Source organism: Microcaecilia unicolor, chromosome 11 (genome assembly GCF_901765095.1).
Source record: "Microcaecilia unicolor chromosome 11, aMicUni1.1, whole genome shotgun sequence".
NCBI classification, from domain to species: Eukaryota; Metazoa; Chordata; class Amphibia; order Gymnophiona; family Siphonopidae; genus Microcaecilia; species Microcaecilia unicolor.
Window position 1 is genome coordinate 191,366,850 of NC_044041.1, and position 65,584 is coordinate 191,432,433.

A 65,584-nucleotide genomic window follows, 5' to 3' on the forward strand; every position below is an offset into this window, starting at 1 on the left:
CTCTCTTTCTCCTTTTTTAGAAAAAACAGCTCCTGCCATCCTCCACCCCCGTGCCTCACCCTGCTGCCCCTCCTGAGGTTGTCGCCGCCGCTCCCCCCTCCACCGGGCCCCCCCTCCGTGAAACCGGGCCCGTGCAGCGCCTCTCACCTCTGTGTGAAGGTTTTGCACGGGCAAGAACAGCTGATCGCCTCCTCCTCTGTCCCTCCGTTCCTCCTGGGCTCGCCCTCGTCTGACGTCAGACTCACAGAAACAGAACGAAACCTTGCGCCGGAAGAAGAGGACCTTGGCTGGCGGGGGTCGGGGTCCCCCGCCAGCAATGGTAGCAGATGGCAATGGCGGCAGGGGAGGGTTGGCGGCGGGAGGGAAGGTTGAGAGGGTCATCGTCAGGGGGGGTCCAGGGCCAAATCTACGGGGGCCCAGGCCCCTGTGGCCCCACGTAGCTACACCACTGCTATGTGCATTTTAACAAACTACGTGGGTACGCTTTAACCAGGGCTATTTTTGTGCCGGTGCGAGCCAATACAGTGTAGCGACACCTTTTTTCCATCTCCCGCCTCTCTTCCATGGCCACAGCTGCTTTTCCCAGCGAGCAGCAGCAGCAGCGAGCAAAGCAAGGAGTAGCAGGCGTGGGGAGCTCTGCTGATCCCCTGCCCCGGATCAAGAAGCTGACATGGAAGAGGGAAGCCTGCAGGGCTGACACAGGTAGGGCATGTGCATCATTGCTGCACTGGCAAAGATGCTGAGGGGGTTTGCAAATGTCGTATCCAGGTGCGGGGGGAGAGCAGAGCGAGGTGGCTGCCGCTTAACTTTTTTGGTGGGCCAGACAAGGTGGGCCTGTGCCCACCCAGGCCCACCCGTAGCTATGCCACTGTCACTGACCCTACTGCAGAAGAATAACCCTTCTACACCTCCTCACACCTGAAGTTCAAGTTTCTGCATTGTTCTCTCCTTAAGAGATGCCACCAAGGGTGAACCATCCCAAAGAGTGAGATTTACCATGTCAAGAAGTGAGATTGAAGGCCAAAGAGTGAGATTTTTTCAGACGGTACATCAAGGGTATAAATCTAGAATTACTTAATTTAAGTGTAGTATTGCTTTGCAAATGATGGTGGCTTTTCTTTGGAGCCTCTGAAAGAAGAGAGACAGAACGGGGAGCAATTTGGGTACATTTTTGTGCTGAAAATTGTTGTCCATCCAGTAGTTAAAAGTATGTACATCGTTTTCAGGTACTTGCAGTAAAGGGAAAAGGGACAGGGCAAGGGCAAGCAGTAGGCAGAGGAAGGTGTGCTCAGATTTCTTCCTACTGGTTGGGCCACTTGGTTTACTTCTCTAAGGCTTCCCTCTCATGAAAGCAGTGATCAAGATTAGTGCACTGGTACTGAAGCTCTGATGAGTGAGAAATAGGCCTCAAAGAGTGTGAGAGTGAGAGAGCTTTCAAGTGAGCATGGCACACTCCTAATGAGTGAGATTTGGCACCTCTGTATAAAGTCTTCTGCAAAGCTGGCTCCATCAGGGCGGACTAGCTCATAACCTCATTACCACTGATTGTAATATGCTGTGCAGCGGTGTCTCAGGCTTAGATGATATGCAAACCCCTTTTCTGAATCATGCCCCAGAAAACCATGCGCAGACATCACGCTAACCATGCCCCACCGTCTGCGCTAGCTTTCTGCATCGTCCACAGAACTTTCCCAGTAACTTTGCTACATTGAAGGGCTCCCTTGATGCCTTCTGAGATGATTACTCCTCAATCTTTTCTAATTGTTATGTAAGCCACATTGAACCTGAATTCAACTCGGGCTAATGCAGGATATAAATGTCAATAATAATAATAATAATAATATCTACATAAGAACATAAGTATTGCAATACTGGGACAGACCAAAGGTCCATCGAGCCCAGCATCCTGTTTCCAACAGTGGCCAATCCAGGTCACAAGTACCTGGCAGAAAAACAAAGAATAGCAACATTCCATGTAGAACCCCAAAGAGTAGCAAGATTCTAGAATTCTAAAGAATAACGAGATTCCATGAAGAAGTGTAGCAACATTCCATGTAGAACCCCAAAGAGTAGCAAGATTCCATTCAGAATCCCAGGTACATAAGTATTGCCATACCGGGAAAGACCAAAGGTCCATCGAGCCCAGCATCCTGTTTCCAATAGTGGCCAATCCAGGTCACAAATACCCGGTAAGATCCCCAAAAAGTACAAAATATGTTATGCTGCTTATCCTAGAAATAGTGGATTTTCCCCAAATCCAATTTAATAATGGTCTATGGACTTTTATTTATTTATTGCATTTGTATCCCACATTTTCCCACCTTTTTGCGGGCTCAGTGTGGCTTACTATAAGTTGTGAGTAATAGAAATACAATTTGTTACAACTCGGTTATAGATTACATTGTGAGGAGTTATGTGAGACAAAGTCAAAGTACCATTAAGGAAACAAAGTAACATTAACCTTTAGGAAGCCATCCAAACCTTTTTTACACTCTGCTAAGCTAACCACCGTTACCACATTTTCTGGCAACGAATTCCAGAGTTGACTTACACGTTGAGTGAAGAAAAACTTTCTCCGGTTTGTTTTAAATTTACTACTTTGTAGCTTAATCGCATGTCCTAGTATTTTCGGAAATCATAAACAGATGCTTCACGTCTACCCATTCCACTCCACTCCACTCATTATTTTACAGACCTCTATCGTATCTCCCCTCAGCCATCTTTTCTCCAAGCTGAAGAGCCCCAGCCGCTTTAGCCTTTATGTTTGATAATTTCTAGTGCCTGTTCTTCTCATTGACATGTGGTTAGTGGATTTGTTAAAAGTCTTTCCTGGATTTTCAATATCTGCCTTCACTGTTTTGCTGGAAAAACCACCAATGAAAGCCAGCTTGAATCAAATCCAAGCCACCTACCCTGTTTCCCCGAAAGTAAGACATCCCCCAAAAATAAGACCTAGTAGAGGTTTTCCTGAATTGGTAGATATAAGGCCTCCCCCGAAAGTAAGACCTAGCAAATTTTTGTTTGAAAGCAGGGCCACCGAGGGCCGGACAAGGCCGCCTCCCCCACCCCAGGTCGCCGGGCCCCCCCTCCACCCACCCTCCGTCGCTCCTGGAACTAACCTTAAACGCCGCCTTTCACCTTCGCAGCAAGCAGCAGCAGGGCAGACCTCTCCTTCCTTCCGTGCCCCGCCCTCGCGGACGTTATGTCAGGCGAGGGCAGGACACGGAAGGAAGGAAGGAAGGAAGGAGTGGCCTGCCCTGCTGCTGCGAAGGTGAAAGGAGGCGTTTAAGGTTAGTTCCGGGAGCGACGGAGGGTGGGCGGGCCAACCCCGATCCAACCCCGATGTTTCCCCGAAAAATAAGACAGCCCCTGAAAATAAGACCTAGCACATTTTGGGGGGCAAAAATTAATATAAGATAGTGTCTTATTTTCGGGGAAACACGGTATGTGAAAATTAAATAACTCCTGCAGTAGCATAGCCAGGTTGAGGGCACAGGGGAGAGCGGACTGTCGTCGGCGCGTATTTTAAACGTGACAGATCATGTGAAAAATAGATGCCGGCGCCATCGGAAGTCCGTTTGGGGGAGCGTCGGCGCCCCTGACGACCCACCTAGCTACGCATCTGACCTCCAGCATATAGTTCTGAAAATCCCTTGGGGAGTTTAGGGTCTGGAACAGTATTTGCATTCAAATGACTTTTCACCAGCAGAAACCCATCCTTACACTTTCCTGTGCTGCCCTCAAGTGGACAAGTGTTTTATTTGCTTACACATATATGAGTACAAGGAGTGGTAAGTTTAAAATGGCAAGAAATATTTGAAAATGAAACATTGTATTCCCATCTCAAAGTGGACTGAGAAGTTCTCCGCTGGCACGACGTTCTGGGAGGTCTGCGGCCCCTGGCCTAGTGCTAACTGACTGAAATTTCAGCTCCAGATTTTGGCCGCTGCCTGCATGGAGATCATTTAAAACCAGAAGTACATCTCCTGGCAGACGATGGGGCAAACCCGAGACCGGACTGGGTTGATTGGGAGCAGCTGGCAGCCCTGCTGTCACATGCACATGGGTAAAGGCTCTTGGCCCAAGAAGGCAAGGTTCGAAGAGTGACCCCGATGGCAAGGAAAGCGCATCTGTAGCTTAGTGTGGGTGTCTGGGCTCATCATTGTCCTTCTGTGTGGATGCATCAACAGCATTCGAGGAGGAAGGCCTGGCACAGTACAAGAGGGTGGATTTGCAGAGTGGAATGAATCCCTGCCAGTTAACAGGATATGCATTAATGAAAGTTAGCAGGATATGTACTCATGAATGTACAGTATAATTGGTTAGACTCCCTCCCAGACAAAGTAGGTGGTGAAGGATCATGGAGTGGCAGATCCTATTTCTCCGGTGCCAGCCCGAATCTCAAAACAATGGAGCTATACGAACTCTCCAAAAACATTCTTCTTTTATATTCTTGTTTTTCTATTATTATTATTTAACTATCTACAAGAAAAATCATGTGAAGACCGCAGCACTCAATGTCTCTGAAATTAAGCTTTCGGCAATCAGTGAACTTATATATCGCTACCAATCGACTAAGACCAAACATTGGCCAAAAACCTCCACATCAATATATGTCATATGTCTGTGCCAGGCCAGACATAAGGAGAGAGAGGGGGGGGGGGGGGGGGAGAGAGAGACCCTGAACAAAGGTCTCTTCTCGGATTCAGTTTGCATTAAATAAACTGGAAACACTGGGCAGCCACAGTCTGGGTCTCCAGCCTTCCTGCCCTCAACCTCAGATCCAGCTAATGGTCTCAGCAGCTGTGCACAGGGCCCCAAACCCTGGGCCCCTCACTGTTACAGAATTAGATCTTATCACTTTGAAAACAATAATGATCAGCTGAAACGGTTTCTTCAGGCACTGCTTTGAAGACTTTGCTTCCTGAGGTGCTAGACCATTCGTCCCGGGTCAGAGCATCTTCTTGGCTTGGTTCCCATTGCTGTCCACGTGGAAAGCAGAGCCATTCTCCTGCAGCGTTGCCTTCAGTGGAATGCCTTTTGTGCCGGTGGCCTCTCTCGAAGGAGCTTGCCTTCGCTTCGGCAAGAGCAAGATCAGGAAAAGAGCCAGTAGGTGCAGACAGAACCAGCAGGATCTACAGGGGACAAAAGGGAAGAGTTTAAGAGCAGATAATTCTAAGGTATTCCACTTTCAGCTTTGACAGAGACCTCCAGCTGAAACCTACGTCTAAGCCTGCCCTTTCTGTGATACTAGGTGGATTCCGATAGACAGTGCATTTTTTTCCAGCGGAAAAGGTGCTGGTACTCAAATGCCAGGCCACCCTTCAGGGGTGGGGTGATAAATGAGGGACCCACCCCACAATAGCCAGACTCCCTTCAACCAGTCACGGAATCTATGACAAGGCAGAATTGGTGTGTAGAACCTGAGCTCTTTCAAATTCGTTATCTTAGATGTTTTGGACATTTTGGAGCAAGCATTGTTGTACTGTATTTATAAAAATAATAATAATTAAAAAAAAAAAAAAGAACCTGAGCTCTTTCATTAAAACCTGGTGACCATGGGTCAATTTTAGCAGACAATGAAAAAGGTGCCGGTACTCAGTACCCCCAAGTACCCCCTCAAAAAAAGCCCTGCCGATAGATCACATTTAAATGCTTTTTTTTTTTTTTAAACATCTGGAAAGGTATTAATCCGCAAACGAATCTTTTCCGGAGATGGGAAGGCGGTAAAACGAGAGGACATGAAATGAGATTGAAGGGGGGCAGACTCAGGAAAGATGTCAGGAAGTATTTTTTCACGGAGAGGGTGGTGGATGCTTGGAATGCCCTCCCGCGGGAGGTGGTGGAGATGAAAACGGTAACGGAATTCAAACATGCTTGGGATATGCATAAAGGAATCCTGTGCAGAAGGAATGGATCCTCAAAACCTTAGCTAAAATTGGGTGGCAGAGCAGGTGGGGGGAAGAGGGGTTGGTGGTTGGGAGGTGTGGATAGTGGAGGGCAGACTTATACGGTCTGTGCCAGAGCCGGTGATGGGAAACGGGACTGGTGGTTGGGAGGCGGGGAATACTGCTGGGCAGACTTATACGGTCTGTGCCCTGAAAAAGACAGGTACAAATCAAGGTAAGGTATACACATATGAGTTTATCTTGGGCGGACTGGATGGACCGTTTAGGTCTTTTTCTGCCGTCATCTACTATGTTACTATGTTACACTTGGGGCGGGATCTACTTGGGAGGGCTGCCATCTCTCTTGGGCAATGCGCTACTTCACGTAGTCAAACAGAGAGATTTGTTCCTATCGCCATGATAAAATCAGGTCCGTTCAGTTTTATGCCTCACGTCTCATGAGCTCCACCTAAACACAAACTCATAATCACTCTTCCCACATCAGTGCAATTATCAGGTTCTGCCAGCCAGTGCCCGCCCCTGGCATCTTTTTGATCCTGCATTTCCCACCACCACATTCCTTATTCTTGTAGGCTTTTCCTCATCCCTTAATCAGGTAACAGGTATGAAATATATCCCAGTTGGAGCCAGAGGTGTCACCCTCAGGCTGTACAAGCAGAGCTGCTGTCACGCCCACTAATGGAAAAAGGTCTGGTAGCTTATCCTGCTGGTTGTGAATTTTGTGTCTTTGGTTGGGCTAAATGCCAGATTCAGGGTCTGGCCTCAGCTCACCTGTAAAACTTGAAGGAAGGTCCCAGATAGAGAAGGATGAAAGGGGCCACAGTATAGCTAACGGCGACCTGGGTGGTAGTCCACGTGACCACGTCATAGAAGATTTTGTGTGATGGTGAGACAAGGAAATGATGACGGAAGTTTCTGCGGACCTGAGAGAGAGAAGAGTTGGTGAGCAGTGCTGTTTGCCAGGCAAAGGGAGCTTAATATCAGCAGTTCTGTGCCAGAGATCCCTCTGTGACTTACTCTCTGAGGGGCCAATGCAGAAAATCAAGTGTTAGAGCCACTGACTGCATGGCTTCTAAGGCAAGTTTTTCACAAAAAAAAAACAAAACAAAGTATAACACCTGAATGCAGTGATCAGTGAGCATGCACATTACTGCTGCATTAAAATTGTCAGGGAACCCCCCCCCCCCCCAATATTATGGCATCCCTCCCAACAACCTCCCTGATTCTAGCAGCATCCTCTCACCCCATCAAACACTAAATTACCAGCTAGTGGCACCCCACCGACCCAAACTAAAAATCCCTGGTATCTAGCAGGACCCCCTCCCATCCCCCTAACCCGATCTGACATGACCCGATCCCCCTTTCCTCTAGTGAAAAAAATCCCTGGTGTCTAGTGTATCCCTCCCTCTCTCCCAACCAGACCCCTTCCCCAACCTTAAAAAAATTTCCCGGTGTTTATTGGTACCCCCCACAACTCTGACCCATTCCCTAGGTTCCTAAGGCCCCCATACCTTAGGAGGCAGGAGTGATGCCCGCTTGCTCCTGTCTCTGTGCTACCATATTTGAAAATGGCAGTGCTTGACCCCGTCTGGTGCACCCTAGGATACACCAGGCATGGTCGACCTATTAAATAAGGGATTTTTTCCTCATTATTTGGTAGTATCTGCCTATACCTAATAAGGGGAAAAGTTCTGGATCCAGTGACCACTAATGAACATGTAAATTGCTTATTAACAGCAAGCTACAGCCCACAATAATTGTGTGCATCAACCCCTGTGAGACGTTTGTGTCACACAACATCTCCTCTGCACATCTCCTCTGCTGGGCTGGTCTAGTGCCATACTGCCTGTGCCCCCTTCCAGTCTGCATTATGCCACTTCTGCCCCCAGCCTCAGCTCTAACCCTCCTCCATGCGAATACCCGCTATGTTAGCCTTTGTCCTGATCCCAAAATTCTTTGAGAGCTAGACACAGTGACATAGTAACATAGAAAATGATGGCAGATAAAGACCTGTACAGTCCATCCAGTCTGCTCAACAAGATAAACTAATTTTACATGGTATGTGATACTTTATATGTATACCTGAGTTTGATTTGTCCTTGCCATTCTCAGGGCACAGACCGTAGAAGTCTGCCCAGCCCTGTTCTTGTACTAAATACTGAAGCTAACGTCGAAGCCCCTTAAAATTTACACTCCAGCCCATCCCTATCTATTCAGTCACGATCAGGGTGTAGACCATAGAAGTCCGCCCAGCACCGGTAATGCTTCCGAATTACCGGCGTCGCCACCTAATCTCCGCTAAGATTCCCTGGATCCATCCCTTCTAAACAGGATTCCTTTGTGTTTATCCCATGCACATTTGAATTCCATTACCGTTTTCATATCCACCACCCTCTCTGTGAAAAAATACTTCCTGACATTACTCCCCCCCACAGACTTACCGCTCGGGCTGCCAAGGTCATCAGCATGGCCGTCAGGAAGGTGAGGTAGTAGCCGGGGTGAACTCCGTGCCAGAGAGCAGACAGCACAAACGTAGCTAAGGTGGGGCTGGAAGTACAGCGGTCGTAACAGATCCTGCAAACCGTTGGAAAGGCTCCATTAAACAGATTCAGATCTGCACCAGAGCAAGCCCAGTGCTCGTACCTCCTGGGGTGCATATAATGCTACTCTATTTCAGGCACCAGATGCATGGCATCAGCAGCTAGGGAGCTTTCAGGGGGGGGGGAGAGAAGTAAAGGTTACTTTGCTCCCTCCAGAGCCCCTGTTTTGACTCTGACAAGGGATGACAAGCTGCCTTTATAAGGTAAGACTGAATAAATGGCTCTTGATCATCATCAGAGATGGGTCCTGCTTTTACCCCGTTGCCCTTATAGTCCTGTTTTGTTTTGTTTTTTTTGTTAGGGGCACTGGAACCACATGTCTCCACATGCAGTGAAGTAAGACCAGGACTTGTTCTACTCCTTTGCATGGATCTGGATGAGAAAGGAAACCTACTGAGACAGGGCAATGAGAAAACTCCATGTGAACAGATAGACAGTGTTGCATCTGGTTTTACTCCCCGCCATGCATTTTTTGTTGTTGTTTTTTTGCATTTCAATTTGAATGGGAATGAAAAGTGCGCCTAACGTAAGGCACTAATTTGCATGCCAGATTCATACAATAGCTGCATTTACATGCATGACTGGTGGCGTATATTGACAGTTGCATGCGTGCCAGTCGCTATTCTTTTAAACTTGGCGCACGCATTGCTTTGCGTGTTACTGCAACTAGACTGTACCCTTAGGCACAGCATGGGTGCATCATGGGTATTCCACCTAGCAATGCACAAAAAATTGTAGAATACAATCAGCTATTGCAAGACGCACGCCATCATACACTAGTTACTGACCTGGCGTAAGTGGGGTACCTACATTTTGTCTCAATCACATCGGTGCTAGATGTGCCCTAACATCATTATAGAGTTACCTCTTATTGTTTGTTTGTTTTTGTGTGAAATAAGGATTTATTTGTATTTTGTTGAATGCTTTTGGTATACCGCCTATCATTGCAAAGACTTCCTGATATCTGCATGCATATAGGGTTACCATATCTGCCCTGTCAAACAAGATGACACAATAGCCACGTCCCTCCCCACCCCCACACCCTCTGTCATGCCCCCTCCCTACCCCCACATCACACAATCACCGTGACTTGACCCCCCCCAAAGAAAGCCATCCCCTTCTATATACGTCCCTCCCCCAAATTATTTTCCAGCCTTCACCCACCTTTTTTTTTTTTTACAGCTCCCTCATCCCCTTACCTTCTACCCACATTCCACATCCTCTCCCCTCCCCTACCTTATTGTGCCCTGGTGGTCTAATGGACTATTTGGGGCAGGAAAGGACCTCAGACTTTTCTGCCCAGCGATGCAACTGCCCACTCGCTTCTGGCGCCACTTCAAAATGACTGCCGACACTTCAAGTAGTGACCTTGCAAGACTTCTGGAAGACTCGCGAGGACGCCGATTGAAGTCTTGGCAGCCATTTTGAAGTGGCACCGGTAGCAAGTGGGAGACTTACTTGTCCTTTTCTTGAGGACACTATAAGACAGCGGGAGATTCCAGCCTGCCCGATTGTCTGCAAATTTGGACAAATGGATAGGCTGGAAAAACCCACTTGGACATGCCACATTGTCCTCAAAAAGAGGACATGTCCAGGTAAAACCGGACATATGGTAACCCAACATGCATGCAACATGATAAAACCAGGCTTGGGCTAGTCTGTCCTAGGTGACGCAGAGCTGTATCTGCGCCTTACCTCAGGGGGAAGCAGTTTAGCCAAAAATGTCCTTGAGAAACATGATAAGAGTTTCATACACACTGATACATTACTCTTTAAGCCATAGAGCCGTTTGGATGTTCCAGTTGTCAATGAACATCTTCAAGCTTGTAGCCAGCTGTGAAGAGAGAGCGAGACAGCAGATTTTAAGAGGCCCAATCTATCCTTTCCAACAGTGAAAAGAAGGTGAGAACCACTGGTTCCAGTGAGTGATAGGAAGCCCAAGTCGGGTCTGGGTTAAAGCAGTGACACCAAAGAGCACCAACGGAGTTCCACACAAATCACAAATCAAAATGGAAGAAGTGGAATTAGCCAATCAGAATGGCCAAGGTTTATTTTAAAAAGAAATAGCTGATAAAATGACCCAACACGGGCCGTGTTTCGACCAATACAGTCTTCGCCAGGGGTAGCTTGAAAAGAAACAAACATGAAAACATAAATAAATAAATAAAATACAATTGCAAATAGATGATAGTCCAACAGACTTGATAATAAAATCTTCCACAAAAACGTTTACATGGACATGTATGTACAAAGAATAAACCTTGGTCATCCTGGACATTTTGGTTGGCTAATTCCACTTCTTTCGTTTTGATCTGGGTTTAAAGCTCCCAGAAACCATATATTTAATTTCTGTTCTGTTTTCCCTGCAGATCTAGAGTTTTGTGCATGAGATGGAAGAGGAAGGTTGAGCTGAACTGTTTTTATTTGTTCCCCAATGCCCTGAAATCATTTAAGGACGGTATTAACAGAGCAGAGTTGAGCCCTGGATTCCTATCCCATCTCTGCTACCTATGTGTGCACAGCTTCAAGGACATTACCAAATCTCTCTGTCCCCCCCTGCTTAGACTATAGGTAGGTTTATAGCCAGAGAACCTGCCTCATGGGATTTCCTGCTGCTTCATCCAGAGCTGAGGTACCACAGGGCTTTGTTGGCATTATCACTCCTTACTTATCATCGGCTGCTTTGTGTCACTTTGCCCCTTACCTCGATCTTCAGGATAGAGAGATTCTGTATAAGGTCCCAGCGTGGCTTCCCATTCTTTCTGTACCCGTTGAATCCGAAACCAGCTGCATTGTTGATTGCATCTGCTGCTCATTTCAACCAGGAAAAGAAATGTTCAGGTGCTTATTCAGGACAGCTGTGCTCCATTTAACATCAGTTAATATTTTTGAATATTTTGGCCACAGATAATCATGCAGTGCTGAGGGTGAATTCAGCTTTACTGGTTGTAGTTAACATGAGTATCATCATTATAGTCAACGCCTCCGTGCCATTCCTGATAGCACCTCCTGGTGAGAGAGGCTGGGATTGCAAGAACTATGACTTTTCCACGACCCAGCTCTCCTGCGCCTTTTATTACATCACTTCCTGCTGGAAGAGGCTGGCAGTGCAGATGCTGAGAGCTCCCCCACAGCCACTACACCTGCACCAATCCCTACAACATCTCCAGCTGGGAGAGGCTGAGACTGCAGGATCTCTAAACTATTACTCGTTATCATTTCTATAGTGCTACTTAGGGTTACCATATTTTGTCCCCCAAAAAGGAGGACACATGCCCCATCCCCTTTCACACCCACCCGCCCCTTTCACGCCCTCACTCCGCCCCCTGTCACATTTTCTCCTCCCCCCTGTCACACACCCTGTCACCCTCCCACCCCGTCACCCCCCTCCCCTTACCTTACTACTGCCCTGGTGGTCTAGCGACCTCTTTGGGGCAGGAAAGAGCCCCCTCTTTCCTGGCTGGAGCGCTGCCTTGCATGCATCCTTCCTGTTGGTGATCTCGGCGCCGATTCAAAATGGCCACCGAGAGTTGAAGTCTCGCGAGGTCACTTCAACTCTCGGCGGCCATTTTAAATCGGCACCAAGATCACCAACAGGAAGGATGCATGCAGGGCAGTGCTCCGGGCAGGAAAGAGGGGGCTCTTTCCTGCCCAGAAGGCGGAAGAGGTCACTAGACCACCAAGGCAGTAGTAATTAAGGGGAGGGGAGGCTAGCAATCTGCCCGTTTGTCCAGATTTCTGGACAAATGGGCAGATTGGCAAAACCCGCTCGATTGCCCGGACATGTCCGGGTAAATCTGGACATATGGTAATCCTAGTGCTACTAGACGTACAAAATACTACATGCTTATCCACCCTGCCATACAGCGCCTCCTGCTTGCGAGAGCTGGGACTTCAGAAGCTGTGAGGTTTCATTGGGAATTTAATGCTATTTTTATTTCCTATGCAGAGCATTTCCTACATTTAAGGCACATACCCAGCGTCCAGGCGATGTAATACTTTGGCCTACAGGCAGCCAAGGATATGTAGAGATAGAACAGCCGATGAAGGAGTGAAGCGGTCTCGAGAAAAGATTCCTCTGTGTTATAGTCAACTGGAAAAGCTCTGGACACTGCTATGTGGATGCCAAGGATCAGGAAACAGGTGGCGAGTTTCTCCAGCACTGCATTCTGCAAAGACATCAAACCACAGTGTGACACAGTATCTGTCCAGGGAAAATTCAGGAACTTCAATGCATTATCACTTTGTATTCTATTATACCACGTATGTGCCTTAATGCAATACATGATAGAGGTATATAAAATAATGAGTGGAGTGGAACAGGTGGATGTGAAGCGTCTGTTCACGCTTTCCAAAAATACTAGGACTAGGGGGTATGCGATGAAACTACAGTGTAGTAAATTTAAAACAAATCAGAGAAAATGTTTTTTTCATCCAACGCATAATTAAACTCTGGAATTCGTTGCCGGAGAACGTGGTGAAGGCGGTTAGCTTAGCAGAGTTTAAAAAGGGGTTAGACGGTTTCCTAAAGGACGTCCATAAATGGACTTGGGAAAAATCCACAATTCCAGGAATAACATGTATAGAATGTTTGTATGTTTGGGAAGCTTGCCAGGTGCCCTTGGCCTGGACCGGTCTCCAGCGCGCCGCGTTTGCTGATCTGTGCTTTCTTGAGTCCTGCACGTTCCTTTAAGTGAAACTGAGCATGCTCAGTTTCACTTAAAGGAACGTACAGGCATGCCATGTTCACTGATCTGTGCTTTCTTCCTCCTGATGTCCTGCACGTTCCTTTAACACGAAGCACAGATCAGCGAACGCGGCGCGCCTGCACGTTCCTTTAAGTGAAACTGAGCATGCTCAGTTTCACTTAAAGGAACGTGCAGGACATCAGGACTCAAGAAAGCACAGATCAGCGAATGCGGCATGCCAGAGTCCGGTGCTGAAGAAGGCTTTGGCTGGCGGGGGTTGGGGACCCCGCCAGCAAAACCAGGGCCTCCTTGGCCCCACCTAGCTACACCCCTGGGTTGAAAAGTGCCTGTTGTCATGACTTGGGGATGGTGTGTGGTCACAGGCTGTGCATCAGTCAGTGGCACGTGAACAGCAAAACTGTGCGGAGGACTCACTGTGGGGGACGGCTCTGGTCGCCTCTGGACGCCGTTCTCCTTCACGTGCTCCGAGTCTCCACTCCGTTGATAGTGCCTTCCCTCAATGAATGCCACATAGTCATTATATGAACACAAAGGACCGGCAAGAATACCCATGAAGTTAAAGTTGTAACTCAGGTATTCCAGTGGACTCGGAAACTTTCTGTGTTGAGAGAGAAGGGGAGAAAGTCAAAGAATTCAGTTTTAATGTCTCGGAAAGCCACCGTGCACCCTCCCCCACCCCCGTAAAACAGACATCTTATTCCCAGTCACCGGTGACATCTAGGTACATTAGGTGGGTTCCTTCCAGAAACAGCTGACGTTGGTGGCTCTGAATGAACATCGATAGTGTCACAGCTGGGTTGAGCTGCAGAGATGCCAAGTTATTTATTTTTTATTTATTTTATTTATTGCATTTGTATCCCACATTTTCCCACCTCTTTGCAGGCTCAATGTGGCTTACAATACATCATGGATAGTGGAAGTATAATAGAAAAATAGGCATTTAGTGTTACAGAGAATTTTTGGCAACATGATAATGATAAGACATGATAGTAGTATAACAAGCAGATATTATAAGACACTAGTAAAAAAGTCCCGTTTCTGACACAAATGAAACGGGCGCTAGCAAGGTTTTCCTCGGATTGTGTATGTTTGAGAGTGTATGTGAGAGTGACTGTGTGTGAGAGAGAGTGAATATGCGAGTGTGTCTGTGAGAGAGACAGTGTGTCTGTGAGAGAGACAGTGTGTGTGTGAGAATGAGAGTGTGTGCGTGAGAATGAGAGTGTGTGCAAGTGCGTATGTGAGACACAGTGTGAGAAAGAGTGTGTTTCACACAGATACAGTGTGTGCGAGAGAGAGAGTATGTGTGAGACACAGACTCTGTGAGACTGAGTGTATGAGACCAAGAGAGTGTGTGAGTGACTGTGTGACACATAGAGAGTGAATGTGATACAGTGTGAGACATAAAGTGTGTGAGAGTGAGAGAGAGAGTGTGTGTGTGACAGAGATAACTCTCCCCCCCTCTCTGGTGTCAGGCCCCCCCTCCCTCCCTCTCTCTTGTTTCAGGCCCCCCATCTCTCTCTCTGGTGTCTGAGTGTTACTGTGCAGGACACTGAGCTCTGGCTGTGCTTCAATTAACTGACCAATCGAATAATAGAATCGGTAATAGAATGCACCTCCAACATTCTGAAGCCGAGAAACCTCGTGTGGTTGGTCACTTCTGTTTGTGACGAACCCGGAAGTACGTGATGTCAATTCAGGAGATGTGGGTTTCACCACCATGCATTTAGAACGTTGGGAGTTGTGGAGGCTTCATAGAATGTTGGAGGTGCGTTTTATATAGAGAGATTTCTAATTACGTGTGGAGGATTTATATATATATTCACATTGGTTGATCTTTGTGGTAAGCCTTGCTGAAGATCTAGGCTGGAGATTTTGGGATAGTCTTGGATTTCTGATCACCACATCCTGGTGCATTATGGGACTTTCAGCACTGATTTCAATGGGCAGGATCAGGCACTACAACCCCCACACTGTTCTGGGATAAAAGTTCAAAACCAGGACTGCCTAAAAAGTCTCCAGCCTGGAATTGGGCAACTTGGCATCACTGTAGCTGACAGGACAGAAGTACTTGTGTATGCGTCGGGGATGGGGGTGGGGTGGGGGAGGAAGGTAAAAAAAAAAATAGAGGAGAATTTTGAATGAAACCTTATGGCAGTGGTTCCCAATCCTGGTCCTGGAGGCAACTCCAGCCAATCAGGTTTTCAGGATATTCATAATTAATATTCATGAGAGTGCATGGAAATCTCTGTCATGAATATTCATTATGGATTTCCTGAAAACTAGACTGGATTTTTTGTTTTGTTACATTTGTACCCTGTGCTTTCCCACTCATGGCAGGCTCAGTGTGGCTTACATGGGGCAATGGAGGGTTAAGTGACTTGTCCAGAGTCACAAGGAGCTGCCTGTGCCTGAAGTGGGAATCGAACTCAGTTCCTCAGTTCCCCAGAACCAAAGTCCACCACCCTAACCACTAGGCCACTCCTCCACTCCTTTTTATCACTTTTCCTCCTCTTTCTTTTATCCTCTAGGGCAGTGGTTCCTGAAGGCACCCCCAGGCAATCCAGTTTTCAGTATATCCACAATGAATATTCATGGATGTGGCCCCAGGATTGGATTGAGAACCACCTGGCTTAATGGTTAAGCTGACACTAATATGTATAGTAAGAAAGAGGAACCACTAAGAATTGTGACCTCCAGTGCCAGGAGAGAGACTTTTAGCTCAGTCCTGGTTTTAAACTTACATCTAATTTACATAGACATCATATGAAAAATGCCAGTACCAACAAAGATGTCACGCCTGTGGGACAGCACTTTACAAAACCAGAACACTGTACCAGTGATTTTATGGTAAGGATCCTGAAAGGGAACTTTACAACAATACAGGAACGTAAGACCTTTGAAGTCAGAATGATTAAATATTTTGACACCCACCAGACAGGACTTAACAAAGATCTGGGTTTTCTAGCCCATTATAAAGCATAAAATTGTATTTCTTTGTAAATTGTATTGCTCTGTCACTTTCCTGTCTCCCTGACTCTCACCTATCCACCCCCATCCTGTTAGACTGTCACTGAAATGCTTTGATGTTTCACTCATATATACTGTCATCTACCAACATTTGCTTATTTCCGATCTGACGAAGAAGGGCAACCTTCGAAAGCTAATCCAGAAATGTATTAAGTTATGTCCAATAAAAAAGGTATCATCTTATTTTCTTTTCCATGTTTTATTTTGTTTTATTTCTACTGATTACCTTTAAAAATGGACTAACACGGCTACCACACACCTCTCTACTCAAACTTACATCTTATATCAGTGTGGTATTTGTGGTCCCTGATTCTACTCACTGAAATCAGTTCCCACAATCCCACAGTGGACCAGGATAAGGTGGACAGAAATCCAGAACTGGCTTTACAATTCTTCCCCCCTGGCAGCTCTGAGGAAGTCTGGCAATCCCTTCTGCTTGTCCATAGGTCCACTCCTGCCCACTGTGTCATTTAAGGTGGGACTGTCCTCAGCTATTCCCTGATCCATCCAGATCTTACCTGAGTGCGCGACTAGTCTGGGATGGACTGAGAGATTCCGGCTTCCTGGCAGTTCCTGGAAAAGAAGCATTTTATGGGGTGAATCTTCTTGTTTTAAAGGCTGAAAAAAATATTTTCCCATTTCTCTTTCTTAAAATGTCACTTTATCCAGAGGCATTTCGGAGAGAGACGCCAACATCCCCTCCTTGGCAAGCAGAACACAGTCGCATTATTTTCTGTATCTGAGAAAATGTCCCTTCCGACGTATTCTTAATTCCTAAGGAAGTATCATGTTTAATGTTTGTGAAAACTCCTCCTACCCAGTTTCTCTCACTCTTTTATTGCATTTTGTAAGTTATTCTACATCACCCTTTCTTTGCTGATTTCCTGGGGACTCCACCGAGAAGAAAAGATGGCTGCTTATCATTTCTATAGTACTGCAGAAATGATAAATAGTACCACAGTATTTTTCAAAAAGATGCACATTTATAAAAAGTTCAAGTATATTAGAACTGAAAAGAAAGAAGACATAGTAACATAGTAACATAGTAGATGACAGCAGAAAAAGACCTGCACGATCCATCTAGTCTGCCCAACAAGATAAACTCATATGTGCTACTTCTTGTGTACACCTTACCTTGATTTGTATGTGCCATTTTCAGGACACAGACCGTAGAAGCCTTGCCCAGAACTAGCCCCACCACCCAAACACCAGCCCCGCCTCCCAATCTCAGTTAAGCTCCTGAGGATCCCTTCCTTCTGCACAGGATTCCCGGCCCCGACCGTATTATCGAAACGAAAGATGGCTGCCCATCTTGTTCGTTAATACGGTTGGCTCCACCCCTTCCCGGGGCCATCCCCAGAGATGGCCGCCCCGTTCAATTATGGCCCTCCACGATCCCAAAAAACCAACAAGGCGACCGACCTGCAAACTCCAACCAGGAAAACAAAGCAGATCAATGGAAATAAACATTTTTTTTTCCCATTGATCTGCTTATTTTGTTTTCCATCTAGCTGAGTGCGAGTCCTTCTCTCCCCCAAGAGCCTCACTCGTAGCATGCTGCTAGCCCGATTTCAAGTTGCAGTATCTTTATGTCCTGCAAACAAGAGACAAAGCTACTGTTTCACTGTGCCACATCACATGCATGAAAGACCTCGGAATAAGACCAGAAGTGGAAATCAGAGAATTAATAAGGTTCATGTGTAACGGACACATTAGGGAATTGTGGAGAAGAGGAGGTATTTTATGTCCATTACGATCTTTGGTTTCGTTGTGTTGCAGGGTTCAGGCATTTAAGTTGGGTCGGTAGGGTATGCCTTTTCGAACAGGTTAGTTTTTACTGATTTACGGAAGTTTAGGTGGTCATAGGTTGTTTTCACGGCAGAGTTTAAAAAGGGGTTGGACGGTTTCCTAAAGGACAAGTCTATAAACCGCTACTAAACGGACTTGGAAAAATCCAAAATCCCAGGAATAACATGTATAGAATGTTTGTACGTTTGGGAAGCTGCCAGGTGCCCATGGCCTGGATTGGCCGCTGTCGGGGACAGGATGCTGGGCTCGATGGACCCTTGGTCTTTTCCCAGTGTGGCATTACTTATGTACTTATGTCCTCTACTTGGCTCACTTTTATTACATAGAGCAGTGATTTAACCTATTGTGATGTCATAGTGGCTCATTCCACCAATAAGAGCCAACCTCATTAGTGATGTCACAATGGCTTGATTGTATAGAATGTTTGTATGTTTGGGAAGCTCACCAGGTGCCCTTGGCCTGGATTGGCCGCTGTCGTGGACAGGATGCTGGGCTCGATGGACCCCTTGGTCTTTTCCCAGTGTGGCATTACTTATGTCCTCTATTTGGCTCACTTTTATTACATAGAGCAGTGATTTAACCTATTGTGATGTCATAGTGGCTCATTCCACCAATAAGAGCCAACTTCATTAGTGATGTCACAATGGCTTGATTGTATAGAATGTTTGTACGTTTGGGAAGCTTGCCAGGTGCCCTTGGCCTGGATTGGCCGCTGTCGTGGACAAGATGCTGGGCTCGATATGGACCCTTGGTCTTTTCCCAGTATGGCATTACTTATGTACTTATGAAATCTGGTAGGGGCACCAGGGCTAGGGGAAGGGGCTTCTCTGGAGTCTCAAAAAGAGTTTTCTGGGGACTGACTGGAGTTAACAGCCTTCTTAATGAACCCTCTTCTCCAGCCTTCCCTCCAACATCTTCCTCCCTCCCAGCCTTCCCCGTTCCATCCCACTGCAAACTGGTGTCTCTTTTGTGTTACCATCGTGCAGCTCGAAGGCCACTTTGGTGATTTTCTGTGTAAGAATCATCATAGGTCTGCAAAGAGAGAAAGACCAGAAACGCAAGTCAAAACATTGAAAATGTTCCTTGAACAAACTAACTAACTATATATAAGAATGCTTCAGAGTTAGGGGACAGGAAGGAGGCACAGCAGGCCTGATATCCGCTACACAAACAGCTGCCCCATTATTCTATGACAGGTCACCTGAAGTTAGGTGCCAATTGCGTACACGTGAGCCTGTTACAGTTACGGTATTCTGTACTTACATACACAATTACTACTAGTAAAAATCAGTGGCGTAGCTACGTGGGCCACGGGGGCCTGGGCCCCCATAGATGTGGCCCTGGACCCCCCTGCCGACGACCCTCTCGACCCCCCTCCCGCCGCCAACCCGCCACCGTGGCCTACCTTTGCTGGTGGGGGACCCCAACCCCCGCCAGCCGAGGTCCTCTTCTTCCGGTGCAAGGCTTCGTTCTGTTTCTGTGAGACTGACGTCCTGCACGTACAACATGCAGGACGTCAGAAACAGAACGAAGCCTTGCACCGGAAGAAGAGGACCTCGGCTGGCGGGTACTGGGGTCTTCCGCCAGCAAAGGTAGCCCACGGCGACGGCGGGAGGGGGGGTCGAGAGGGTCATCGGCGGGAGGGGGGGTCGAGAGGGTCGTCGGCAGGGGTCATCAAAGTTGGTGGTGGTGGAGGTGGCGGGGAGGGGAGGGGGGTCAATGGCACCGGGGGGGGGGCTAAAATGTGCCCCTCACCTCAGGCTCTGGACCCCCCTCCCGCCGAAGTCTGGCTACACCCCTGCTAAAAACTAATCTGTTCAAAAAGGCATACCCTAACGATCCAACTTAAATGTCCTAACTCTGCAACATAACGTAACCAAAGCTCACGCAGGACATAACTATTTCTCTTTACGATTACCCAATGTGTGTGTCACACCTGAACTCTACTCTGCCACAACATCACTCTGTATTTGTTCATACCGATATTGGCGATCGCCTTTACGGTAACATGTAAGCCACATTGAGCCTGCAAATAGGTGGGAAAATATGGGATACAAATGTAACAAATAAATAAAATAAATAAATTACCTTAGCATGTAAATACAAGGGGGGTGTGTCTAACATTTACACGTGTAACTTCTAGAATGCTGTAAGTTATGTGCTAACGTGGCGAATTTAGGAACACACATTTACGCCTGCTAGTGACATGGCATAAGTGGGTGCGTCTAAATGTAGACGCTTTTATGTATTTAAAATTTTATATTCTGCATTATCACCAGTGCTCTCGGCAGATTAGATCATTCACATACGTAATAATCAAATGTATTATATATTTTAAAAAACCTCATTCTCACATATGTCATTTATACCAAGCCTTCTTCCACCTCACCTCCATTCGATAGAAATTAATCCTTAAATCCCTTTATGTTATATCTGTGTATATTCCTCCTGTCTTTACACTCCTTCATATGCCTGCATAAACATGTTTGTAAAACCTTTTTCAAATCCTCCAGATCCTGGATCTCTCTCAATTTTAAAGGCAACTTATTCCAGGCTTGTTGCCCAGCAATATAAAAAATGAGTTTCGAAACTCCTCCAGATTAACTATGTGACATGCTTGAACGCTGACTTACGCTAGTATTTATTTATTGGGATTTATTAACCGCCTTTATGAAGAGATTCACCCAAGGCAGTGTACAGAAGGTACAGTTTAACATAAAACTTAAAATTTTGTTAACAGCACAACAATAGTAAAATAACCAAGAATAAACATAAATACAATAAATGAGGTAAACTTGAAAACAGTAAATTGAAACCTAATAATAGAACTACCATGAAACAGTATCAAAAACATACACATTTAACAGCAGTGGAATTCAAATACCAGAGATATAATACAATGATAGCATAATATTAACGTTACACCTAATAAGCATGCATTAGCATGCATTTTTATAAGAATGCTTATGTACATAAATAACTCTTATTTGGCACCCCAGCCGGGGAATGCTCTGCCACAGGAACTTCGGGAGGTGCAATCCTTGGTTTGGTAGGTTCGGGCCCCCAAGGTCTGCTGGTTTGGCTGATGGGGATCCCCAATCCCTGCCAGCAGAAGCTTTCCTGTGCCGATATTTGGCACTGTGCTGCCTGTCCTGTTTTCCCCCTCCCCTGCACACATGCTCAGTTTTAGTGAAATTGAGCTTCACGTGAGCTTAATTTCACTAAAACTGAGCATGCTGAGAGCGGTGAGAAGGCGGGACAAAATGTGCCCCCCCCTTTGGGCTCAGGCCCCTCCAAAATCAAGATCTGGCTATCAGGGGCGTAGCTATGTGGGGCCACGGGGGCCTGGGCCCCCAAAGATTTGGCCCTGGACTCCATGCCAATGACCCTCTCGACCCCCCCTCCCGCCGCCAACCCTCCCCCGCCATCGCGGAGGAGATACTTCAGGAACCTCAGGACGGTTATTAGAGGAAAGTAGATCCGGTTAGAACGGAATTTATAACATCATAATTTTTCTTGTAACGAGTACTGGAGTACTCCTATGGGACTTTGTGCTGCTAAAGGATCACGTTCTTACCTTGAACAAATGTACACCTGTATAGGAATGTGTTAGGAGGAATGAATGGTGTGTAGTTTGGGTGGGTAAGATTGTAAGATTGTAATATGACAATATAATATAGATATATCCCCAATTCCCTCCGGTGGTCATTTGGTCAGTTGGGGCTCCTTTTTGAACCTTGGTCGTGAAAAAAAAAGGGACCAAGTAAAGCCGGCGAAATGCTCGTCAAGCCTGGCTTTCTTTTTCCATTATTGGGCGAAGCCGGCCATCTCATGAGCACGCCCCCGTCCCGCCCCCGTCCTGCCTTCACTACCCTACCGACATGCCCCCTTGATGTTTTGCCGACTCCGCAATGGAAAGCAGTTGAACGGCCAAAATCGGCATTCGATTATACCGATTTGGCCAGTTTCAGGAGATCGCCGGCCATCTCCCGATTTGTGTCGGAAGATGGCCGGCGATCACTTTCGAAAATGAGCTGGCTAGTGACCTTTTAACTTCTCTCTGTCGTTATTGTTATTTTTATTCTTATTTTCTGTTTTATTATTTTTATTCCAATGTTTATATTAATGTTTACATAGGTCTCCTTTATTTTTTTTTTTATGCACTGTCAACAGTTATGGATTTTCCTTCACTTATGCATGTCCGTATATTTATACATTTTGTCGAACTGAATTCACTTTCAATCAGTATTGTTTATAATTTGAATATATTGCGCTTTTGATCTTCTCACCAATATTACATCTCAGTTTCTTTGTTGGTTCATAATTTCATTACCATTTAAAAATGTTAATATGATCTTATCAATGCAATCTTAAACTTGTCCTGACAATCCCTATGTTGTTCTTTCGTTTTTTAATTCATGTTCATTTTTACTAATTATATTTGTATCTTAGTAGTATGTTTCGTTTATACATTGTGGAAAATATGAATGGTTGCATCTATATATTTGAATTGTATTAGATTCTGTTATATTTAGTTGTATTTATTTGTCATTTATAGACTCCTGAGGCAGGCACGCTCAGCTGAAACACAATGCTGTGTTGAGTCTTTAAGCTGCTATCAATAAAGAGTTTTTTTTTCCTCTGCTTGGGTCTCCCTTGGTTTGTTTGTCCTTGAAGAGCTATTATCCATTTCCCACGCAATCCTTCCTTTGTGTTGAGTGAAGTGTAATGAATGAATGTGGAACTGACCTCCACACAACAAGGGTTGGATTTAGGATTATGGTACCCCTAGGCAGAAGACCAGAGCAAGGGAAATAGGTGAGTGGGAAAAGGGGTGTCCCCTTAGAAATTAGAGTGGTGGGGGAGGGTACACGTTTTTAGGTACCTTCAGAAATTAACATCCTAGAAACACGCCTATGTTACCGTTCCTAAATCCAGTCTTGCACCTGGCTACAACGGGACATTCCCTTGGAAATACAATACAATACAATAAAAACAATTATATTCCGCTACATGCCATTACAGGATCTTTGCGGAATACAATAATTAAAAGAGACTAGGCAACCCTAGGAAGTAACATCATAATTCAACAAGCAGTAAAAGCTACTAAATGAATACCTCATGCTTATAACTATAAATATAATGCAAATAAGTGGGTTCTTAGCAGTTTATTAAAACATAAATAATTGCTCATTAATCTTAACTCCAACGGCAACGAATTCCAGTATTGTGCCGAAATATAAGCAATTCCTTTGGGCATAGGAAATAAACCTTGGCCTCACAACCTAAGAGATCAACCTAACTTCCCCAGCATTATCTATCAGCTAATCAGGAACAAACCCATAAAATACTTTGTGTACTAAAGTACATCATTTGAACTGGCAACAGGCCTCCAAGTTGAAAGGGAATAGGGTTGGCTGCCATACTCAGAACTCCACTACACTAAGGAGATGAGTAAGAAGAGGAGAGGGACAGAGGTGTCATTGAGTCCTCCCTTCTGGAGATGGATTACCCTTACACTGTGAAGTCGGAGGACCCCTCGGAGCTCTTCAGAAGGCGGACAACTTGGAAAATGCTGAGGTAGCTCATTGCAACCACCAAAGAGTAGCTGAAAGCAGAAAAAAAAAAAAAGAAAGGGAGGTTGAGGGCATCTCAAGGTCAGATGTTAATCACATGTTCACTGGTACCATGCAGAGCTTGGCAACTATGAGGTACTCATCTGAAAGGGCTTCCCAGGACTCAATACTTTATATCTAATCTTGAGGAGTACAGAATTCATACAGGGGCGTAGCCAGACACCCAATTTTGGGTGGGCCTGGGCCCAAGATGGGTGGGCAGAAGAACTCCGCCCTGTCCCACAAGTGATTTGGTCTCTCCCTCTCTCGCCTGCATGCCATATGGTCACTCAAACATCCCACTCCCCCCATACCTTTTAAATGACAGATTTTCACTGGCAGCAAGGAGCAAATAATACACACTGCTCATGTTGGTTCCACAGCCTTCCCTCTGATGCAACTTCCTGTTTCCGCATAGGCGGGAATACATCAGAGGGAAGGCTGGTATGCAGGAAGGCCAGGAATTTTCAGCTGGTGGGGCTTGGGAATCCCTGCCAGACACTTCATAGGTGTGCTGCTACTGGGTGGGCCTGAGCCCAACGTAGATGGGCCCGGGCCCACCCAGGCCCACCCTTGGCTATGCCACTGCCACAGACCCTTCAGGGCATAAGATTTGTCCCTACAGTATGTAAATGATACAGAATCACATAAAGAAAAGGTTCATCCTTCCACATCTGAGCCTCCAGGAAGAAATATAGAACTCTCTTCCCAATGAACAAATGAATCTCCCGTGTCTTTGGGTGTGTCATGCTCCCATTTCCCTCATGCTGCATTGTGGCCTGAGATGTCCCACCTCTCCTTCGTCATGCCATGGGCAGGCACTCACATGTGCACATGGTTCCTGTCAGCCAGAAGCAGCACGATGTAGGACAGAACCACCTCTCCGAGGATAAGGACTGTGCACCTGTGCAAAGAGAAGGCAGGAGGCATATTTATGGTTCCTTCCAAACATGAAAGAAATATGTGCAGGACAGGCCTTCAGTGACATGGAAGTGTGTTTGTCACATAGGACTAGAATCTATATATCATGCCTAAAAAATTGGTGCTGCACCAAAATACGCCTCGGCATATTCTATAAAGTACGCCTAAATTTAAGTGTAAGCCTAAATTTCCGCATAATTTATAGAATATACCGAGTGCCTGTCTGCGCAACTAAATTTAGTTACGGGCAGTTATGCTAAGTAAAACTTGGTGAAAATACCGATACCTAAATTAGGTGCAGACTGGGTGTATTCTATGACAATGCGCATAAATTTTAGAAAAACGACCATGACCCGCCCATTCCACACCCATGGTCACGCCCCCTTTCAACTATGCAACTTAGAATTTACACGCATCACATTATAGAATACGCTTAGACAGTTCTGTGTGTAAATTCTAATTAATGCCAATTAGTGGCAATAATTGATTAAGTGGCAATTATCAGCGCTGATTGGTTTGTTAACTAGTAAGTTGTGCGTGCAAATCCAGAATATGACTAGATTTGCACGCGCAACTTAAGTTGCGTTATATAGAATCCTGGGGATAGGGAGGAATACTAGAAATAGCACTCAAAATGAGTGCCGAAAAAAATTGATGCAACGCACCGTTCTGTAACAAGCACAGTATCCTTTATAGAATAGCGTGTAGTGCTGATTCCTGCGCTTAACTTTGGATGCCAGACTTACACCTGCGGAAGCCTGGTGTAAATGCTGGTGCCCAAGTTAGGCGTGCTGACCCATTATTCTATAACTACATGTGCAACTTTTCCAAATGCCCCTGACACGCCCATGCCCACGCCCCCTTTTGGGATATGCGCTATAGGAGTTTAGCACCTTGCCTTATAGAACAGCGCCCAGCCAGATGCATGCACAAATTTTAATGAGTGCCAATTAACGTCAATAATTAGTTGTTGACACACAATTATTGATGGTTAAGAGTTCTTTAAGCAATTAATTTGCATTCACATCTCGGCAGTATGTCCAAATTTGGGTGCCATATACAGAATCTGGGGGTTAAAGGGTAATTCTATAACATGGTGTCCTTATTTACACACCACCTGAGTGTGTAAGCTTTCAGAATACTGTCTCTTTTGCAGGTAAGTAAACATTTATGCTCGGAGGAGGGGGGGGGGGGGGGACAATCACGGTAGGTACGTTACTGTGAAAACCTGACTGACTGGGGAGCTCCCAGGACAGATTTGGGAACCAGAACTCTAGATTAACTTTTTTTTTTTTTTTTTTGCTGTTTGACAGAAGGGCGGTGACAGCAGCAGTAGCGATTCTCATAGGCTGCCCTTCTCTTTACTACGGCCCATCTCTCTGAAGCAGGGGCATAGCTATAGGGGGCCATGGGGGCCTGGGCCCCCGCAAATTATGTCTGGGCCCCTGGTTTGGCTGGCGGGGGTCCCCAACCCCCGCCAGCCGAAGCCTTCTTCAGTGCCATCTCCGGCGCAGCCGCATTCCTGCCCAGCTCTTCTTGCTCCTCTTGTCCTGTGCACGCTGACGCTCCTTTACGGGAAACTGAGGAGCGTCAGGAACGCAGCTGCGCCGGAGACAGCACTGAAGGAAGGCTTCAGCTGGCGGAGGTTGGGGACCCCCACCAGCAAAGGTATTTGCGAGGCGAGGGGGATGCGAGGGGGGTGTGAAGAGGCGGGGGTGCAAGAAGGTGCGAGGCGGTGGCGGGGGGGGGGGGGGAGGTGAGGCGGTGAGGTGTGGCAGTGAGGGGGGGGTGTCGGCACTCAAAATGTGCCCCCAACCTCGGGCTCTGGCCCACCGTAAAGTCTGGCTATGCCCCTGTTCTGAAGTAACTTCCTTCTTCCTCAGAGGCGAGTAGAGAGAAGGTGCTGGGACCAGTGGCAGGGCAGCCTATGGGAATCACCGCTGCCGCTGTCACCGCCTACTTTTAAAACACAAAACAAAAGAAAAAGTTAGGTCAAGGAAGGGGGTTGGGGAAGGAACGGAAGGGGGGAGATGCCGCCTCAGAAGAGTGCCGCCTGAGGCCCCCACCAGTGGCGTAGCTAGGTGGGTTGCCAGGGGAGCAGCCACTCCCCCAAACAGACTTCCAATGGTGCCAGTGCCTATTTTTGACGCAATCTATCGCGTTTCAAATATGCGCCAGCACCGTCGGCAGTCTGCTCTCTGCTCCACCTGTGTCCTCAACCTGGCTACGCTTCTGGCCCCCACCTCAGGTGGCCTAATGGTTGAGCCGCCACTGCCAGAGAGTCTCACACATATGTGAACTGGAGACGCTGCAGGTGATCCAGAAAGTGTGGTCACAGGCTATGAACCAGGACATTGGAGCCAACTCTGTGGGTGCTGTGGGTGCTTGAGCACCCCCAATATTGAGAAAATTCCTTGTATGTGTCCAGGGAGGGGTAATTTCCATTGGGCTTAGCACCCCCAATAATTTTGAAAAGTTGGCTCCTATGAACCAGGAAGTAGACTTTTTAGTTCTAGGTGGAACTTCTTGCCTTTTGACTGGAAAAACATTGTATCTTCTTTCTGTCTCACTTGGAAGCAAGAGATACACTCTTCTGTGCTTTGTTCTGGATTCGTAATTATTGCTCATTTCTTACGACCTACGTGGCTGTTGTTTTCCTTATAGCACTGGTAATGTGTCTAGAGCTGCCAAGGAGTTTTCTTGAATCGATTGTGGATGGTCACCTCAAGAGGACCTGCTGGAAAATCTACAGAACCACAGACAAATGGAAAGCAAGTCGCTTACCAACTGTAGCAGAACATACAGAGGTAGAAGCCCAGCAGGGTGGCCACTGCATGCCTGATGGTGGGACTGGTCTTTGTGGGGTGCAAATACTTCCGGAAAAGAACAGCTAGAGGCAGTGCGCAGATCTGGCCTATGAGAAAATTCATCTGTGAAAAGAGGAGCATGGAAAGGTGATGAAAATGAGGACACAAAGACACACAAAGTCCTTTAGTAATTCTTCTGCATTTAGAAGGCTGACGGGAAGTAAAGGGGGAGGGGCCGCGACTGTCCTTTTTAATAGGGATGTGAATTTGTTGGTTCATATTTCACTTATTTGTTTGCTTTAACAAATATATAAGGGTCCTTTTATTAGGCTGCGGGAAGAGGGGGCTTGCGCTGGTGTCAACGCATACTTTTGAAGTGCGCTGAGGCCCCCCTATTACCATAGCGGGTAAAAGGCTGTTTTTTTTTTAAAGAAATGGCTGCGCTGCAAGTGAAGCACTTGCCACGCGGCTATTTTGGGCGTGGGGAGCACTTACCGCCACCCATTGAGGTGGTAGCAAGGGCTCCCGTGCCAATCCGGCGGTAACTGGGCAGTGATTACTGCCAGGTAAACACCAGCATTATAAAAATAAAAATATTATCATAGCGCCGGAAATGGCGCTGGCGGTGGGAACTACCGCCGGGCTGCTGTGGTAGCCCAGCAGTACTTAAAGTTTAGCGAGTGGTAAGCCTGCATTGGGCTTACCGCTGCTTTGTAAAAAAAAAACCTATACTGCATCCTAACTTACTTTGATGTTAATTAACCTACAAATTAATATGTGTTAGTCAATTAGAGCATGTTAAAAAGTTCAGAAACGGGGAAAAAAAAGTGTAAATGAGCTAAAAAAAAAAAAAATACCCCCTCACACACACACACACATTTTTTCCCTGTGCACATTCCTACTTTCATTTGTTGGTCAAGGCCTAACCCTCACCTATGGGCACAGCTGCGGAGTCAGAGGGCCAGATGCGCTAAACTTAACGAGCCAGCAACGTGGTTTTTAAACTGGTTCTAGCCAATTTAGCGCGCAAGTAGTAAGCTGGGACAGGCACAAAAGGGTTCTCTGTGCCATTTTCCTGTCACGGTAGCAGCTAACGAAAACGGAATGCAAATGAGCTAATTACTATTATAATGTGAATGCGATGCGATGCACTACCATTTCCGACCCCATGCAGCGTGGAAAACCTAACAGGAGGTCTACACCTCTCATTGGGTCTGCTGTGAGCGAGACCCATGCAGAGGAGGACGCCCATCGCAAAAATCGGAAGAAAAAAAAACGTCCAAGTGCTCATCAGGGATGTCCTTTCAAGTGCTAACACTTGGACGTCCTTCCCTGACGAACACTTGGATGGTTTTTTTCTTCAGATTTTGTGATGGGCGTCCTTTTTGTACGTGTTTTTCTTATGTGCCTGAAATGACCACAGCCGGAGAGAATTGGGGATCCGGACGTGCGAGGATGTCCAAATCAAAACTATTTGGACGTCCCTTTCGATTATGCCCCTCCAGGTCTCTCTCAGCCAATTGCAGCGCTTTTAGCTGACACCAGAGACAGCTAAACTCACTGTGATTGGCTGAGAGAGACCTGGAGGGACATAATCAAAAGGGATGTCCAAATCAGGGGCGTAGCTACGTGGGGCCACAGGGGCATGGGCCCCCATAGATTTGGCCCTAGCCCCCCTGCTGACAACCTTCTCGACCCCCCTCCCGCTGCCAACCCTCCCCCGCCGCAGCCGTCGCCATCAGGTACCTTTGCTGGCAGGGGACCCCAACCCCCGCCAGCTGAGGTCCTCTTCTCCGGCATGGTCGCGCTGCTGATCTGCAAAGTTTCGTTCTGTTTCTGTGAGTCTGATGTCCTGCAGGACGTCAGACTCACAGAAACAGAATGAAGCCTTGCAGATCAGCCAGCAATGCGGCCGCGCCGGAGAAGAGGACTGGCTGGCAGGGGTTGGGGTCCCCCGCCAGCAAAGGTACCCAATGGTGGTGGCGGGAAGGGGGGTCGAAAGGGTTGGCGCCGGGGGGTGGGGGGGGGGGTCAAAGTTGGTGGTGGCGGCGGCAGCGGGGGGGGGGGGGGGTCAGAAATGGCAGGGGGGGTCAGCAGCACCAGGGGGGGCTAAAATGTGCCCCCTCACCTTGGGCTCTGGACCCCCCTACTGCCGAAGTCTGGTTACGCCCCTGGTCCAAATAGTTTTGATTTGGACATCCTCACATGTCCCAATCCCCAATTCCTCTCTCCGGTGTGGTCATTTCGGGCACGTAAGAAAAACACGTCCAAGAGAAGGACGCCCATCATAAAATCTGAAGAAAAAAATGTCCAAGTGCTCGTCAGGGATGTCCTTTTTTTTGAGAGTGACATATATGAAGCCGTCTTTGGCATGCGCAGATCAGCCAGCATAACGATTGGCTGCTCTGCGCAAGCTCGGCTGGCCGACTGGCTTCCCCTCCTTAGGAAGGAAATCGCATGCAAATGAGCTAACAGGGAGCAGCTCATTTGCATGCGATTTCCTTCATGCATGCCCGTTTTTTACCGATTCGCTAAGGGATCGGTAAGGGAAGGGCTCTTTCCGTGGAGTTGGTGCATCTGGCTGTGAGAGTTGGAAGCAATTGGAAACGGAGTCGGTTAAAATGTTGGGTGTGAAAGCTGTCAGGGGGTGTGGCATGGCCAGAGAGTGGGTGTGGAAGCATTAGCTAACCAGTACATTATGGGACTCATTTTAGACTTACAAAATTCCATAGGAAGTCTAAATGCTTTGAAAATACACCTCCATACATACTGTGTATTAACTGGCTAACACAGAGTTAATGCAGGACCAGGAAAAAGCACATCTTGTTAACCTGAATATTTACACTTGACCTGCAATAAAAGTAATGGGAACACCCTGTCTTGATGCAGTGTTAGTTTGAGGCTTGCCCCTGTTAAAATCCTGTGTTATAGCATGTTAAGCCCAAAACAATGCAGTTCAGTAGAAGGACCTGTTATTTAAAAAGGAACTTCACGGGCGGCATACAGTAAATGCCATCCCAAGTGCTGGGATAAGCTTTTTTTTTTTTTTAAGGTTAGTACTGCAACCTCGGACAAGAAAAGTGACCCACTGGCGTTTTAAAATCAAGTTCTGCCTAGGAAACAGCTAGTGTTTTAAAGTTTGGTGAGAGAGTAAAGGAAGGATTTCTTACAGACAGCTTTCCTCTTCTGTTTCTCTCTGCAGGCATGACAGTATCTTAAAATGTGTCAAACTCACCCACATAAGCATTAAAAGAAAGATCATTGGAGGATTTATGGTACTGAAAAAAACTACTACTACTACTACTTATCAGTTCTAAAGCACTACTAGACGTACGCAGCGCTGTACACTTGAACATGAAGAGACAGTCCCTGCTCGACAGAGCTTACAATCTAATTAGGACAGACAAACAGGGCAAATAAGGAATAAGGACAAAGAGTAGCAAGATTCCGGAATCCCAAAGAGTAGCAAGATTCCGTGCAGAACCCCAAAGAGCAGCAAGATTCCGGAATCCCAAAGAGTAGCAAGATTCCGTGCAGAACCCCAAAGAGCAGCAAGATTCCGGAATCCCAAAGAGTAGCAAGATTCCGTGCAGAACCCCAAAGAGCAGCAAGATTCCGGAATCCCAAAGAGTAGCAAGATTCTGTGCAGAACCCCAAAGACTAACAAGATTCTGGAATCCCAAAGAGTAGCAAGATTCCGTGCAGAACCCCAAAGAGCAGCAAGATTCCGGAATCCCAAAGAGTAGCAAGATTCCAGAATCCCAGAGACTACTACTTATCATTTCTATAGCGCTACTAGACGTACGCAGCGCTGTACACTTGAACATGAAGAGACAGTCCCTGCTCGACAGAGCTTACAATCTAATTAGGACAGACAAACAGGACAAACAAGAGAGATAAGGGAATATTAAAGTGAGGATGATAAAAGAGGTAATAATTCACCAGGAGACACAAAGAAAACTGGATATCAAAGGATGAGGAAGTTTAAGTATGGCTAAAGATAATGTATTATCATGCACTTCTTTGATATCCAACTGTCTCCCCCCCCCCCATTCTTTGTAAATAGATTTGGGTCAGAGAGGACTGAAAAGGAGGTGAATGACGACACACAAGGGGACATCTGTGAGTGACAGGGAGAGTATTTGTGGACTATCTCTGGCGGATTCTCATACATGCTGTATCATCAGGCTATTTATCTCCTTTCTCTATTTATTATTTATATATTTATCTTATTTATAGCCCGCCTTTATCCAAAACGGTTAACAGGCTAACATACATAACAACTTACATGGAGACACAGACAATCGCAATCAGCAGAGTTCAAATCATTCTTCAGAATAAGCCTTTACAAAATAATGGGTCTTTAGATACTGTTTAAATTGTTGAATGTTTTCACAAGGTCTCAGGAAGCTTGGCAAAGTCTTCCATAGTGATGGGCCAGCAAAGTGGAGGAGTAGCCTAGTGGTTAGGGTGGTGGACTTTGGTCCTGGGGAACTAAGGAACTGAGTTCGATTCCCACTTCAGGCACAGGCAGCTCCTTGTGACTCTGGGCAAGTCACTTAACCCTCCATTGCCCCATGTAAGCCGCATTGAACCTGCCATGAGAGTGGGAAAGCGCGGGGTACAAATGTAACAAAAAAAAGGAAAAAGCTTGTGACTTTGTCTCTAGATAATGGTATGACTCTGGGGAGGGTAGACACAGCTGTTGGACCCTCAGCAAACACCTTTATGTGTTTTTGACTTTCTTCCCTCTATTCTGTATCTCTCTCTTCAATTTTTGCATGGAGTTCTTTTCTGTTTCTATTGCATCTTATAGTCTTATGATGTAAACTCAGTGCATTTTAAAAATGTGCAGGTACTCAAATGCCAGGCCACCCTTCAGGGGTGGGGTGATCACTGAGGGACCCACCCCATAATAGCCAGACCCCCTGCAACCAGTCACAGAATCTATGACAAGGCAGAATTGGTGTGTAGTGCTTGAGCTCTGTCATTAAAACTTGGGGTCCATGGGTCAATTGTAGCAGACAATGGAAAAGATGCCGGTACTCAGTACCCCCAAGTACGCCCTCAAAAAAAGTCCTGTTAACTGCTCTGATGGTTTGTCCCTAGAGCTGTATATCAAGATATCTAATAAACTTGAAACTTATAAGAGCTTTTGTCCCACTGTGTGGTCTCCAGAGACCAAACTGAACGTGGGTGATTCAAACTCAGAGTGGATAATAGTTTCCCAGTGTAGTTTCATGATTTCCTAGGCCTCCTTCACATTTCCTATGTATCTGTGCAGATATGGACAATCAGATATTTTGGCTCAGTTCCAGAAACCGGATGAGCAAGGAGGAGGCAGAGGCGTAACCTCCTCCCAGAGCACTGAAGGATGAGTCAGGAGAAATCTTGAAGTGCAGGTTTCACTGCAGGTCACTTAATTTGTCCTCTCACCTCTTGCAGTCAGGGCTGCTTCTTCCATTAGAGAAACTAGGCAGTTTGTCTAGACTGCTGAGATTTGGGAGGCCACAAATCTGGCAGTAGGCAGCCTGATCATCCTCCCCCCCCCCCCCCCCGCCAATAAACGGCGGGCAGAACAGCCAGAACTAGCAGGGTAGGTTGACAGCTAAGTAAAGAAGCATGCCCAATGGGTTGAAGGTCTGCCATGTCCCTGCCTACTTCAGTATAGACTTCCTGTTATGGAGTGGATGGGATGTGGCACCTTTCGGCATGTGCTGAGGCCCCACATGTCTTCACTGTTCAGCTGCAGGCCTGTCTGCTGAGTTCTGGCTCTTCTGCACGGCCACCACAGCAAGGGATGGGGGAAGAAGAAAGGGACGATGCTGGACCAACAGGTAAGGGAGACTTAAGATGCTAGATGCTGGAGGGGGGGGGGGAGGGGGATATTGCTTGCCCAAAATGGGAAGGTGCAGAGAGACAGGAATATGCTAGAGGCTATATGACGAAGACGGGAACTGAGAGATGCTGGACTGGTGGGGGAGGCACAAAATTAGAGGGTGACCTAGAACGCTTATACCTTCTACCAGCCCTCTTTGCAGCTCTATTAATCAGTGACGCATTTCAGAAGTAGTGTGCACCTGGATTGATTTGATCTGAATTATTGATTTCTAGCACATCTTTCAGTGATAAATTGCTCAAGCTGGGAAAGAATAAGAAATCAAAGACAGATGAATTTATGTAAAAATATGCATATGTTGCAAATCTAAAAATGCTCAGTGGCTTTCAATCATAAACAAGACGTAAACAGATACAGATCGTACAATAAATAATACAAAACAATAATAAAACCAGAATTAAAATCAATCAAACCAGAGAACAAGTAAAATAGCATTCAAATAAGTTGCACGTATATTGTACAGGATAAAATACATCAAATAATGTGGGCCTGACAGTAAAGAGGAAATTCATTCAAAGTCATTGAATAAAGGAACACAACCCACAGTTAGAATCTATAAACTGGGCCATAGGGTTGAAGTTAAGCCTAAACCTAAGAAATATTTAAGACTGAGCCCAAATAACTGTGACCTGAATAATTAAAACATATACCAAAAAGGAAATAGCTACAACCACATACTGTATGTTGTAATGAATGCCAAAATCACGATGAGCAGGATTGATGAATAAAGATAAAGCGCCGTTAATGGCTTCCTAAAACACCAATTATTTCTAAAATCATGCTTAAAGAATACCCTAAGAGCCAATAACCTAAAAGAGCCTGATTTTCCTTTATGTCTGAAGGATAAAGTTAGTCTTTCTGCAGGAAACCTGCAGGAGTGCATCCCAGAGCTGGAGTGGAAGGGGCAAGACCCAGAATGGGGACAATAGCCGAGAACTGGAGAAAATATCCATAAATAGGGCCAGTGCATAGGTATTAGGCATTTGGAGAAAAAAAATTCAGACTTCACCCCCCCCCCCCCAAAAAAAAAATAATTTTCAGCTTCCTGCTTACTCTCAAAGATTTCCATAATTCAACTCAATAATCATTTTCACTAACAAATTCCAGAGCAATCCTGTAAAACACATAATTGGCCATCATACATTATACCTTTTAAAAATATCTATCTATCTATACAGAAAAGCTTTGGATTAAGAGGTTCTAGATACGATTTTCTGCTCTGCACATTTCGTAGCAGAATCTCTACAATTTGAAATGGGTTTGGACCGTTTTATGTTCCATACATACATCTCCCTCCAACGTAATAAGGAGAAATAGGTTATATTCCCATGCAGCTCTTTACTGGGTTCCTGTGCTTGCCTGTAAGGTGTGTTCTGTAAATGCCTCTGAGCCAGGTGGATCTGAGTGTGAGAGAGTGTGTGTGTATGGGGGGGTGGGGGGTGGGATAGGCGGAGGGAAGGAGGACGCTGTCTGTCCTCTCCCCTACCTCACTTTCCTCTGTGGTTGCAGTTTGGGCTCTATCATGCTCTCAGCTGTGAGCCAGACCTGACCCTTGCTCATCCCTGATGTCCCAGAAAGATCTCTGAGCAGTGTTACCTGTTCAGGAGGCAGGCTACCCAGAGCCTCCATCCTTCCTGAGCTGTGCATGTTGCTGTCTGGCTCTGGTATCTCCATATCTGTCACTTCTCTTGTGCTACTGGTGCTTGGACTGTAGCCCAGGAGAAAAACAAGGTGTTATAGAAGCAGACCTGATAGGGAACACACACCCTTGTCCAGGTGAAACTCAGTTCTTGCTGTACCTCCCCCCCAGGCTTGTTCACCTTTCTATTCATTGGGCAGAGGAGAGACTATGGGCCAGCCCTGTGCACACCTCTATTGCCAAATCTGAGCCCTGTATACACCACAGGCTGCTTAGGAAACCTCTCCCCTCCCTTTTAGTTAATCTACAACAGGGATTGTTCACTCCCAGACACCTTCTGACGAATTAGATGATAATTTTCAAAGCCATTTGCCTTGAATGACTTGGCTGAAAATTGCCTTCCTCTGCCCCAACTCAACGTTTGCATGAGTGCTCCTCATTTCCTGGATATTAACAGACTACCAGATAACCAACTGTTCCTGGGCTCTAAGAAAGTCCACCAAATGATCTGCCACAAAAAAATACATAATCTTTATTTTGATTTTAACCAGATATCTTCTAAGATACTTAAGAAAAATAGACATGTCTAGTGCTATTTGCTCCAGGCCCTAATTTAAATAGCTCTTCAGGAGCCTCTTAAACATCAGGATAAACATTTTGATGATGGAAGCATGTTAATCGCTCCTTAAAGAAACCTGAGAACAGTGTTCATAAAGGTCATTACCAAGGTGGCCCCTATAATCTGATTCTTATACAGAAGTCTCAAGCAGAGCTGTCAAAACTAACTAACATCTACTGTACAGCTTCCCAAACTGTGGGTCTTAATTCAAATTGGCGTCACCAAACCTACATTTAGGGTCATGAGCTGGGTGGGCTGTCCATAGGTGCATCAATACTCTGCACCCCTGTAGGATCACACAATTTTATTTGGTTGTAATCATGGGGTCACAGCCACAAAAAGATTGACAAGCACTACTAGCCTCTCATGAAGTCATTCTTAATAGAATTAGGAACGTAATGAATCTTAGATAGACTTGGGTGGGAATGGAGGAGTGGCCTAGTGGTTAGAGCACCAGTCTTCACATCCAGAGGTACGTGGTTCAAATCCCACTGCTGCTCCTTGTGATCTTCGGCAAGTCACTTAATCTTCCATTGCCTCAGGTACAAACTTAGATTGTGAGCCCTCCTGGGACAGAGAAATATCCAGAGTACCTGAATGTAACTCACCTTGAGCTACTACTGAAAAAGGTATGAGCAAAATTCAAATAAATAAATGATTGGTCCATATGAGGAATATCAACCAAGTACTGAGTCAACATTTCCTTAGTGGAGATTAAATTACAATAAGGAAAACTGATAAACCTCATATTGTTAGCCCAGAGATGATTTTCAAGCCTTTCAATTTTCTTTTCTAGCAGTGAGTGACTTTTCAAGGGCAGCATTAATTGCCTCAACAGAATCAAATCATTTGGAGTGTTCCTGCAAAGAACAATCATAGTGCGTTATTCAAGAAGGACAAAACTGGGTGACACATCAAGGGAGAGTCATATCTACCTTAGAAAGAGCTCTCCAGACCTCAAAGTGTGGGGTATTTATTGAGAATGACCCCTCTCCCCTCAACAGAAAAAGCAGGGAGAGGTTTCAGAGATACAAAGTTTAGGCAAAGTACTCATAACATTCTTAGGTATCAAATCTTATAGATCCATTCATCCCTGGAACAAATGTAACAGATGGAGGAGGAGTGGCCTAGTGGTTAGGGTGGTGGACTTTGGTCCTGGGGAACTGGGTTTGATTCCCACTGCAGGCACAGGCAGCTCCTTGCGACTCTGGGCAAGTCACTTAACCCTCCATTGCCCCAGGTACAAATAAGTACCTGTATATACTATGTAAACTGCTTTGAATGTAGTTGCAAAAACCACAGAAAGGTGGTATATCAAGTCCCATTTCCCTTTCCCTTATGACATCACAATGTCAGAAGTGAGCCAAGTATCAGGCAATCAAGCCATTGTGACATCTTATTGGTGGAATGAGTGGAGGTGTAGCCCAGTGGTTAGTGCAGTGGACTTTGATCCTGGGGAACTGAGTTCCATTCCATTCCCACTACAGCTCCTTGTGACTCTGGGCAAGTCACTTAACCCTCCATTGCCCCAGGTACAAATAAGTACCTGTATATAATATGTAAGCCGCATTGAATCTGCTATGAGTGGGAAAGCGGGGGTACAAATGTAACAAAAAAAGGTACTACAACGTATCATTTCTATAGTGCTACAAGGCATACGCAGCGCTGTACACCATACACACACAAAAAAAGACAGTCCCTGCTCAAACAGCTTACAATCTAGATAAGAGGCAGGCAGATAGAACAATTAAGGGTAAGGGAATAAAGAGGTGAGGATGGCTCGGGAAGTTTATTCCAGGCATGAGGTGCAGCAAGATAAAAGGAGCAGAGTCTGGAATTAGCAGTAGAGGAGAAGGGGACAGATAAGAGAGATTTATCAACAGAACGGAGTACCCGAGGGGGGGGGGCGTAGGGCGAGACAAGAGTGGAGAGGTACTGGGGAGTGGCAGAGTGAATGCACTTATAGGTCAATAAGAGAAGTTTGAATTGAATGCGGAAACGGATAGGGAGCCAGTGAAGCGACTTGAGGAGAGGGCTAATGTGATCATAGCGACTTTGGCGGAAAATGAGTTGCGCAGCAGAGTTTTGGACTGATTGAAGAGGAGAGAGATGGCTAAGAGGGAGGCCGGTGAGAAGCAGGTTACAATAATCAAGACGAGAGGTGATAAGAGTGTGGATGAAGGTCCTGGTAGAATGCTCAGAGATGAAGGGACGGATTTTGCTGATGTTATAGAGAAAGAAACGACAGATTTTGGCAATCTGCTGAATGTGAGCAGAGAAGGAGAGAGAGAGGAGTCAAAGATGACCCCAAGGTTAGGAGCAGATGAGACAGGGAGAATGAGAGTGCCATCCACAGAAATAGAGAAAGGGGGCAGAGGAGAGGTAGGCTTAGGGGGAAAGATGAGAAGCTCGGTTTTGGCCATGTTAAGTTTCAGATGACGTTGAGACATCCAGGCAGGGATATCAGACAGGCAGGCTGAAACTTTGGTCTGGATGCTGGTTGAGATTTCGGGGGTGGAGAGGTAGATTTGGGAGTCATCAGCATAGAGAGGTAGAGGATTCATTTCTTGTTTACTCTTTCCAAAAATACTAGAACTAGGGGACACGCAATGAAGCTACAAAGTAGTAAATTTAAAACAAATTAGAGAAAATATTTCTTCACTCAACGCGTAATTAAACTCTGGAATTCGTAGCCAGAGAATGTGGTAAAAGCAGTTAGGAGTTCCATTCATGTTCGCCAATGGCGGTGAAGGCAGTGAGCACTAATTAGGACTTAAAGAAGTAGTTTCTAAATCGGGATCTTCCAAAACTACAGTCACTTTAGTTCCCTCATGGGATAGAGGATATCAAAATGAATCCATAGGTCCCTGCATTATTGATGACTGAGACACAATAATCTCTTTTACTTTTCCTTTCCGTTTGCCCATATCCAGTTCACACAATAGTACCCCCACATGAAATTGAGCACAGTAAGAAGCTAAGGGAAATCCACAAAAGGTATTAGTCTTCCAAATATCACCAAAAAAACTTTCAGCATTCTGAACGGCTCCTTCCTTGCTCCTCAGTTGCTCTGAAGGGGCTCCAAAGGGGTCTGCCTCTTTGGAACTCCTTTGGGCACGCATTCATGGGCATGTGACCAGGGGGCCATGTATCGTGGCTAGTGCTAGATTTTTATGCTGTGTAGAGGGCGGAGCCCGTAAGATGTCAGTGGGGTACCCAGGGTCAGAGGTCCGATCTTCCGGTGGTGAATAAGAGAGGGCTCCCCCTCAGGCACCTTTCATATTGGCTGAAACTTGGGCTCCGCTTGCCTCCCCTGGAAGAGTAGCCTAGTGGTTAGTGCAGCGGATTTTGATCCTGGGGAACTGGGTTCAATTCCCACTGCAGCTCCTTGTGACTCTGGGAAAGTCACTTAACCCTCCATTGACCCAGATACAAAATAAGTACCTGAATAGATGTAAACCGCTTTGAATGTAGTTGCAAAAAACATAGAAAGGCAGTATATCAAGTCCCATTAACAAGATTCCATGTACAATCTCAAAGAGTAGCAACATTCCATGTAGAACCCCCAAAGAATAGCAAGATTCCGGAATCCTAAAGAGTGACAAGATAGAATCTAAGTAGCAACATTCTATGTAGATCCCCAAAGAGTAAGGATTGGAGGAGTAGCCTAGTGGTTAGTGCAGTGGACTTTGATCCTGGGGAACTGGGTTCAGTTCCCACTGTAGCTCCTTGTGACTGTGGGCAAGTCACTTAACCCTCCATTGCCCCAAGTACAAATAAGTACCTGTATATACCATGTAAATCACTTTGAATGTAGTTGCAAAGAACCACAGAAAGGCAGTATATCAAGTCCCTTTTCTACCTCTGAGTTTTGTATAATTCTTACTTTGTTTGGAAAAATCTTTAATAAATATATAATTTGTACGAGTAACCCAAGTGCATGCATTTCTGCCTTGGGGATTTTCCGTTGTAGACATTTGGCTGTTGCCTTTCAGATAATAGGTACAAACTGTGCAGATGTATTTACCACATGTATTCTGCACTTGCTGATTTTTAGAGGAGAAAAAACCCACCAGGGCATTGGAGCCGACTCTGTGGGTGCTGTGGGTGCTTGAGCACCCCCAATATTGAGAAAATTCCTTGTATATGTCCAGGGAGGAGTTATTTCCATTGGGCTTAGCACCCCCAATAATTTTGAAAAGTTGGCTCCTATGCACCAGGGTAATTTCTCTTTGAAAATCCCCACATACTTTGCAATCAATGTGGGTTCTCAAAGACCTGAGCCATCCAGTAAACCTACGTATGTTGGATGACCTGATTCACAGATAATCAGACCTGTGCGTGTATTATGGGTGTGATTGAATGTCTACTAACCTATGAATTAAGGAGCAGTAAGTCAATTAGTGTGGAGGGGTGTGAGAGGTATATAGAACACTGCCCCTCACCCTTAAGAATTATCCCACTCAGGTACTACCCTTAGTCCTGCTCAGAGAGGAAGTGAGATGGGAGGGGTGGAGCCAAAAGGACTGGAACCAGGAACTATAAAAGGCAGGGCCAGAGTAGGGTTAGAGAGGCACTGGGAGAAGAGAAGCTGCCTTGCGGTGTAGGCTTTCCTTTTGTGCTGCAATCTGCCTCCCTCGGATGCAATTTCCTGTTTCCATCTGGGTGGATTGTGGCAGAGAGTGAAAACTTCATGTGCTGGGGTCCCTCTGAGAAGGGAAATAAATGACCGCAAGGTGAGGAGAAGGGAGGGAGATTGACCATGGTAGGGAGAAGGGTAAGAGATGCCTGGATCGCATAGTAGCAATGCAGGTGGGGAGATCAGGGTGAGAGGGGATCAGGGATCGGGGTCCCCTCTTTAATTTCTGCCCTGGGCTCCACCATGTCTAAAACTGGCCCTGGGTAGACAGGGGGAGAAAGGGAGAAATGTTGGACATGATAGTGGAGGGCAGGGGGAGAGAGATGCTGCAAGGGGGAGGGGAGGGAGAGAGATGCTGCAAGGGGGTGGGGAGGAAAGAGAGAGAGAGAGAGAGAGAGAGAGAGATGTTGGACCAGGGGAACAAGGGAGGGAGAGAGAGATGGTGGACAGTTGGAGAGAGGAAGAGATGTTAAACATGGGGGTGGATGAGAGGGAGTGAGAGATACACAGGAGGTGGAGATGAGAGAAAGGGGGAGATGTTGGTTCCAGGAGCAGAAAGGAGTGATGGAGAGATTGAAGAAATAGCAGCGCAGTTATGGATCAAGGGATGTTGTTAAAGGTGAAGGCCGACCAAACTAGCAGACAAAGACTGTAGCTCGAATGGAATGTGCACAGGAGTTCAGGAAACAGAACATGAGGTAACAGATAAAGTAGCAGGGAGTTTTGGGCTGTATAACATAAGAGAAAAAGTTGATAAGTGAAAAGAATGAAGTAATGTGTCTTTTGTGAGTTTTGCTCCTACAGTTGTTACAAGATGCTTGTCTGTTTGCTTTGACAACACAAGCGTTTGGTAAGGTCTACAGCTTTAGACACAAGCAGGGCTGCGGTCCTGTGCTTCGATCTTGAGATTCCTGTCTGACCCCTGATGTAGTCGCTTGTGTGCGTCGAAACACGGCCCGTGTCGGGTCCTTCTTTTAAGTATAACAATAAAGACTGTTGGATTCTTATCTCCAGTGGTGATTCGTCTTTGGTCAGCCTGTACTTTTGCCTTCTGAGCTTTGGGAAATGTGCATAGCAAATGTTTTTGTCTTGTGTTCGGTAGAAAAGGACATGCATTTCTATTTTTATTACTTCAGTGTTGCAGTACATGCTAAGTTTAACTTCTTGGGGTTCCCAGTTCAGTTTTTGTCTAAATATTTTTATTTCTAATCTGTGATCCCTTGTTCTGTATCTGGTGGGGATTCCCAAGCATCCCCAGCTGAGGAACTCTTCCAAAGATGCCGGAACTTCCTTCTACCAAGCTCTGAAGTCCCAACAGCATCCTTGAGCCACTAAGCATGTGTAGGGCATGGTCTTAGGCACATTGGTGCTGCCTGCCCAGCTTGATAAAAGGGAGTCCTGCCCACCTTCAGAGGAAGTCTTCAGCTGACAGAGCTTGGGTTTCCTCATTAGCTAAAGTATTTGTATTTTGAGGTGGGGGTAGGGCGGGGCAGAGAAAACTTTGTGCCTGCCCACTTTGGGCTCAGACCCACTCAAAATTGGCTGTTGTTTATACTTAGATTTCTGTTTAGGAGTTAGGTTTTTGTGTACTAAGATCAGGGCTTTTTTTTGAGGGGGTACTTGGGGGTACTGAGTACCGGCACCTTTTCCATTGTCTGCTAAAATTGACCCATGGTCCCCAAGTTTTAATGAAAGAGCTCAGGCTCTACACACCAATTCTGCCTTGTCACAGATTCTGTGACTGGTTGCAGGGGGCCTGGCTATTGTGGGGTGGGTCCTTCAGTGATCACCTCACCCCTGAAGGGTGGCCTAGCATTTGAGTACCGGCACCTTTTTTGCTAGAAAAAACACACCGACTAAGATATTTATTTATAATTTGTGATTATTTTTTTCTGAATGTAATCTTCTACATATGTGTGTGTCTGTTTCTGGGATTCTTGGAGGTACAGGTACCTCTATACCAGTTTAGTTTCCATTAAACCAGACGGAATCCTAATTCAGCTCTGTCTCCTGAGCTCTGCAGGTGCGGAAAAGGAACTCATTTCATGGCTGGCTGTTGTCAGACCCCTGGCACAACTCAGTGGCCAGGTGGGAGTGAAGTTGCTGGAAGCCTGACCGGGCAGCTGGACAACGGGTTGCTAATTCACACCAAGAAGCAAAAATCCATGTGAACCAGAAAATGTGGATTTTTCATGGGAGCTGGGTTAGAAACAGCTCTGAAAATGGTCAAAAGTCAATTTTGCTTCCAAACAGAGGCCTCAGAGTCCTGAGAAGCTGTAAGTAAAACTTTCTACAGCCGGAGATAGAGGTGCACTGAACCGAAGATATCGGGCTTACAACCTGCTTTTCTCTGTGTGACTTGTCACCCATTAAAGCAATGGAACTGTTCGATTTTTGTGCTTGATAGATCAGCTCTTGTGTGTGAAAATACATTTACGGGAATCTGGTGTCCAGGATGTGCCCAGATCCAAGTTCCCTCAGCAGGGCAGTGGCAGGGCAACATGGTGCCCAGGGCATTGGTTGATTTAAGTGCCCCCTTCCCCTTTAGGCTTGTATTCTGGCAGACTCATAAAGGGCAGTATGATTTGGTAACAAAGCTTGGCACCCATGTGGTTGCCCTTCTTCCCCACTCTGTGCCGTGCCCCTGACCTTCAGACTCAATCAGCAATGATTTTCAACTGGGTCGTGCTGGGCTGCCCACCCTGAATGTTTCTGAACAGAAGCAAATTTGCTTTTCACAGGTTTGACACAGTCGATGGGAAAGGTGCCACATGGTAAACCACTGGAAAAATGTTCAAAACTGGCAGGATGGAACTTCCTGCCTGGCTGGCAGTGGCTGCTGACTTTGGGAGTTTCAAAAATTCCTGAAGAGCTGTGAGGGGGTTGGTTGACAGAGCTTATCCCACCGGCTGCCTAGAAACGGAGACTACTGTCACCCACCCGACGAGCTGTGGGGACCGGTGGGAAGAGCAACAGAAGAGAGGATGAAGCCAAGCCCAAGCTTTTGGGGAATATTTGTCAATATATACAGTCATACATATATATACAGGGTTCCCACGCCTGTTGGGCAACATTTCACAGGACCAGGACACTGCACCAGTGACTTCACAGTGAGAATCCTCAAAGGTAACTTTAAAACCATACAAGAACGTAAGACCTTTGAAGTCAGAATGATTGAATATTTTAACACCCAACAGAAAGGACTTAACAAGGACCTGGGGTTCCTAGCCCATTATAAACCATAAAGCTGTATGTCTCTGTTGATCACCCTCCCCTCACCTGTCCACACCCACCCTGTTAGAATACCAATGATATACTTTGATGTCCCCATGCATACTTCCTACCCACCCCCATCCTCCCACCCTGTCAGACTGTCATAGCAATGCTTGAATGTTTTCACTTATATACACTGTCAGCTAGCACATTTGCTTATTTCCGATCTGACGAAGAAGGGCAACCTTCGAAAGCTAATCAAGAAATGTATTAAGTTATGTCCAATAAAAAAGGTATCATCTTATTTTCTTTTCCATGTTTTATTTTGTTTGATTTCTATTGATAACCTTAAGAGTGGACTAACACGGCTACCACACTCCTCTACTACAGTCATAGTGTAATGCTGGTGGTGGGCTTCCGGGTGAGGATGAGTTATTCACTGCCTAAGGGTGGGGGAAGGTATATTTAATCATTAAAGGGTCCTTTTACTAAGGTGCGCTGAAAAATGGCCTGCAGTAGTGTAGACACGTGTTTTGGGCGCACGCAGAATTATTTTTCAGTGCGCTTTTTTTTCCCTGAAAATGGACGTGCAGCAAAATGAAAATTACTGCGTGTCCATTTTGAGTCTGAGACTATTATCGCCAGCCATTGACCTAGCGGTAAAGAATCTGGGCTGTAATGTCCTACACGTATCAAATGCCACTTAGCACGTGTCCATTACGTGCGCCTAAAAATAAAAATATTTTTCAGACGCACAGGGGTGGTAACTCCATTTTGCCACACGTTGGGCACGCGTAGACGCTTAGCGGCTTAGTAAAAGGGCCCCTAAATACACTATTTTTCCCCTAGGCAGTGAAAAAACGCCCACGTCCTTCACACAGAAACCCACCAACATTAACAAAGGTCATATTTGGGTTTTTTTTTACATTGGTGCAAGTTTTGGGTGGAAAAACAGTGCCAAAGTTAAAATGAAAATAAATAAATTAAAATTTTATATTTAATGTAGGTGGGATTCTGGGTGGGGATGGGCTCTTCACTGCCTGGGGAAGAGATATATTTATTAATTAAATATACCTTCTTTTCCCCCTAGAGAAAAGAAGGTATAAGGAATGTCAAGTCAAATGCAAAGGGATGATAAGGAAGGCTAAGAGGGACTTCAAAATAAAGATTGCGTTGGAGGTGAAAACACATAGTAAAATTTTTTTTAGGTATATTAAAAGTAGGAAGCCGGCAAAAGAATCGGTTGGACCGCTAGATGACTGAGGAGTAAAAGGGGCGATCAGGGAAGACAAAGGCGTAGTGGAGAGATTAAATGAATTCTTTGCTTCGGTCTTCACCGAGGAAGATTTGGGTGGGATACCGGTGCCAGAAATGGTATTCGAAGCTGATGAGTCAGAGAAACAATGAATTCTCTGTAAACCTGGAGGATGTAATTGGGTAGTTCTACAAACTGAAGAGTAGCAAATCTCCTGGTCCGGATGGCATTCATTCCAGAGTACTGATAGAACTGAAAAATGAACTTGTGGAGTTATTGTTAGTAATATGTAATTTATCCTTAAAATCAAGCGTGGTACTGGAAGATTGGAGGGTGGCCAATGTAATGCCGATTTTTAAAAAAGGTTCCAGAGGAGATCCGGGAAATTATAGACCGGTGAGTCTGCTGTTGGTGCCGGGCAAAATGGTAGAGACTATTATAAAGAACAAAATTACAGAGCATATTCAAAAGCATGGGTTAATGAGACAAAGTCAACATGGATTTAGTGAAGGGAAATCTTGCCTCACCAATCTACTACATTTCTTTGAAGGGGTGAACAAACATATGGATAAAGGTGAGCCGGTTGATATTGTGTATCGGGATTTTCAGAAGGCGTTTGACAAAGTACCTCATGAAAGACTCCAGAGGAAATTGGAGAGTCATGGGATAGGAGGTAGTGTTCTATTGTGGATTACAAACTGGTTAAAAGATAGAAAACAGAGAGTAGGGTTAAATGGTCAGTATTCTCAATGGAGAAAGGTAGTTAGTGGGGTTCCCCAGGGGTCTGTGCTGGGACTGCTGCTTTTTGACATATTTATAAATGACCTAGATGGAAGTAACAAGTGATTTTTCAAAACTCACTTGTCCCAGTTCCCCCCACCCCTCACGAAGCTCTGGCCCAGGTATGCCCACCCCAAACCAGTTGCTGCTCATAACACATCATGACTTGCCTATCTGCTTCCCTGGTTTAGAGGGAACATCAATTCTTACAATAGTAAGTATATACACAGATACATTCTTACAACAGTGTATTAATACACACATGAATCCATTCTTACAACACTGTGTAAATACACACAGATATCCATTCTTCCAGTAGTGTGAAAATACGCAGATAGATCCATTCTTACAATAGTATGTACACAAATAGATCAGTTCTTACAACAGTGTGTAAATACACACATAGACCCATTTTTACAATAGATTGTAAATATACACATAGATCCATTCTTACAATAGTGTGTAAATATGCACATAGAACCATTCTTATAACAGTGTGTAAATACACACACAGATTAATTCTTACAACAGTGTGTAAATACACATAAAGTTCCATTCTTACAACAGTGTGTAGATCCATTCTACTACTACTCATCATTTCTATAGTGCTACTAGATGTACTCAGCGCTGTACACCTGAACATGAAGAGACAGTCCCTGCTCGACAGAGCTTACAATCTAATTAGGACAGACAAACAGGACAAACAAGAGATAATGTGTAAATATACGCATAGATCCATTCTTACAACAGTGTGTAAATACACACCAGGGGTGTAGCCAGACCTCGAAGGGGGTGGTGGTCTAGAGCCCAAAGTGAGGGTGAATATTTTGACATGCCTCCCCACTGCCACATACCTTGGCTGGCGGGTGTCCCCAACCCCTGCCAGATTAAGCATTTCTCCAGCGATGCTCTCCTTACATTGCCTGCCGTGCTTCCCCTCACACTGCGCGTGCTCGAGTTTTCATGAAACTGAGCATGCGCGAAGTGTTACGCATGCTCAGTTTCACTAAAACCGAACATGCATGCGATGAGAGGGAAACCCGGCAGGCAATGTAAGGAGAGCATCGCTGGAGAAATGCTTCAGCTGGTGGGGGTTGGGGACCCCCATCAGCCAAACCAGGGGCCCTGGATCCATATTTTGGGGGCCCAGGCCCCCGTGGCCCCATGTACAGTGGTGGAAATAAGTATTTGATCCCTTGCTGATTTTGTAAGTTTGCCCACTGACAAAGACATGAGCAGCCCATAATTGAAGGGTAGGTTATTGGTAACAGTGAGAGATAGCACATCACAAATTAAATCCGGAAAATCCATTGTGGAAAGTATATGAATTTATTTGCATTCTGCAGAGGGAAATAAGTATTTAATCCCTCTGGCAAACAAGACCTAATACTTGGTGGCAAAACCCTTGTTGGCAAGCACAGCGGTCAGACGTCTTCTGTAGTTGATGATGAGGTTTGCACACATGTCAGGAGGAATTTTGGTCACTCCTCTTTGCAGATCATCTCTAAATCATTAAGAGTTCTGGGCTGTCGCTTGGCAACTCGCAGCTTCAGCTCCCTCTATAAGTTTTCAATGGGATTAAGGTCTGGTGACTGGCTAGGCCACTCCATGACCCTAATGTGCTTCTTCCTGAGCCACTCCTTTGTTGCCTTGGCTGTATGTTTTGGGTCATTGTCGTGCTGGAAGACCCAGCCACGACCCATTTTTAAGGCCCTGGCGGAGGGAAGGAGGTTGTCACTCAGAATTGTACGGTACATGGCCCCATCCATTCTCCCATTGATGCGGTGAAGTAGTCTTGTGCCCTTAGCAGAGAAACACCCCCAAAACATAACATTTCCACCTCCATGCTTGACAGTGGGGACGGTGTTCTTTGGGTCATAGGCAGCATTTCTCTTCCTCCAAACACGGCGAGTTGAGTTCATGCCAAAGAGCTCAATTTTTGTCTCATCTGACCACAGCACCTTCTCCCAATCACTCTCGGCATCATCCAGGTGTTCACTGGCAAACTTCAGACGGGCTGTCACATGTGCCTTCCGGAGCAGGGGGACCTTGAGGGCACTGCAGGATTGCAATCCGTTATGTCGTAATGTGTTACCAATGGTTTTCGTGGTGACAGTGGTCCCAGCTGCCTTGAGATCATTGACAAGTTCCCCCCTTGTAGTTGTAGGCTGATTTCTAACCTTCCTCATGATCAAGGATACCCCACGAGGTGAGATTTTGCGTGGAGCCCCAGATCTTTGTCGATTGACAGTCATTTTGTACTTCTTCCATTTTCTTACTATGGCACCAACAGTTGTCTCCTTCTCGCCCAGCGTCTTACTGATGGTTTTGTAGCCCATTCCAGCCTTGTGCAGGTGTATGATCTTGTCCCTGACATCCTTAGACAGCTCCTTGCTCTTGGCCATTTTGTAGAGGTTAGAGTCTGACTGATTCACTGAGTCTGTGGACAGGTGTCTTTCATACAGGTGACCATTGCCGACAGCTGTCTGTCATGCAGGTAACGAGTTGATTTGGAGCATCTACCTGGTCTGTAGGGGCCAGATCTCTTACTGGTTGGTGGGGGATCAAATACTTATTTCCCTCTGCAGAATGCAAATAAATTCATATACTTTCCACAATGTGATTTTCCGGATTTAATTTGTGATGTGCTATCTCTCACTGTTACCAATAACCTACCCTTCAATTATGGGCTGCTCATGTCTTTGTCAGTGGGCAAACTTACAAAATCAGCAAGGGATCAAATACTTATTTCCACCACTGTAGCTATGCCACGCATGGATCCATTATTAGAAAAGGATCAATTCAAGAAAAGTCTATCCTGAAAACCTTATATGCTACCTTTGCTTTGCTATAAGTTGTAGAACAGCAATATTTAACACTTTGAAATGACAACCCCCCCCCCCCCCCCCACACACACACACACACACATACGCACACAACACCAGTTTGGAGTTAATGTGTAGCAAACATCTCTTCTGATCAAGATATCTGTGTGATGTTCACTTGTTAATTTATGGTAGGTGGTGGGTGTGTTACTGTGTACATAACATATGACATGAGGGCAAAGATTCTGGGCTGAGTAATTACGTCAGTGCATTAGTGGAAGCAGAGATGTGCCCAGCCAATAAAGTCAGAAAGATGCCAGTGACAGACCTGCAAACTTATGAATTAATAACTGCTGATTAACATGGGCGGCTCTCCAAATGGTTTGAGATCACAATATCACCTGAACGGCTTCCTGTGGATTTGTGGAGTCCTCGCCCCCTCGCCCTCCACATGAGGCCAGCTACTGGCTTTATTATTTATTGCGATTTATGAACTGCCTTTATGAGGAGAATCACTCAAAGCGATGTACAGTCTCCCAGCACAGAAGGCCTGATGGCTTGATGATAAGGTTGTGTGTTGCCAAAGCTTGGGATCCTGTGGAGGGAGTATTCACAGTCCCTGGTCACGTCAGAGTCTCAGGCAACTGTCACACAGCTATGATGCCTACTGTACACTGGCATCTTTCTGATTTTATTGGCGAAAACCTTATATGCTCTCACCAACACTATTCAACTTAATGATGATAACCTTGGCCAAACTATTATCAAACCAAAACCTCAACCCATACATATCAGGGGCGTATCTGCGTGAGATTTCGCCCTGGACCCCCCTACCATTGACCCTCTCCACCTCCCCCTTCCTCCCGCATGCCCGCCACCAACCCGTCGCCGATCTTTGCTGGCGGGGGACCCCAAGCACCCGCCAGCCGAAGTCCTGTGCAGGATGCAACGCTTCCTGTTCTTCTGAGTCTGACGTCCTGCACGTACAACGTGCAGGACGTCAGACTCAGAAGAACAGGAAGCATTGCAACTTGCAGCCTGCATGGAAGAGAGGACCTCGGCTGGCGGGGGGTTGGGGTCCCCCGCCAGCAAAGGTAAGTGACAGCAGCGGGGGAGGGTTGGCGGCGGCGGGAGGGGGTGGAGAGTGTCATTGGTGGCGAGGGGGGGTCTGGCAGTGGCGGGGGGGTCCGGAATGGCGGGGGGGGGGGATCGGTGGCGCCAGGGGGGGGGGGCTAAAATGTGCCCCCTCCCTCTGGCTCTGGCCCCCCCTACCGCCAGAGTCCAGATACGCCCCTGGTACATATATGCAGATGACGTAACGATTTACATCCCATTCAAACAAGATGTAAAGGAAATTTCTAATGACATCAATCAAAGTCTCCAAATCTTGCATTCATGGGCGGACGCATTTCGGCTGAAACTTAATGCAGAGAAAACCCAATGCCTAACGCTCACCTCTCTCAGCATAACAAGAACAAATTCACCGCCATCAACACTCCAAATCTAAATCTTCCAATCTCGGACAACCTAAAGATTCTCGGAGTTACCATCGATCGGCATCTAACACTCGAAAACCACGCGAAAAACACAAGCAAGAAGATGTGAACATACGTAACTCCTCAAATAAAATCCAACTGAACAAAAGCAGTGTGCTAGAGCAAAGAGAGTAACCTAATACCAAAAAGACCGCTCTGGCAAAAAATTGACTAATTGGTGCTTATTTGAAAAAAATGGAGAAAAAAGCCCTCAGAAACCGTGTGTTATAAGCCGATGTAAGATCATCTCTAACCACGCTCAAAACCTTTAGGTGATTGGCCTACGGTTTCTGAGGGCTTTTTTCTCCATTTTTTTCAAATAAGCACCAATTAGTCAATACGTAACTCCTCCACATATATTCAGAACTATCTCAAAATATCTGCTTGTTCACTATTATCTTTTTCACGTTCCCAAGAGTCCTCTGTAACACTAATTGTATATTTTCTAATATATGACCACTATTCATGAATATTGTGAGCCACATTGAGCCTGCAAAGAGGTGGGAAAATGTGGGATACAAATGCAATAAATAAATAAATAAATAAATAAATAAATATGCTACCTTTTGTTATAAGTTGTAGAACAGCAATATTTTATTTTGGGTTATTTCTATTTTCCTTTAAAAGTGGACTAACACGGCTACCACACCTCTCTAGTACATAAGTACATAAGTAATGCCTCACTGGGAAAAGACCAAGGGTCCATCGAGCCCAGCATCCTGTCCACGACAGCGGCCAATCCAGGCCAAGGGCACCTGGCAAGCTTCCCAAACGTACAAACATTCTATACAATCAAGCCATTGTGACATCACTAATGAGGTTGGCTCTTATTGGTGGAATGAGCCACTATGACATCACAATAGGTTAAATCACTGCTCTATGTAATAAAAGTGAGCCAAGTAGAGGACATAAGTACATAAGTAATGCCACACTGGGAAAAGACCAAGGGTCCATCGAGCCCAGCATCCTGTCCACGACAGCAGCCAATCCAGGCCAAGGGCACCTGGCGAGCTTCCCAAACGTACAAACATTCTATTCATGTTATTCCCGGAATTGTGGATTTTTCCTAAGTCCATTTAGTAGCGGCTTATGGCTCTATGTTACTCTATGTTACTATGTAATCCATTGGTCTCCATGGAGTTACCCTCTGCGGATTGTACTGGGAGATTATAGAGGATCTGTCTTCTATTGCACTCACCAGCCCATGATGCCTCATTAATCTCTGTATCCGGTCTACCTTCTATTATCTCAGATGGAGGGCACACCTTCTGTAGTGTGTGCCTGGGCCCAGGAATTTGGTGGCTGAATGGAGGGTGTTGCAAAGTAATCCAGTCCTACCCTGCCCCGCCTCTGTTCAAAGGAGGGAGGGGGATGGGCAGGTAGAGGCAGAGAACACGGTAGAAAAATCTCCAATCTTCTTTAAATAAGAAAGAAAATGAAAAGTCTGTACAGGCATAAGAGCCGGCTCTGTGGGTGCTTGAGCAGGGCCGGTCCTAGGGTCTCTGGCGCCCCCCTGCAGACTATGAGCTGGTGCGCCCCCCCCCCCCGCATCTCCTTTCTCTCTTCTCCCACCCTGCCCCTGTCCAGCGATTCTCCTTCGCCCCATCCCCCTCCCATTTATGGCCACCTGCCCGCCCTCTTCCCCCCCAACTTCCCCCTTTTTCTTCTTGCCACCCTGCGTGGTTTAAGTCTTTAATTTACCCCCGTCCCAGCAGCCACGTCATTTGAAAGCCCTGCCCTGTCTCTAGCCTTCCCTCCCTTCGGAGTTCGTTCCCCTCAGAGTCCCGCCCTCGAGGAAATGACATCAGAAGGCGGACTCTGCGGAACGAACTCACGAAGGGAGGGAAGGCTAGAGACAGGGGCAGGGCTTTCAAATGACGCGGCTTGCAGGGACGGAGGTAAATTAAAGATTTAAAGCCCCAAGGGCAGTGCGGTGTGGTGGCGCAGTGCCGCAGGCGGCGCCCTTGAAGGCAGGCACCCCCTGCGATGCTTACCCCGCTTACTGGGTTTGACCAGCCCTGTGCTTGAGCACCCCCAATATTGAGAAAATTCCTTGTATGTGTCCAGGAGTGGCTATTCCTCTGGGCTTAGCACCCCCATAATTTTGAAAAGTTGGCTCCTATGTGCACAGTCTGAATTTTCCAGCAGGTTGGACCGTGGTAGGTCTTTTTTTGCCCTTCATCTACTATGCTACTATGTTACTATGTTTCAGTGTGATGTGATTGAAAATGACCTGGGCATTCTTTACGTTGTGAGTCATTTTCATACACTGACATCCAAAGGGCCACTAAGAGGAAAGTCACTGTGCCTCGAGGGATACAGGTTGATGAACACAAAAGTTGTCCTTCTGCCATGTCCTGAAAAGCTCTAAAAATGGATTTTCCCCTCTACAATTAAAAAAAAAAAAATACAGAAAACAAATGAGGTAAAAAAACCTCATGGTACCGTGAGACGTGAAACAAAAAGAAGTGAGGAGAAACCACGGTTGTATACAAAAAAAAAAAACTTTATTGGGTTTCTAAAACGACTCGACATGGCCATGTTTCAGCCCTAAGGCCTGCCTCAGGGGTCTTGATCAATCTTAGATAAGTACATAAGTAATGCCACACTGGGAAAAGACCAAGGGTCCATCGAGCCCAGCATCCTGTCCACGACAGTGGCCAATCCAGGCCAAGGGCACCTGGCAAGCTTCCCAAACGTACAAACATTCTATACAATCAAGCCATTGTGACATCACTAATGAGGTTGGCTCTTATTGGTGGAATGAGCCACTATGACATCACAATAGGTTAAATCACTGCTCTATGTAATAAAGGTGAGCCAAGTAGAGGACATAAGTACATAAGTACATAAGTAATGCCACACTGGGAAAAGACCAAGGGTCCATCGAGCCCAGCATCCTGTCCACGACAGCGGCCAATCCAGGCCAAGGGCACCTGGCAAGCTTCCCAAACGTACAAACATTCTATACATGTTGTTCCTGGAATTGTAATATTATACACCGATGAAAATTTGCACACAATTGTTGTTAAGTCAAAAACTTTGTTGGTCTCCTCTCTTATAATCCAAAAATTCAAAACTGCATCAGCAAATATAAAAAATAGAAACTCAACATATAATATTTGCTCAATTTGTTAGAAATATTTTACTCAGCACTAAAAATTTTTTTTAACAATTTTTAACAACTGGCCTCATAAACCAAGGGTACCAATATACAATAGGACACCCCTTATAGCGGCTATCATCATTGGCCCCGCCACCAGCCAAACAAACCACAGAGAAGAACTCTCATAACATAATGAGAGAAAAGTCTGTGGTGAAAGGTCAGTAGGGATTACAAAATTTATTTTTAATTTTAGGGCAAAAACAAAATCCAACAAGAAACCATTTAAAATTCTTGTTAGATTTTGTTTTCGCATAGGGAAATTTGGTGGGAGATGTGATCTGAGTCATTGTCTTCTGGATATGGGTTGGGTAGAAGGGATCGTAGGATTAGATTGGTTCATTTGAGTAGACTTGCTTGAACAGTTGGGTTTTTAGCGGTTTCCGGAAGGGTAGATAGACACTGATTGATCGGATGGGTCTGGGGAGGGCATTCCAAAGTTGGCTGCCTAAGAAGGAGAATTATAGAATATACTCCTACTGCACCTAATTTAGGAGTCCAAATTTCAGCAAGTAAAATATGGCACAAATGGATGCAACTAAATTTGGACATGTGGAGAGTCCACTCAGTGTATTCTATGTACTGCAATGAATTTTAAGCCTATTCTATAAAATGTAGGTGTACTTTGCAGAATATGCCTAGGCGTAATTTTTTTCCGTGCAGAATTTTCAGGTGCCATACATAGAATCTAGCTTTATAGAATAACGCACAGCGAGATGTGCATGCAAATTCTAATCTGTGCCAATTAATATCAATAATTGGTTGTTAGCATCCAATCATTGATGGTTCAGAATAGAGCTGTACTGAATAGCATATTTTACTATTTTCAAATCATATTTTTGAGTACAGAATACGAATAATGGGCATTGAGTTTTAATATAACTGTGACGAAACAGTGGGTTTCTGAGCCTGAAACTGTAACTATTTCATGAAGTGTATTTCTCCTAATTGGCCAGCAGATGGCGCTTGTTTTGAGTTATGATGCTGGCGCTTGTTTTGAGTTCTCAAGCTGTAGTAGAAAAAGACCTTCTCTCTTTCAGTTTCAGCTTATGGAAAGGCAATCTGCAGTACCATTGACCAGCTACTTTCAAAATTGATGCCCTGAGCTCTGATTGGCCCTGGATTTAAAATCTAGCCTGAAGGTACTGGATTTTCCCAAGTTTCAGCCATGGAGCGGAGAAAGATCTCTTTACTGAGACCCTGTGAGCAGCTACAGCTCCTGAACTCCCCAGGTACTACCCAGGTAGTAAATATTTAGATAGTTTTATAATTGATCTATATTCAGCTACCTGTTATTGTCTGCTGATTTCACCTTTTTCTTTTCACTGTTCAAGTTTGTGTCAATAAACATTATTAGTTTATTGACTCAGCTGTCCTGGACTGACTAAGAATCCTGGTTTGTGTTTTTATTAATTTAATTTATTTATTTATGCATTCTTTTATCCCATAATTATCCAAAACAAGTTTTGGTTCAATGTGGCTTACAACTGGTAGTTAAGAGCTGTTACATTATTGTTACAATGTAGCTTACAGTTGTTAGTTAATAGCAATAACATTATTGTTTGTAATTAAGAGCAGTTACATTATTGTTACACAGTTGCAATTATAGTAGCAGATATTCTGTGGCCATGAATAGTATGGCTTATAATTGGTAGGTACGAGATGTTTCAGTGTTTTTTTTTTGTGGTTTCAGATTTCAGTAGCAAATGTTCTAGGTCATTATGACCTGTGTGTTTATCCATTGAATGTCTTCAAGAGATATGTTTTGGGTCTATGGGTGCTTTCTAGGAGCTGTGGGACCCCTGGTGCGTGTCCCAGTGTCCTAGAAATCACCGGGGAATAATCTGAGAGTGGGAGACTTGCCCAGAGGCAAGTGGAACCCAGAGCATGGGGTGGAGGGTTGGCTAATATACAGCACGTGCCCAGGTGCAGGCGGGTCTGAGCTGTGCCGGTGACAGACCCTCTAGGTGGTCGCAGGATTGACCCCAGGTGGGTGCTAGGCATTTTGTGACAATAACTCATAAAAGAAGCAACGTGAAATCAGAGAACAAGTGTTTATTTCAGTAGGATTATTCATATTCGAATTTAAATCACTATTCGGCCGAATAGAATAAAATCTGAATAGTTCAGAGCTTGTTATTCAATTAATTTGTGCACACATCTCGGGGGGGGGGGGGGGGGGTGTCATGGCATGGAAGCATTATTCAGCAAATGCGTTCTGATTAGCGTACACTAACTGGAGAATGCAGAGTTAATGCAGGAGCAGTTGGTGAAAAAAAAAAAAAGGCCACACAGTTATTTGGAAAATCTGAAAACAAACTCAAAATATTTAGGCCACGCACATCCCTATCTGCAACCCTGGGGCCTGAATTCAGTTATTAGATACCACCCTGGAGCAGTGGCGTAGTCAGACCCAGTATTTTGGATGGACCCAGAGTTAATTTAGATGGAAACTCCACAGCTTCCCCCCCCCCCCCCCAGCGATATAAAAAAAAAATTATAGAGCTGTTTTTCACCTACCCCACATCAACATCTCTCCTCCTCCGCGACGTCCCAGCATCTGACTGCCTGTCGCTGAACCCCGTCCCTCCCTGTTGTACCTTCCAGGCGTTCCCGGCATCTGCAGTGATTCAATTTTTGCTGCCTGCGCCGATTCTGCAGGCTTCCTTCGGCCAGGTCCCGCCAGACAGGAAATGATGAAAGCGAGGGTGGGACCCGGCTGATGGAAGCCTGCAGGGCTGACACAGGCAGAAGTAATTAAATCACTGCAGGCACTGGGGACGCCTATAAGGAAGGGATGGGGTTCCGCGACGGGTAGTCAGATGCTGGGAAGCCACGCAGGAGAAATGCTGATGTGGGGTGCTGCCACTGGGGGCCTATGCCAATAGTGGGTGCCAATAGTGGGGTGCTGCCACTGGGGGCCTGTGCCCACCCATAGCTACGCCACTGCCCCGGAGGAATTAACAGCTTATTTCAGAACGGCGGCAGAGCAGCAGCCAGAGGTGAAGGAAGGCTTCTGCCACAATCTGGAGGCCGAATCAAACCCTTCAGGAGGAAAGTGAAGGCATCGATACAGTATTTATATTTATTGTCAGAAGGTGTGGTGGCATTTCTAACTGCTGCTACTCTGAACTGAAAATGTCATAACATTATATCATCAAAACAGGACACAAAGGTCATGGGTTGTTAGCAAAGGGAACAGGAGCAAGATGAGCAAATATCATTCACTGGGGGGGTGGGGGGGGGGGGGGTGGATAGACGCTGTTTGTAGAAACAGTCCTTCCGTTCTCTACTTATCATGAGTCTGGAAAATCCAACCTGCTTTCAAACAATACTAGAACCAGGGGACACAAGATGAAGCTAGAATCTGGTAGATTTAAAACAAACAGGAGAAAGTTTTTCTTTACTCAGCGTATAGTTAGACTCTGGAACTCGTTGCCGGAGAATGTGGTGGCAGCGGCTGGGCTTACGGAGTTTAAGGGGGGTTTGAACAGATTCCTGAAGGAAAAGTCCATTGAACATTATTAAAAATTATTATTATTATTTTGGGGCTTTGCCAGGTTCTTGAAGCCTGGATTGGCCGCTGTCGGAGACAGGATGCTGGGCTTGATAGACCCTTGGTCTTTTCCCAGTATGGCAGTGCTTATGTGCTTGTGAAAGAACAATTTGCATGTAATCCCATGAATGTAAGGAAAGGGTGGACAAATGTTCAGGTCTGCAATCAGTGTCAATTCATCCAATGTTAATACCGGGCTCCAGAGAATTCCTATTGTATGACAAGGACCAGTGGCGTAAGCCCACCCAACAGTAGCACACATTTAGCGGTAGCTGGTGGGGATCTCAAGCTCCCAAGATCTCAAGCTCCGCCAGCTGAAGACTTCCCCCTGATGTTAACAAAAATGCTATTCTCCATGATACCGGCACCTGTGCATGCTCAGTTTCCAGCGCATGCCTGCTCCAGACTGCCAAGGTGGAAAGAAGCATTTTCCTGCCAGCTGAGATATATTTTTGGTGGTGGTTGTGGGGGGGGGGGGGGGGGGAGAGAACACTTGGTGCCCACCCACTTCTTGCCTAGGCCCACCCAAAATCTGTTGTCTGGCTACGCCCCTGACAAGGACAGGGTCTCCTGTTGTATAATAAGTACATGAGCTTAGCTTCTGCTGTTAGTAAGAGAGATCCTGCTGTATACTAAGGACACATCTGCTGTTTAATAAACAGGGACTGAGTGCCCGGGAGGTCCTGCTATACTAGTAAAAAAGGACCGCTTCTGACACAAATGAAACGGGCGCTAGCAAGGTTTTCCTCGGAGTGTGTATGTTTGGGAGAGTGTATATGAGAGTGACTGTTTGAGAGTCAGAGTGAAAGTGTGAGTGTGTGTGTGTGTGAGAGAGAGTGAGTCTGGGTGTGAGTGTGTTTGTGAGAGAGTGTGTGTGTGAGAATGAGAGTGTGTGCAAGTGTGTATGTGAGACACAGTGTGAGAGAGAGTGTGTGTGTGTGGGCGAGAGAGAGAGTGTGTGTGAGACACAGATTCTCTGTGAGAGTGAGTGTATGAGACCAAGCGAGTGTGTGAGTGACTGTGTGGCACATAGAGAGTGAATGTGATACAGTGTGAGACAGAGTGTGTGAGAGTGAGAGTCAGAAAGACATTGTATATGAGAGAGAGAGTGTGAGCCCTGCCCTCCCAATCCATGCCCATCTGTCCCCTGCCCCCTCCATTCATCCTTTTCCAGCAATTCCCCTCTCTCCCTGAGCCCTGCCCTCTCAATCCATGCCCATCCATACTCCTCTGTCCCCTGCCCCCTCCATTCATCCCTATCCAGCAATTCCCCTCTCTCCCTGAGCCCTGACCTGCAATCCATATCCATCCATGCCCATCTGTCCCCTCCATTCATCCCTATCCAGCAATTCCCCTCTCTCCCTGAGCCCTGCCCTCCCAATCCATGCCCATCCATGCTCCTCTGTCCCCTGCCCCCTCCATTCATCCCTTTCCAGCAATTCCCCTCTCTCCCTGAGCCCTGCCCTCCCAATCCATGCCCATCCATGCTCCTCTGTCCCCTGCCGCCTCCATTCATCCTTTTCCAGCAAGTCCCCTCTCTCCCTTCCATGAGCCCCCCTCGCATCCATGCTCCTCTCTCTCCCATGTCCCAGCCTGGCCCGCCCTCTTCTCCCCCCCCTTCGCATCCATGTCCCCCCCCTTCGCATCCATGCTGTCATTTCTCCCCTGCCCTCCCGCTCCCATTGTTCAACTTTACTGCCCACCCTCTTCTCTCCCCCCAACATCCATTTTTTTTTCTTTTTAAATTTACCTCCGTGGCGGTTCCGGCAGCGCAGCGTCAGGGAAGGAGGCGGCGCTCCCGACGTCAAGCCTTCCCTTCGCTGTGTTCCGCCTTCTTCTGACGTCATCCTTGATGTCAGAAGAAGGCGGAACACAGCGAAGGGAAGGCTAGAGACGTCGGGAGCGCCGCCTCCTTCCCTGACGCTGCGCTGCCGGAATTGTTTGTTTTTTTTTCCGCCCTCGACGTCATGACGTTTGACGCGAGGGCGGGGCAGAGACGGCTGGCTGGCTTCACACCACGAATCCACGAACCCTACAGGGAGTGTTTGAGTGGCTTCAGAACATTGTCTTCAGAACGTTCACGGTGCGTTTTATTATATTAGATAATAAAGGTTGTCACAGACTTAGCTTCTGCTGCTTAATGACTTGAGTGACCGGGAGTTTCTGCTGTATAATAAGGACAAGAACTTAGCTTAAGTTGTTTAATATTTCTTTATTTATTAGGATGTATTTACCGCCTTTTTGAAAGAATTCACTCAAGGCGGTGTACAACAAGAATAAATCAAAAATGAGCAACAGGCAATTACAGTAGTAAAAATATTAAAATAACAATACAAAGTAAGATGTGGAGGAGCATAATCGAAAGGGACGTCCTCGTTTTGATTTGGACGTCTTCGCAGAACGTCCCGATCCAGGGGTGGGGAAACCCGTATTTTCGAAACAAGATGGACGTCCATCTTTTGTTTCGATAATACAGTCAGGGACGTGGAGGAAGTGCAGTGGACTCTGATCCTGGGGAACTGAGTTTTATTCCCACTGCAGCTCCTTGTGACTCTGGGCAAGTCACTTAACCCTCCATTGCCCCTGGTACAAAATAAGTTCCTGAATATATGTAAACCGCATTAAATGTAGTTGCAAGAACCTCAGAAAGGCAGTATATCAAGTCCCATTTCCCTTAAATTTGGTCGTCCCTAGACTTGGTAGTTTCTGATTTTCGGCGATAATGGAAACCAAGGACGTCCATCTCAGAAACAACCAAATGCAAGCCATTTGGTCGTGGGATGAGCCAGCATTTGTAGTGCACTGGTCCCCCTGAATTGCCAGGACGCCAGCTGGGCACCCTAGGGGCATTGCAGTGCACTTCATAAATTGCTCCCCGGTACATTGCTCCCTTACCATGTGTGCTGAGCCCCCCAACCCACCCAAAACCCACTACTGTACATCAATACCATAGCCCTTACGGGTGAAGGGGTGCACCTAGATGTGGGTACAGTGGGTTTATGGTGGGCTTTGGAGGGCTCACTGTTTCCTCCACAAATGTAACAGGTAGGGGGGGTGGGGCTGGGTCTGCCTGCCTGAAGTGCACTGCACCCACTAAAACTGCTCCAGGGACCTGCATACCGCTATGATGGACCTGAGTATGGCATTTGAGGCTGGTATAGAGGCTGGCACTAAATATTTTTAAAGATGTTTTTTGATGGTGGGAGGGGGTTAGTGACCACTGGGGGAGTAAGGGGAGGTCATCCCCAATTCTCTCCGGTGGTCATCTGGTCAGTAAGGGCACCTTTTTGTGCCTTGGTCATAAGAAAAACACGACCAGGTAAAGTCATCCAAGTGTTCGTCAGGGACGTCCTTGTTTCTTTCGATTATGGGTCAAGGACGTTCAAGTGTTAGGCACGCCCAAGACCCGCCTTTGCTACGCCTCCAACACGCCCCCTTGAACTTTGGCCGTCCCTATGACGGAAAGCAGTTGGGGATGTCCAAAATTGGCTTTCGATTATACTGATTTGGATGACCCTGTGAGAAGGACGTCCATCTTCCGATTTGTGTCGAAAGATGGGCGTCCTTCTCTTTCGAAAATAAGCCCGATAGTATACTAATTACAACGTCAACACAATACCATAATAGACATTATAGGGACTGAGTGCCCAGGAGCTCCTGCTGGACTGGACTTGAATTCTTCCCCATGGACTCTTCCTCTCATTTACTTTCAGGGTTGCATCAATTGTTATTTTTTAAACAAGGCACACTTTAGCTTTGTTTTGAGAGGCCCTTTCTTTTGCTTGCGCTTACGTCTTTCCCCCAACTCCATCCTGCAGGGTAGTTGTGCCCTCTGCTGATGGAAAGCTGAAGCTCTATCTTCAGGTCATTGTGCCCAGAATTCTTACTTCATTCCTGTAGCCAGTGGCCCAATACTCCTTGCGTTTGCCAGTGAAATAGCAGCCTAACAGGTCCCAGTCCTGTTCCTCAGCTCCACCATCTTACAGCAAATGCAGAGCTGGAGTCAGTTCCTCCACGCCTCCAGCTCTTGAAAGTGCAGGCTGCAAACGCCGGCTTCCCACTGGATTGGGAGTATAGTTCAAGGTTATTACTAGAGAATGACATGGGGCCAAAGTTTGTCCCTGTCCTGTGGGTTCTGTGGGGTGGGAATGGAACAGAACTGTCTCCATCCCCACCCCATCCCAGCAGGTTCTGTCTCCGTCCCTGTCCCATCCCTGCAGGAACTGTCTCTGTCCCCGCAGGTTCTGTCCCCATCCCCGTGGGCTCTGTCCTCATCTGCAGAAGTCTCGAACACTTATGATTATATATTTAAACTTTTTTTATTAAAGTATAAAAACTAACAATATGCTGTGCAACTATCCTATATAATAAAACGCACCTCCAACATTCTGAAGCCGAGAAAGTGAAGCCTTCAAGCCTTGAAGCGTTCCTGCAACGTTCCGGAACTATGTGTCGTCAATTGAGGAGATTGAGCCTTACTGAGCGCACGAATGCTTCAAGGTTTCACTTTCTCACACACAAACACTGTCTCTCACATACACTCTCTCTCACACACAGACTCACACACACACTCTGTCTCTCTCTGACACAAACACACACACACACATACACTCTGTCTGTCTCTCACTCATTCTCTCTCACATACACACTCCATCTCTCACCTACACACTCTCTCTCAAACATACACACTCCGAGGAGAGGGGGGCATGGAACTTGGAGGGAAGGGGGAGCCAAGAACTCGGAGGGGAGGAGCGAGAGGGAAGGAAGGAAGGAAGGAAGGAAGGAAGGAAGGAAGGAAGGAAGGAAGGAGGGGGTCATGGAACTCAGAGCCCCCCACACACACACTCACTCTCTGTCTCTCACATACACTCTCTCTCACACACTCTCTCTCACACACACATACACTCTGTCTCTCACACACTCTCTCTCTCTTTGACACAAACACACACACTCTGTCTGTCTGTCTGTCTCTCTCTCTCACACACACTCCATCTCTCAGACACACTTTCTCTCTCTCTCAAACATACACACTCCGAGGAAAACCTTGCTAGCGCCCGTTTCATTTGTGTCAGAAACGGGCCTGTTTTACTAGTTGTTTATATATCACAAATAGAAAACAATAACAACAAGCAGGTATAATAACCCTCTCTCACCATCACCTTCTACCCTTCCAACCCCAACAATAGCTGACTTCCACTACCCCAAGGAATCCTAATGCACCCTGTTAAAATGTCCAGGGGTACAAAATGCAACCTGCTCCCTATGCCCTAGAGGGGAAAAAATATGCCCTATGAAGCTCTGTTTTGATTTTTAATCTGTGGATGAATAAGAAGTCGTCGAAAATCTCAGGATTCAGTCTAGCTCTCCCGTCTTCCACAGTCCTTCCCGCAACAGAAAATGTCTTCTTAGAAGATGTGCTGGTAGCAGGATGTACAGGATCCCCCATGCAAGTTTTGCTAGTTGTGGCCAGCATGTTTGCTTGTTTCCCCCCCCCCCCCCCCCCAAAAAAAAAAAAAAAATCAAAATATCATCGTCTGCATCATTCAAACATAAACAACAGTCCAGTTCATTAACAGGCTTCAAAGTAGAAAATGACATGCGGACAAAATTTGTCCCTATCCCCGTATATTCCTATGGGTGTCTCTAGCATTAGTGTGCACTAAAAATGCCAGCACACCTTAGTAAATGAGGCCCTAAGTTTTACTTGGCATAACTGCCTGCAACGAAATGTAGTCGCGTGGACGAGCGCTCGGCATATTCTATAATCTGTGTGGAAATTTATAAAGTACGTCTAAATTTAATTTAGGCATATTTTACAGAATACGCCTAGGCATACTTTTTTTTTTCAGTGCAGATTTGTTAGGCGCGATCTGTACGATCTAGTTCAAGGAGCCTTTTTGTTGTTTTGTTTCAACATCAGACAAGTGGACACCATACACTCTCAGGGGTCCTTTTACTAAGGTGCGCCGAAAAATGGCCTGCGCTGGTGTAGACACGTGTATTGGACGTGCGCAGGTCCATTTTTCAGCATACCTGCTAAAAAGGCCTCTTTTTGGGGGGCCAAAAATGGACGCGCGGCAAAATGAAAATTGGCGCGCTTCCATTTTGGGACTGAGAACTTACCGCTTCCCACTGACTTACACATTAACCGGGTGGTAATCATCAGCGTGCGTACAATGCTGATTACTGCCTGGTTAGCGCCACGTGCCGGTAAATTTTCCGATGCGCGTAAAAAATGAAATTACCGCCCGGGCCACATGGTAGCTGGGCGGTAGTTCAAAACTGACATGCATACACATCTACGTGGTTTAGTAAAAGGGAGAGGGAAATGGGACTTGATATACTGCCTTTCTGAAGTTTTTGCAACTACATTCAAAGCGGTTTACATATATTCAGGTACTTATTTTGTACCAGGGGCAATGGAGGGTTAAGTGACTTGCCCAATCACAAGGAGCTGCAGTGGGAATTGAACTCAGTTCCCCAGGATCAAAGTCCACTGCACTAACCACTAGGCTACGGTCCCTCTGACTCCAAATGCAGGCGGTAATGCCGAAACATGGCACTGTGTGGAGTCTTAGAGATGTTTTTTTTTACTGCAATAAGCTTTCTTCTGGATTGGACGACTTCCTCATTCTGTTGTTTTTGGGGTTGGAAGTACTATCAGATACCTTGCTCCTTTGTTTTTCCTTTGCGGCTTTCCGTGGTGGTGTCCTGGTTCTTCCACTTCGGGGGTGTTCCTTCCCTACAAGCAGCAGCACCATAGACCAGATGTGTAAGCGCACACACGGAACCTAACTTAAGGTGCCGGCAATTGCGCATAAATTCTGTGAAGGTCCTCGGCCATGCCTCCTTGAATTTACACGCTATAGGACTTATTCGTGCATTGTTATAGAATATGATATGCACGTAAATCCCAATTAAGGCCAATTATCGCCAATAATTGGTTGTTAGCAGCCAATAACTGGTACTGATAGGCTCATTAATCAATTAATTTGTGTGCGCAAATTACCAATGTGAGCTGATTTGCGTGGGCAAATTTAGGGATTTATTTATTTATTAGGATTTATTTACTGCCTTTTGGAAGGAATTCACACAAGGCAGTTTAGTAAGCCATGCTAGCGGCTTCTGTGCAACGTTGCCGACACAGCCCATTCAAAGTGAATGGGCTGCGTTGGCACTAGCGCACAGCCAGCCACGCTAGCAGCTTAGTAAACCCCAGCGTTAGTCACCATATACAGAATCCAGGGGAAAAGAACACTGGCTCTAGGTCTACAGTTAGAATATGACTCTGTTGAATTTTTTGTGTCTTTCAAAACAAATGTAAGAATAATTGCCAATTTCAGAAGAAAATTTACCATGCTAAGGCATCAGATTGACAAACAACTGCAGCCAGTATAATCCCTGAGGTGGCATAAATTTCTAAATGCATTCGTAGGCCGTGGATCTTACACACATGCTTTCTTGCTACTTTTTCACATAGTCAAATCCTGCTCGTATACAATCCCCCAAAATGGAGGGATAGACTGACGCTTGACATACAGGATCATCAAACTCTCTCACTCCATTTCATTTAAGTTCATCTCCAATTTTCTTCACTTTCTGCTCAAAGTAATTTGCAGATCATTAGCGGTCAGACTATTTGCCTCATCTAGAATTCACCACAAAAAAAGTGATTGAACAATATTAAATAATTGATGTGGCCTATGAACATCTTGCTTAATTTTATGAGAAAAACATGTTTTTCTGTGCAGGTAAAAATCTCATTTTTGTAATGTTGCACACAATGTTTCCAGCTTGATCCATTTGCGTCTGTAACAACATCCTTTCTAACCTCCTACACTCTGCTAATCAGGCAATGTGCGGAAATGTGCGGTAATGTGCGTCATTGGAGCCTACTCTGTGGGTGCTGTAGGTGCTTGAGCACCCCCAATATTGAGAAAATTCCTTGTATGTGTCCAGGGAGGGGTTATTTTCATTGGGCTTAGCACCCCCAATAATTTTGAAAAGTTGGCTCCCCTATGAATGTGCCTGTACTAGCCAATTAGCAGAGGCATGCCTATGCTCTGCCCATGGGCACGCCGCCTGCACTGGAAAATAAAAATTAAATAAAAAAAAAAAAGGTTCGAAGGGCTGTATTTCTTTAAAAGGGGGGCTGCCTGCTTTTTTGGGGGATAGGATATGTCTGAGTTGAATCTGTAATTTTAGCTCAACCACTAGATGGTGCTCTCTCCATAGCAATAGGATGCTTCGGGATCTGCTTGGTGTTATTAAAGACATCAGGAGTTTGCTGTAGGACCAGCTCCTTGGGACACCCAACCAGCCACATTTTCAGGATAGAATATGCTTGAGAAATATTTGCATATAATGGATGTAATACATGCAAGTTTATCTCATGCATATTTATTGTGGATATTCTGGAATGCTGAGTGGCTGGATGTGTCCCAAGGACTGAGTTGAAAACCCCTGCTTTAACCATAAGAGGAAAAGCTTCCTTTGGAATTTTCATGGTTTCCAACAAATATTTTTTTTAATTCTCCCAAAGGGGAGTTCTTATCAAATGTAGGAACATTTAATATTCTTAAATGTAAATGCTGCACATAATTTTCATTGTTTCATCTTCATACAGGTAAGCTATTTGAACGGAATTCAATAAACAACGCTGAAGCCGAAACTGAAGCACCAAAAAAAATTCAGCACTAAGCACTAATCTATAAAGGGTGTGCATTTGGAGGCCTTTTACAAAGCGATGGTAAGCCCACTGCAGGCTTACCGCGCCAATCTGGAGCTACCATAGCCCGACGCAAGCACCGGCGGTAGGTTCCACCCCTGCACGTGGCATTTTCAGCACTAGTGGAAATATTTAAAAAATATTTCTGCACACGCTAACCCCCTGGCGGTAATCGGTAATTTATGCACACCACATTACAGAATATGCTTAACAAGTGGGGCGCATAAATTCTAATTGGAGGAGTAGTGGAGAAGTGGAGGAGTAGCCTAGTGGTTAGTGCAGCGGACTTTGATCCTGGGGAACTGAGTTCAATTCCCACTGCAGCTCCTTGTGACT

General features: G+C 45.9%; 1 protein-coding gene across 2 annotated transcripts; it reads right to left on the reverse strand.

The window, feature by feature from the left end:
- Positions 1-3,470: 3,470 nt before the first annotated feature.
- LOC115480651 (membrane-bound O-acyltransferase domain-containing protein 2-like) lies at positions 3,471-34,994 on the reverse strand. 2 transcript variants are annotated; one of them, XM_030219478.1, is made up of 13 exons: positions 34,893-34,994; positions 27,375-27,520; positions 24,496-24,573; positions 23,573-23,662; positions 19,031-19,086; positions 16,764-16,818; positions 13,633-13,816; positions 12,486-12,678; positions 11,214-11,317; positions 10,279-10,343; positions 8,351-8,483; positions 6,681-6,832; positions 3,471-5,135 (listed from the first exon to the last, which is right to left on the reverse strand). In XM_030219478.1, exons 1-13 carry the CDS (start codon positions 34,968-34,970, stop codon positions 4,952-4,954), a joined length of 1,518 nt encoding a protein of 505 aa, XP_030075338.1. In that variant the 5' UTR covers positions 34,971-34,994; the 3' UTR covers positions 3,471-4,951. The 2 variants fall into 2 exon arrangements, with proteins under 2 accessions (XP_030075338.1, XP_030075339.1); XM_030219479.1 differs by lacking the exon at positions 27,375-27,520 and having other exon boundaries at positions 34,893-34,964.
- Positions 34,995-65,584: the final 30,590 nt, after the last annotated feature.

Coding starts and splice junctions, on each gene's coding strand:
- LOC115480651 (XM_030219478.1), bottom strand. CDS start 34,970: ATGGAGATACCAGAGCCAGACAGCAACATGCACAGCTCAGGAAGGATG. Junction 13,817..16,763: donor CAGACTAGTCGCGCACTCAG/GTAAGATCTGGA, acceptor CTCTCAACACAG/AAAGTTTCCGAGTCCACTGG. Junction 6,833..8,350: donor TGACCTTGGCAGCCCGAGCG/GTAAGTCTGTGG, acceptor TCTCTCTCTCAG/GTCCGCAGAAACTTCCGTCA.